Source organism: Mastigoproctus giganteus, chromosome 13 (assembly GCF_048544385.1).
Source record: "Mastigoproctus giganteus isolate SK-2022 chromosome 13, ASM4854438v1, whole genome shotgun sequence".
NCBI lineage: Eukaryota > Metazoa > Arthropoda > Arachnida > Uropygi > Thelyphonidae > Mastigoproctus > Mastigoproctus giganteus.
In genome coordinates this window covers 35189501-35261589 of record NC_143587.1, presented here as the reverse complement: position 1 = coordinate 35261589, position 72089 = coordinate 35189501, and the positions used below count along the sequence as shown (strand labels likewise).

General features: G+C 36.9%; 1 protein-coding gene across 1 annotated transcript; it reads left to right on the top strand.

Annotated features, from left to right (window-relative positions):
• The first annotated feature begins 27685 nt into the window (after nt 1–27685).
• On the top strand, nt 27686–50987 carry LOC150075959 (uncharacterized). Its single transcript, XM_090387782.1, has 3 exons — nt 27686–27881; nt 38302–38455; nt 50479–50987. Exons 1-3 carry the CDS (start codon nt 27687–27689, stop codon nt 50547–50549), a joined length of 420 nt encoding a protein of 139 aa, XP_090243908.1. The 5' UTR covers nt 27686; the 3' UTR covers nt 50550–50987.
• Nucleotides 50988–72089: the final 21102 nt, after the last annotated feature.

Below are 72089 nucleotides of genomic sequence, written 5' to 3'. Positions count from 1 at the left end.
TTCATCATTACTTTTGTTTTAGCCATATTCATCTTTAGTCCAAAATCCTTACTAACTGTGCATAACTGATTAAGATTTTCCTCTAATTCTTTGGGATCGTGGCTTATGACCACAATGTCATCTGCAAATCGTAAATGGTTTAGGTACTCTCCGTTCACATTGACTCCTTTCTGCGACCAGTCTAATCTTCTGAAAGCTTCCTAAAGGGCAGCAGTAAACAGCTTCGGAGATATTGTGTCTCCTTGTCGAACTCCTTTCTCGATTTTAAATTTGCTACTGTCTTTGTCTAGTCTAATAAAGGATGTAGCACTCTCATATATTTTCTTCAAAATCATAATATATGGAGTATCTATGCCTTGTCTTTCCAGTGCCCGAAACATTGCCTTATGCTGTATGGAGTCAAATGCCTTTTCATAATCCACAAATGCTAGGCATAATGGTGTTTTATATTCATTTGCTTTCTCCATTAGCTGTGATATTACGTGAAGGTGATCCATAGTTGAGAATCCTGTCCTAAAGCCAGCTTGCTCTTTCGGTTGATTCTCATCAAGTATTCTTTCTAATCTGTTAGTAATGACCCTTGTGAACAACTTGTAGATATGGGATAACAAGCTAATTGGTCTATAATTTCCAATTTCTGATTTATCTCCTTTCTTATGAAGCAAAACTATGATTGCATTATTCCACTGCTTAGGCATCACACCTTTTCTAATGCACTTTGTGAAGAGCCTTGCCAGTTTTTGTGTTATGTCTCTTCCTCCCAATTTTAACAACTCTACAGTAACTTCATCTTCCCCCGGGGCTTTCCGATTCTTCATTTTCTTCAATGCATGTTCTACCTCATCAGGAAGAATATCGGGTATGTCGTGTGTGTTGCTACTTTGCAATCCATCTTCCTCACTGCTGGTATCATTCCCTCGCTCCTTGTATAATTCTCTATAGTAGTCTTCTGCTATTTGAATTATGCCTTCTCTGCTGTTTATAAATACACCATCGCTATTCTTCAGTTTCAGTATCATTTGTCTTTCTGTATTACTGCTCATGGCTGCTGATTTAAATCCTTTGTTTTCCCTTAATGCTTGTTCTACTTTTCTTGTGTTAAATCTTCTTATGTCCTCTCTGAGTCTCTTTCTAATGGCTTTGCATAACTCAGTATACTCAATTTTCTCCCTGGCAGTGTTTTTCTTGCTCTTCATTTGTCGTCTTTGGTTCATCATGACAAGTGTTTCTTGACTAATTTTTTCTTCTTTGGATTTCTGTTTCCCTATAGGTTTCTTGGGCTTTATCACTTCCAGAAAGTTGTAATATTCCTCGTCGATATCTTGGTCCTGAGCAGTCTGCAGAAGCTCAAACTTGTTCTTAAGTTCCAGTACATACTGCTTTTTCTCCTCCTCTGTTATTTCAAAGACCTTTGTATTATTTACTCGAGTCAGTTTTTTCCTTTCCTTTCCTACATCTATATCAAGTGTACATCTTACCATTCTGTGATCACTGCCAACATTTACCTTATTCAGGACGGTAACATCATTCACAATATATCTTCTGTTAGTGAGGATGAAGTCGATTTCATTAGTTGTTAATCCATTTGGACTCTTCCATGTCCACTTTCTGTTCACCCTTTTCTTGAAAAAAGTGTTCATTACTGACATTCCTTGAGATTCTGCAAATTCCACAAGTCTTTCACCTCTTTTATTTCTTTCACCAATTCCAAAATTTCCTATAGTTCCTCTTTCTGCGCTGTTTTGCCTTTTTCCAACCTTAGCATTGAAGTCGCCCATAATAATAGTGTAGTGGGTTTTCTGCTCATCTAGAAGGCTCTCAATTTCAGTGTACATTTCTTCAACCTCTTCATCATCATGGCTCGATGTTGGTGCATAAATCATTATAATCTTTAGCTTGTACCTCTTAGAAATCTTGAGTATTAGTCTTGACACCCTTGGTGATGTACTTTTGAATTCCAAAATGTTGTTTTTAAAATCTTTATGGACCAGAAACCCAACTCCACCTTCACTCCTTTCACTGTTTCCATTGGTGTACAGCAGATTTCCACTTGATAAACTTATAAGTGATTCATTTCTTCTTCTTGTTTCAGCCAAACCGATGATATTCCAATTCACATTTTCTAATTCCTTTTCCAGCTCTAATATCCTGTCTTCACCGATGAGTGATCGTACGTTATAACAGGCCAAGTTCAATTTCCGTGAATGGCAGCCTGGTCGTACCCAGAGATTCTTAGCACCCTCTGCTTCCACTCTGATCCTCTCGCTGCCGTAAGAGGGAGAGTGAAAGCTGCTGGGGACTGAGGGCCATTTGTATTGTTGTGCTCTCATTGCTGGAGGGTTTGGTCTTTTCCTCTTCACGCTGACCAGGCATCTTGAAGAGAACCACTCTACACGTTCGTTGCCACCTAAGTGACGTAACAGGGCTTACCATCGAGAAGGTGTGCATGAGTGGATTTTAGGGAGGCAGGCCAACCGGACTTCTCCTAAATCTTCTGTAATAGAGAGATATTGGATCCATCAGTGTTTTAGGCTGAGTGTCTGATAACACACAGGATACCTGTTCCCCTCTAAGCCCCTGGACAAATAAGTAGCTGGACAAATACAAATTTGAAAACTTACACGAACCTCCATAGATGTCATAATATCGCAAATTTTTCCAGAATTTTCATGTGAAATACCGTATTAAATATATTTCTCAGCAATTTAACTAGTATGCTGCTTGAAAAACTTCTTAGTTTGCAACCCCTGTTTCAGACCACTGGATTTATAAGCTCAATTAAATTTGAACCTTTTCACTGTAGGCCAAATACGGATATACAAGAAATAACAGTAAATGGCTTGTTACAGAAACTACTAATCGCTGTTGCATATTTCTGAACTGAGTTCCACAAGTCATCCATTCTGTTCTTGAAATAAATGCGAATGTCCATAATTTGTGGCGCCGTGGGTAGCATAGTAGAATCGCCGTCCTCCCAATGCTGGGTAATAAAAAAAAAAAAAACCTGAATTCGAATCACGTCGAGAACGTGAGGAATTTTTTACGCGCCTTTTTCACAATGTGACTGAGTTAGTTGGTCTCGGGCGAGAGTAGCAGTTGAGTTTTTTTTTTTTTCCCGGAACCCCAAGTTTCCAATCCAACAAACGGGCAAGTCAATCATAGAGCATGCGCAATTTACAGACCAAATTTTGGAATCGCAGCATATGGCAACAGTTTTGTTAATTTTTTTGTAATTCGCTATGACGATGTAAGGTTTAATAAAAACATGTTACAAAGTATTTTAAGATTTTTTATTAAGCATTGAAATATTTATAGCAAAAAAATATTGAAAAGATTAATATTAATCTTTTCAATATTTTTTGGTTTTTGAGGTTTATGAAAATATCGTCAATGAGATTTTATCACTGCCTTACATAGACTTGCCATTCTGGGATTCATTTTATAATAGTATCTTGAGCAGTGGTGTATTCGGTACTTTTTTCTAAATGTACCTTTCCCATTGTTTCATAATATTAGGTGTAAATTCATACACCTAATACAGTATTATGAAACAATGGGAAAGGTGAAATATCTATTTTACCCATTGCTACTAAAAATACAGTGTATATATATATATATATATATATATGAAAAAAAAAATTGTAATGAGGTTTATGACATAAATTGCAGTTATAATTAAAATGAAAGCAACTTATATATAATTTATACAAATACTTCATCTGATATCCATTTTAGACCAAAATAGATGTCACAAACTGATAAATGTAGTGATAGAGAAGAAAAATATATGGGATGATTATAAATTGTCACAGGATACAGAAGCCTACAATATGTACAACTGGTGTACAATCAAGTAGTTAAGGAGTCTAAGGCAGATTATGAGAAGTCTTTAGCTTAGAGTTCAAAGAAAAGTAACAAGGAATTGTTTGAGTGTGTTAATACTAGGAGTGTTAATACTAGAAGCTCAGAACTGCTTCAGGTAATTGTCTTGTTGTCATATAAAATTTCTTCTCAAAGTCGAAATCCAGATGTTCAATAATGTCTTTTACAGACTTGTTTCCTTAAAATTCCTGCAATTCTGGTGATTTCACCCATTTCAGAAAACAGAAGGACGTGAGGAATTTTATGCGCCTTTTTCACAACGTGACTGAGTTAGTTGATCTCGGGCGAGAGTAGCAGTTGTGTTTTTGTTTTTTCTCCCGGAAACTCAAGTTAACCCGAGATCGTGATGGAACTATCACCATGCTTCACTGTAGGCGCTAAACGATATGGCACCATTTTTTAGTTCAGTTGATCGTCTCACATTAACTCCATGCTGAGATCAAAAAATGTCAAATTTCGTTTTATCTGGCCACATAACGTTTTTCCACTGTTCAAGGGTCCAACATTAATGGCTTTTAGCGCAACTGTTTCTTTTGATTTTCCCGTTTTAATAAGTTTTCGAACCACGACATGACTAAAAAGCTTAGCTTGTTTAAGACGAAGTTTTGCAGTGGATATAGATAGGGGAGTTTCTCTGTTCCTATTGAACTCAGCTCGGATTTCAGGTGCAGCAATTGCGTTTAAAAATCAGTGTTATGGCTCATTTAGACAGTGTAACATGAGGCATACAATTAGAGGTACAGTGATACATGCAATCCCGCATGTGTTAAACCTACGCTCATGGCTAGGTGCACGTGTCTTATAGTGTGGACAGGAATCTGCAGCATATTTTGCGACGCTAGTCGTCAGGTCAAAAAGTGAATGATTTTGAGGACCAGTTGTTTTGTTCAATACAAGAATTCTGATATCATGAAGTGAAATTCAGAACAAAATGTAAATTTGGTGGAAGACTAGATAAAATTCCCTACGCTTTGGTGTTCTAATAAAAATTGTAAAAATAGGGAAAGGAGATGAGACGCTCTCCAGAAGTTAGGGCCTAAGTACTCTATGGATTTCAAATTGGTTGTAAATAAAATTAAAAGCCTAAGGTTCTATTTTCACCGAAAATATACAAAAGTAATATTTAAAAAAAAAAAAGGCATCTTCTGTAAGACGATACTTACAAATCCAGCTGGTTCACTTATAAACGTCTTCTGTGTGTGTGTGTACTGGAGGGAGTTGAGCTAAGGACCAAGAAAAGAAACAATACATGATCACAGTGTAGTAAGCGAACAAATTTTTACTTCTCAATTAACTATACAATATAATATACCTATTTAGTAAACAATTCTTACAAAAATGTTCAGTTTTCTTCTACCGATATTTATCTTGTCAGCAAACACGCATTTGACCTAAAATGATTGAAAAAATTATTTCGAATCGGTTTAGCATCATTACTAGATTTTCTCGGAGGATCATATCTGGTGAGTATGGGCTTCGCACATCCACTCTGAGCTTGGCACACTCCTTTCTAATTCTCTCTTTCTCAGGATAATTCCGAAATTTTTTTTGGCTGGTGCAGGTTTCCTTGCACTGTGTGGCTAATAATAATAATAACTAGCAAGATATCCGACCACTTGGAGAGCCAGATCATAATGGCCGAACAGCAGAAAGGATGCAAGGAGCAATTAACCATAGATGCCGCGGTTATGGAGCAAGCCTACAGGAAGCGCCGGAACATGTACACAGCCTACATTGATTGGACTAACACCGAGCTGGAGGATATCATGAGAAAGACAAGGATAACGATGACCAAGAACCTCCAACACCACCCGAAATCTGCCATGGAGAGACTGACAATTGCCCGGGAAGAAGGAGAAAGTGGCCTGATAGACCTCACTGAGCAACAGAAGACAGCGATAGTTAACCTGAAGTATTACTTCCAGAACCACAGCAGCGCTCCTCCAGGCCATATAGAAGACAGACAAGTGGTATACCCCCACTCAATCTAAGTGAGGAGTTCCCCCCCACCAACCAGGAGGTACAAACGAAGCTAGAAAGATGGGCAGAGAAGACACGCCATGGCAGACACTACAATGATCTCCATCAAGATCACATAGATAAAATTGCTTCTAATGCATGGCTCACGAGCGGGATGCTCTTCCCCGAGACTGGAGGATTCATGCTTACCATCCAAGACCAGGTAATAAACACCAGAAACTATAGAAAATACATCGCCAAGGAGCCTGGAGTGTCCGGTTACACATGCCAACGATGTCACCTTGCCTCAGAAACAATCCAACACATCACCGCGGGGTGCAAGATGATCACCCAGACTGAGTACACTCATAGACACGACCAGGTAGCCAGGAAAATACACCAGAAGCTAGCAAGGAAATACCAGTTGATCGAAGAAAGTGTAGCGTACTACAAGTACAAACCCCAGGCAGTACTAGAGACCCCAACCCACAAGCTGTACTGGGACCGTGCCATAATAACGGATAGGACAATCCCGTACAACAAACCGGACATAACCCTTGTGGACAAGAAGGAAAAGGCTACCTATCTGATTGGCATAGCGGTACCCAACACTGGCAACCTGCAGAAAACCCACGGGGAAAAAAATCAGGAAGTACACGAACCTAAGACAGGAGATCAAAGAGATGTGGCATATGGAACAAGTAACGACCATCCCGATCATCGTGTCAACCACAGGTATGGTGCCAAAGACCCTACATAACAGCAATAGGTCTCCCAGCGAACACCTACAAGGAACTCCAGAAAGTCGCAATACTGAACACCTGTAGGATAGTCACAGAGTTCCTCGGCCAACAGTAACACCAGACATAACAACAACAACCACCCTGTGTACTTGGTAGCAATACCCATCACGAGGTGGAACCCCTAATCAGGGAGAAATAATATAAGAGCAATAATAATAATAATGATGAAGATACAAGAAACCCGGCGAAATATAGGCCAATTACCTGCCTCCCAACAATGTACAAGATCCTGACCAGCTGCATAACCAGACAGATATCAGACCACTTGGAGAGCCAGAACATAATGGCCGAAAAGCACAAAGGATGCAAGGAGCAATTAACCATAGATGCCGTGGTTATGGTGCAAGCCTACAAGAAGCGCCGCAACATTTGCACAGTCTACATCGATTACCGCAAGGCCTTCGACTCCGTGCCTCACAGCTTGCTAATAGAGGTGCTGAACATCTACAAAGTCAATCCGATAGTGACAAACTTCCTGTGAAAAACAATGGCGGAATGGAATGGCAAACCATTCAAGGCTTTAAACACTTCAATCATATTACCTGGCAGGTGCCTAGTCTCCAGACACTGTAATTTGCAAAACTTAAGCCTTTCTTCGTAAGAGCAACAAGCCTTTGTTCCAATCACTAATCTTGTTGCCCTTCTTTGCACTCGCTCCGGCAGCTCTACATCCGTGCAAGACTCCTCACAGGCGCCTCCACACCATCATCGTCTCAACACTGGCTCTCGGATTACCTCCTTGCCGGGACAACTCCAGCTTTGAAAATTGTTAAAAAATACTTCTCGTCGCAAAATTTATAAATGACCTTTATAGAATTATTAATTATTTAGCAACCTTTTTGTCACCAAAAGAAGAGTTACTTAGTACAAGTACAAAGAAGCGTGCTATCAAAGTGCAATAAAAAATTTGTTTTTTAATTTTAACACAAAAAGTAAATGATAGATTTCAATCGGAATAGTTTTCCCTTGATGAGCATCGAATAACGCATAGCTAATGTATGTATATATGGTTTTTGGTAGCCCCCTAGACATTTGTCTAAATCCACCTAATTTTACTGTCTGTAATAACGAAACCGGAATTATCGCATGCCTGGCAAAAAAAAATATTTAAAAAAAAAAGTGTAAAATTTTATGTTATGTATAATGTGTGTGTTTATGTTGTATCCAGGCCATCTAGCCTCCAGACAGCAACCAACACCTAGGCAACTGCCGCTTAGTGCCCATCCCAAAGCACATGGAGTTCATGGGTCTACTACACGGTGTGTGTGTGTGCTAACAACACCAAAAATCCGCACCCAATGGTAGAAGTGCTAGACCAAAGGGTGCCCACTCCCGGAAGCCTGCAAAAAAAAAAAAATTAAATTAAAATAAAAAAAATGTTTATAAATAACGAAAAAATAAAATAATATAAAAATAAACAAATATATACAAAAATAATAATAAATAACGAGGGAAAAAAAGAGAAATCCAAACCGGCATGAACAAAATCCTGCACCCGCCTTCCCTGGTGCCAGCAAAAAAAACCGTAAAGCGATTTTGTTTGTTACGGTTAGAGTACAGAAACTGTAGAACAAGTTCACAGTATGTGCACAATACCAAAAAAAAAAAAAAAGCGTGCTGGCAGAACGCACCACCCAGCACACAATAAAAAAATAAATGTATAGTTAATTAGCTAACATCAGTTATTATAGGAATTTGCCTTCTTTTTGCAAAAGCCTTTCTACAAAATTCTTTTAAGGCCAAAAAGTAATCTGGGGTGAACATTAAAAGAATCAGCAAATAGTAGCAACATAAGGTTCCTGTAAACACAAAATATCATAATTTCTTTCAATCATACAAATTCTTGCTTCAAATGCATAGCTAATGTGATTTTTAAATTTTTAGCTCCATGGGCTCACGTCTGGTGAGTATGGGCACACCCAGGGTCCTGAGCTGAATATGTGATTTCCTTCTATTTCTGAGCTCCTCCTCTCTCTCTCTTTCTCAGTGTAACTCAGAAATTTTTTTTTAGCTGGTGCAGCATAAGCCTCAGGCTTCTTGCACTATATGGATAGTAGTAGTAATAATAATAATAATAATAAAAAAAAATAGAGGGGGAACGTACATGAAAATTACTCACATTTTCCTGTCTGGCACCACCATTTTTAATTTTAAAATTATATTTTAAATCTACTCGTTGAGTTTTTTCCAATGTGGTATAATAAGCTATAAGTTGTTGACAACATTTTTGCCCCACCCACATTTCTCAGACAAATTTTTGTCAACAATGATCAATGTGGCATTAACAGGAGAGACTGCTTCTACAGGGATGGGATACACTTAAATAGAAAGGGTGCAAGAATATTTGCTGATACTATCGAGGTAGAGTTAGGTGGGTTGCAAAACTGCTAGCTTGGGGGGATACACGGACTAATAGATTAACAGTAGCCGCTGGCAGGGGTAAAAGTGATTCTTGCACTACTTCTATTGAAATGCAATTGAGCAGCAGCCTGGAAAGCAAGGCAATGGGAATTTCCAAGACTGCTGGGAGTCATAATGGAACAAGTAAATACATGGGCTGTGTTTGGGGTAACTAGGAGTAGAAACAGGTGCATATATACTTGCATGTACACCAATGCTAGGAGTATAGTTAATAAATTCGATGAGCTTGAAGTGCTAGTCAAGATATCAAAGGCAGATATTGTTGGGATATCAGAGACGTGTTGTCACACAGACATAAGCAGTGCAGAACTGGAATTTGGGGAGTACAATGTGTACAGAAAGGATAGACAAGACAGGAAGGGAGGAGGGTTATGCTGTTAGTTAAGAAACACATAAAATCTAAGGAAGTGCATCCAATTGATGTGGGTGGACAATGCAATGTTGAGTCTGTTTAGTGTGACATAAGCACTGGGAATGAAAAATGAGAGTAGGTGTGTGTTATAGGCCTAATGAATCTGATGAGTATAATGAGCAATTATGCAGAAAAATAGAGTGGGCCAGTAAATTAGAGAGTCTTATAATGGGGGATTTTAATTTCCTGCATATTGACTGTAATTTGTGGGTTGGTCACTCACACACTAGCAAGGTTTTTGTGGATTTATTGGATGATTGTTTTCTGCAGCAGCATGTTCGGGAGGCAACTAGGAGAAGTAATACTCTTGATCTGATTATCAGTAGTGATTCTTCATACATCAAGAATCTGCAGATAAAGGAACCACTGGGTGGCAGTGATCACAGTGTGCTGAAGTGGGATTTACTTAAAGAGGTAACTACCATCAAGGGTAATGGAAGAGTTTTTGCTTTCATAAAGATGACTACAGTGGCCTGAGACAGTATTTAAATTCTATACGGTGGAACCAACTGATGATGTTACCAACAGCAAATTCAAAATGGGATTCAAAGAATTAATCTTGGAAGCCACTAGGCTTTTCATATCAACAAAGAAATATTGTTCAAGATTTAGGCGTAAATGTATGTCAGATGAACTAATTAGACATGTGACAGAGAAGAAAAATGCATGGAATATATATAAATTAACATGTGACACAGAAGCCTACGATAGATATAAGCTGGGCTGTAACCAAGTTACAAAGGAGGTTAGGCAGATTACGAGAAATCTTTGGCAAAGGATGCAAAGAAAAACAGCAAAGAGTTCTTTACTTATGTAAACTCTAGAAGGAAGGGCATGAATCAGATTTGTCCACTTGATATCGATGGTTCAACTGTTGATGATCCTGCTCAGGTAGCTAAAAAACTAAATGAATATTTTGCATCGATATTCACATATGAGGAGTTATTCAGGGAGGGGAATACCAGAGATGTATTCAACTCTGGCAGTAAGCTAGATAATCTTGTAATAACTGAGAGTAAAGTGGAGGAGAAATTGTTGACGATAAACACAAGAAAGGCACCTGGGTTGGATGGAATCTATCCAGTTATATTAAAGGAGGCAGCAAAGGAAGTAAGCAGACCCTTAGCCATAAATATGAGAGCTTCCCTGGACTCAGGGGAGGTACCCATGGACTGGAGATGTGCAAATGTGACCCCAATCCACAAAGGAGGATCAAAGGGAGACAGGTAATTACAGACCTGTTAGTTAAACTTCTGTTCCAGGGAAATTAATGGAGGCACTGGTTAAAGAAGCATTGCAGGATCATCTAGACAAGACTTCAGTTATAGCTCGGACACAGCATGGGTTTGTTAAGGGGAAGTCTGGTCTGACTAATTTGATTGGATACTATGATGTAGTCACAAAGGAACTGGATGCAAAGAATAACTTTGATATCATATATTTGGATCTTAGAAAAGCCTTTGTACTGTTTCACATGGAAAACTACTGCACAAATTGGAGCAGTGTGGCATTGGAGGCAAATTGCTGCTATGGATAAAGGGATGGTTGAGTGGGAGAAGACAGAGTGGTAATCAATGGACACTGCTCTTCTTGGAATAATGTTATTAGTGGAGTCCCTCAGGGTTCAGTGTTGGGTCCATTGTTGTTTTCTGTATTTATAAATGATATTGATGGTGGTATATCAGGCTTAATGTCCAAGTTTGCAGATGATACGAAGGTTGGCAGGGTTGTTTATGACACTAATGACAGTACACTGCTGCAACAGGATTTAGAAAAGTTGAGCAGATGGGCTGAGAGGTGGAAAATGAAGTTTAACATTGACAAATGTAAAGTACTACATATGGGAAGCTGTAATCCCAGAGTTGTTGTTGTTATTTGGTTTTTTAGGAGCATTAGCAACTAAGGCTATATTGTTACGGGGATATGCGGTGGTCATTCCCTGACCTTTCCGCATCCTCCGTGTTTGGTGGTCACGGGCTCAAACCTCAGTCTAATCAAGAAGCGTGTGCTATGCACTGCTGCTCCTGCCCACCTCTCTACGGAGGTGCCGGTAATCCCAGAGTAACGTATCAACTCTGTGGTACCACCTGACAGTCGTAGAGAATGAAAAGGACTTGAGGGTAATTGTGCAGGCAGATATGAGGTTTTCTGAGCAGTGCAGACGGTCTGCAAGACTAGCTCATGGTGTCTTGTCAATGATATACAGGAAGTTTTCTAGCAGCGATAAGAAGGTGATTATTGTTATTATTATTATTATTATTAGCTATATGGTGCAAGGAAGCCTGAGGCTTATGCTGCACTAGCCAAAAAAAAAAAAAAATTCCCGAGTTACCATACCCTAAGAGAGAGAGAGAGAGAGAGAGAGAGAGAGAGAAAAGTAGAAGGGAATCACCAAGAAAGAGAAGAATGATGATATCCAGCTCAGGACCCTAGGTGTGCCAAGCCCATACTCACCAGATGTGAGTCCCCGGGGTTCCCCTTAGAAGGCAACGGTCTGGCCGTACCTTGAATACTGTATACAGGTCTGGAGTCCTCATTAATTGAAGAAGGATGTAGAGCTGTTGGAACGAGTATAGAGAAGAGCAACAAGATTAGTGAATGGAACAAAGGGGTGCTCTTACAAAGAAAGGCTTAAGTTTTGCAAATTATAGTGTTTGGAGACTAGCCACCTGCGAGGTGATCTGATTGAGGTGTATAAAGCCTTGAATGGTTTGAGCATGCTCAATGCGAGTGGAATTCTTCCTCTTGCTCAGAATAATCGCCTGAGAGGGCATAAATTTAAATTGAGGAAAGACGGTTGGAGGATAGATGTGCAGAAGTTTGCCTTTAGCCAGCGAATGGTTGATTGCTGGAACAAACTTCCATCTGTCGTTGTAAAAGTTGATAGCTTAAATAATTCAAGGCAGAACTTGACAAACATTTGGAGCGAGTGGATGGGTGAAATAAGGGTTTTTTTTTTTTTTTTGGCTGATGCTATATAAGCTTGCTTTCTTGCATCATGTGCCTTTGCTAATGCTGGCCCACATGATATACAAACCCATGCAAAATTTCAAGTCAAATGGTTGAGTGGTTCCAGAGATACAATGCTGTGACAGACGGATGGACAGACAGAGAAATGAGTGATATTATAAAGGTCCTTCATTAGACTACGGACCCTAAAAATGGTTGGATGGTTTCCGGAAAGTTATAAGAGAATTTATCTTCAGCAGAAAGAAATTGATTGCTGGAATAATTTTCTACTTACCGTTGTTAAAGTGGGTAATTTGAATAAATTTAAATGGTTTTATTTTTTTTTTACAAATTATTTAGAAGGAATGGGCAAATTAAGTATTTATTTTTTTGGCTGTTTCTGTATAAGCCTTGCACCATTTTGCAGAATACTAAATAAAGTTGCTTTTAGTTTAAACATTGCATGCATTAATTTCTGGAAACAGTTTGGTTCCTCCATTGTGAAAGAGACTGACTTTTGGCCTTAAGCGGCTTGGGTTTGTGCTCACACTAAAGATAGCACCTTATCTACCAGTCAATCTAAATTGTTGATATTTTAATATAAACAGATCACAAAAAAAAAAGGTGTTTTCTGCTATTTATTTAACACTCAAAAAATCTCCTGATAGCGTTTTTGGGACTTGGTCTCTCATCAGATGACCAGTGGCCTCCATTGCCACTCTTATGCTGAATAGTGAATAAGGCATCAAGGCTATGCAAGCAGGCACGTTGTACGAAATAATTTTTTTTTGTGCCACTATTTATATTAAAATGATATTAGCAGGTTTGGTTGATTTGTAAATAGTGGTCTCAGATACAGTGTGAGCATAAGTCCAAGTTCTGAAGACTGAAATTCTCTTTCTTTCACTAGAGGAACCAAAGCGTCTCCAAGACAGAAATGTAATGCATACAGTTTTTATTATTTGTAGTTAGTCCTTGAATTTATTTGAAATACCCACCTCTACAATACCAGATGGAAGTTCATTCCAACATGCAGTTCGATCAAATTGTAGCATCTGTGAAGATCTGTCACAGATGCTACAATTTGCAAAACTGAAGCCTTTCCTGGTAAAAGCACCCTTTTGTTCTCCTCACCAATCTTGTGGCTGTCTTACGCTATGGAATAATCGCCTCTTTGTCCCTGCTGGAAAAATTCATGTACAGGCAACCCCCGTATAACACGGTTTTGCTCTAACACAATTGATAAATTGTGGCAATCCTTGCACAACATGGTACTTATATAACTGTTTCACTCTAACAGTTAGGGAATTTTGGTAAACCTTGCATAACAGAGTATTTTTGAGCTTTTGTGGGGGGGGGGGAATCCTGCTATTATGTTGGATTTAATTTTTCAACATTTATACTCTTTTTGAATCCTGCTGTTGATTCGCTAGTCAAAAAAAAAAAATTGAGAAATCCCCATGTTACATTCTGTGCTATTGAACTTGTGGAAAAATCTAGATTTCCAAGTTTAATTACTATTCAATAGCACACCAGACTCCAAAAGATTTAATTCATCCAAACGTTGAAGTTATGTTTCTACCACCACAGTTGTACTAGGTTAATACAACTTCTTTCATTCAGCCATTAGATCAAGGCATTATATCCACCTTTAAAACTCATTATATCAGAAAATCGTTACAATGGATTTTGGAAAAAATTGATTCCAAATCTACTGAAGTAATGGAGGCATAGAAATATTTCTCAGTTGTGGACTGTATCAGAATCATACAAGGAGGTTTTAGGAGGTTATCTAACCAATCAGATGGTAAGATCACCTCCTAAAACCATAGAATCATAGCTTTATCACTGAAAGAAGTAAAACTTCTTTCAGCAATAAAGCTATGATTCTGATATGGCCAGAATCAGTTCATTCAGGAAATATGATTGAATTGGCAGAAAACAGAATCAGTGTGATTAGTAGATGAATGTTTTGATGATATGACTACTGAAGCCCTCGTGGGTAGCACAGTTGATAGAATTGCGCTCCTCTCCACATCGGGTGGGGTGGAAAAGACCCAAATTCAAATCCCGTCGATGACGGGAGGAATTTTTATGGTTCTTTTTCACAACGTCGCTGAGTTAGTCAGGCTCAGGCAAGGATAGTATGGTTTTTTCTCCTGGAAACTCTGGTTTTTCATCCAGCAAAACAGAAAATCGACCTTAGGACACATAATTTATAGACAATATACGCAGAGTAACATGGCCTTGGTTGCCGATGCTCCTTAAAAAATAAAAAAAGATATAATTACTGAAGTTCAAGAATTACTGGTAGAAAAAGAGGCTGGCAAAGCAGATTTGTTGGAAATGGCATCAGAGGTCAAACGAAATCAATTCAGGGGATGATAGTGCAGACGAAAATTCTAAACTTCCAAATTTTACACTAAAAAGCATATGGGAAGGCATAAAGTTAGCCGGGCAATTAGAATGTTATTTTTTGAATGTAGATTCTTGAATGAAAGGAGCCCAAAGTTCAAAAGGGAGCTTCAAAAATTCACAAAGATTTATCAAGAAAAAGCAAACAAGCCCGGATTACTGATTTTTTAAAGAGAGTAGAAGATACAGGGGCTCACATCTGGTGAGTATGGGCTTGGCACACCCAGGGTCCTGAGCTGGATATCATCATTCTTCTCTTTCTTGGTGATTCCTTTCTACTTCTTTCTCTCTCAAGGTAACTCAGGAATTTTTTTTTTTTTTTTTTTGGCTGGTGCAGCATAAGCCTCAGGCTTCCTTGTACCATATAGCTATAATAATAATACACAAAATCTAGAATGTTGTATTTTTGTTAACATTTTGTTAATGAAAAAGTGTATTTTTGTTAGCTTTTGGAATGTAATCCCCCTTTTTGTACTTTTTCTTAGCCCTGTATAACAGGGTTTTGCATAACATGACATTTTATAGGAACCTAACTGCCGTGTTAAAAGAGGGTTACCTGTATATGATTAACAAACCCAATGAGCTCTCTGCACTGCTCAGAGAACTTCATATAACTGCACAATTACTCCCAAGTAATTTTCATTCTCGACTATCCTGAATGCAGATACCACACAGCTGGTACATTAATCTGGGATTATTGTTCGCCATACAAAGTACCTTGCATTTTTCAATATTAAACTTCAATTTCCATTTCTCAGCCTGCCTAATCTGTCTAGATCTTGTTGCAGTAGCTAACTCGGATTACTGAAATCAACTACCCTGCCAATCTTTATCATCTGCAAACTTAGACATTAAGCCTGATATACCTTCATAAATATTATTAATAAATAAAAAAAACAATGATGGGCACAAAAATGAACCCTGGAAGACTCTGCAAATAACATTAGTCCAAGAAGGGTAGTGCCATTGATAACCACTCCCTGTCTTCTCCCTCTCACCCATCCCTTTATCCACAGCAGCAACTTGCTCTAATTGCCACACTGCTCCAGTTGTATAGTAGTATTTTACGTGGAACAGTGCCAGAAGCTTTTCCAAAATATAAGTATATGATGTCAAAATTATTTTTTGTATCCAGTTCCTTTGTCACTGTGACATAGTATCCAATCAGATGGTAAGATCACCTCCTAAACAAATTCATGCTGTAACTGCATTCCTGTCTAGATGGTTGTGTATTACTTCTGTGACTTCATTATTTCTTGGAACAGAAGTCAAGATAACAGGTCTTTTAAATAATTCAATATCTATATTATTATATTTTAATAAAGCCTTATTTCACTACATGAAATATGTAAACTTGAATGTGGGACACAAAAGAGGAACTAATTCTCTTATTACTAGTTATGTTAGCAGTTTCCCATGCAGGAAGTATATTCAGAATGATGTTGAAGCCAAATGCAAAGTATTGCATCATACCAACTGTGTGGTAGTGGTATTGCACTCAGGGTTGTTGAGGATGAAAAAGACCTGGGTTAATTTTTTTTTGTTTTTTTTTTTTTTTTGCTGATGCTGTATAAGCTTGTTTTCTTGCATCATGTGCTTTTACTAGCTAATATTTATGAACCCATCTGGAATGGGACATAACACAGCCAAGGAGAATGTCTTTGTGTGTGTGTTTGGTGCAAAGAGTGAGAGGAAATTGGGCATGAACTTTAAATTCTGATGGGCACTTATGAGAGCTTCAAAAAGTGGGTGGATGCACTCAAAGAAATTAAATATGGGGCCCATCAAGCTCTTGGCTGTACACCTAAACAGTAAACTTGCACTTCTGCATCAGGTAAACACAGCTACTTCAGCAATAACCCCCAGAATGCACTGGGCCCCACAGGAGATACTTATTTTTTGTGTTGGTGGTGCCATGTAGTTTTTTTTTTAAAGACTTATCCAAATCATATGGTTATTTAATTTAAAGTAAAGTTTTCCAAATTATAAAATTTAAGAACTTAGAAGTATTTCTTACTATATTATTCCACATTCTAATTTAAAGAAGTACAGTGCAGTAGGTTTATGGTTAATCTTTTCCTAAGCAGTTATAAAAACAAAATATACACTTCATTAAGAAAACATAGTTTTACAAAAATTTTAATGACTTGTTAAATTTTGTTGTAATTGTATTTTTCCATTTATCTCAATATATGCATAAAAATACAGCTATTTCTTACTTTGAACCAATCAGTCAATCAACCAATGAAAAGAGTGTTATTTACCATTCTAATAAATTAAAATGTTTATTACATGGATTACTGTTATGTGATTTCTTTGTTGAATAAAGTTTTTCATTTTCCTTTGAAAAGCTTAAATGTCAATGCAAAAATATGTAACCATAACACTTTTAGTTGTTGTAGTAGGGTTTTAAGAGCACCAGCACTAAGGCCATATTGCTCTGTGTATAGTCTGTAAATTGTGTATGTTCTGTAGTTGATTTTCTGTTTGCTGGACCAAATACCCAAGTTTCCTCACCTGAGACCAACCAACTCCAACTCCAGGGGCTCACATCTGGTGAGTATGGGCTTGGCACACCCAGGGTCCTGAGCTGGATATCATCATTCTTCTCTTTCTTGGTGATTCCCTTCTACTTCTGACTCTTGTTCTCTCTCTCTCTCTCAGGGTAATTCAAATTTTTTTTTTTTTTGGCTGGTGCAGCATAAGCCTCAGGCTTCCTTGCACCATATAGCTAATAATAATAATAATAATAACTCAGCCACGTTATGAAAAATTCCCATAAAAATTCCTCTTTTCATCGACGGGACTCAAACTCAGGTCTTTTCCACCCAGTGTAGAGAAGACAGTGATTCTACCAACTGTGCTATCCATGAGGGCGGTAAACATGACAGATCATGTAGTTATTTTTAAGAGCCTCTTCAATTGAGTCTGTAGTTACCCAGCCTCAGGTATAGGGCCTCCCCACCATGGTTATTCCAGTTTTTTCAACAACTTGCACAACATGCACGTTGGTCAATTAATGCACGCTAATGCAGATACACACAACTAACCTATGAACTGGACTACTGCCATGCTATGGCTTGATCAGCCTATGCCCAGACACAATTGACAGTCCTACACCAACATAGGGCAGTTTCATAAATTATATTGTTCTTTGCCAATTTAGGAAATTTTTACACCTTAAAAGTGCAATAGTATGAAATGAACCAAATATTTTCAATGGATTTTAGCATTACAACTTAGATTTACAAATAATCCTTTATGAATCAGAGAGATGGTAATATAAAGGTCACACAAATGAAACCTGAAAATGTTAAATAAAAATTGTATTTCACAAACAACAAGGAAACTATGCATGCCAGTCTTTAGCATAATTCCTATTATGTTCAACACTTCCTCCAATACTGCACTAAAGTCTGGATTCCTTGAGAGAAGAAGTTTTGTGATTGATATTGATGCTGTTTGTCATGTACCATCTTGATATCCTCATCTGATGAGAAGTGATATCTCCTTAGTGTGTCTTTTAGTGATCAGAAACGTAGTAATCATATAAACCTAAGTCTGGTGAATATGGAGGAGAGAGTAGTGCTTCAAACTTCATCTCATTTTTTTTTAATTCACCAAAGAATGGGCTGTGTGCCTACAGATGTGTACAGAGGCTGTGTGTGCCTGCAGCATTATCATACTGCAGGCACACATCTGAGGACAGCAAACCACAATGTTTCTTTCAAATTATTGTCTTTAAATGGTTCAAAAGCCCATCACAATATTTTCCACATCTCTGTGTCTCCTTTCTGTCTAATGTTCCAGAATCACTTCTTTATGATCCCAGAATACAAAAACACTTTCTTGGCTGATGCATGGTACAGACTTTCTTCAGCCTTCACCATGTATGGCACACCACTCTGAACTTGTGTGTTTGTTTTCTGGTTTATAATAGTGCACACAGGATTGATCTCTGGACACTGTGTTCTAAGGTATATCCTTCATGCGTGGCCCATCTAAGAAGCATGGAACACAGTCATTATTCCTTCAGTTCTGGAATAAATGCCATAGAATCCATCAAACTCACACTTTCTGAAAATGCAGTCTTCGCTAATGATAGTATACACTGAGGCAAACCTAAACTTGCATGCTGTGGCAATTTCTTCAATAATAAGGTAACAGGTCATATGTATTTCCTCATATGAGTTCTTCCACTGCTGTTATCACAACATGATATGGCTGATGTATGGTAGTATTGAGGAGAATCCTCAATATTTTCGATCCATTTTTAAAATAATTCACTCACCCCTAGACTTTCCATTGATTCATGCATGCATCATCATAATAAGCTAACATTCTGCAATAATTTTATTCCTTCTGCATTCAAAATTGGGATTATGGATGCATATATACCCTTGGTGCATGATTGTAAGGGCACTGCCATTTTAAAAACTGACAAAGTTTGTTTCCAAATAATACCAGAATGGCTCTATGTGGGCACTCATTGACATTGATCAATAAATTGACACAAGATCTTCACCAGTTTTTGCATAATATGCATTTCATGTTGGTTTTACTGTTTTCATTTAATGACCTTTGTAATCTCGTATTGGTATTAACGAAGATACACTGATGCAAGAAAGCTAGGCTTATCATCCTCCTTAAAAAAATCTGTCCAACTCTTTCTTAATTAAATATACTCTCTGATTTACAAAATAGCTGGTAATTTGGCCCAATGTTCAATGACTCTGGTTCAAAGAAAAAATATATATCCGGTCTGCAACAATCCTGCCTTAATTTAAATACATTGCCTGCTAGTTTATGCACCTGCAAAATAAAAAAAGGAGATTATCTTATTATTTAATTTATTCAAGCTTTTCAAAGCCTTAAATACCTTGAACAAGTCCTCGTGCAGCCATTTGGCCTTGACACTTCGCAATTGACAAAATTGACTTTTCTACAGGAGTACTTTTTTTATTCCAATAACTAACTAGCTAATGACTGCACCTTTTTCAGTACATGTTCTTGTTTATACTCTGACATGACCACCAGGTCATTGGAGTTTCCAATAAATTATCAATACAAACATTAATCGTGTTTAGCAGGTCATGGGCTTGAACCTTGGTCCACTCAGAGAGTGCATGCTACTGCACTCTTTCTCATGACCACTCAGCTATGTCAGGCCTACATCCACATCTTTCTTTAGCATTAGCATTAGTAGAGGCATATGATGCAAGAAAGCAAGCTTATGCAGCATCAGCCAAAAAAAAAAAAAAAACACTCCCATTTCACTCCTCCGTTCGTTCGAAATACCTGTCCAGCTGAGCCTTAAATTTATTTAAGCTATCAACTTCTACAACAAGGGATGGAAGTCTGTTCCACCAACCAACTACCCGCTGGCTAAAGGCAAATTTCCGCATATCTATCCTACATCTGTCTTTCCTCAATTTGAATTTATGCCCTCTCAGGTGATTATTCTGAGCAAGAGGAAGAATCCCATCGGCATTGAGCATGCTGAAGCCATTCGAGGCTTTATACACCTCTATCAGGTCACCTCGCCAGTGCCTAGTCGCCAGACACTGTAATTTGCAAAACCTTCGTATGAACAACCCTTTGTTCCATTCACTAATCTTGTTGCCCTTCTCTGTACTCGTTCCAGCAGCTCTACATCCTTTTGAAATGAGGCCTCCAGACCTGTATACAGTACTCAAGGTGTGGCCTGACCATTGCCTTATACAAGGGAATAATCACCTCCTTATCCCTGCTAGAAAAATTCCTGTATGTCATTGACAAGACACCATGAGCTACTCTTGCAGCCTGTCTGCACTGCTCAGAGAACTTCATATCTGCCTGCACAATTACCCCCAGGTCCTTTTCATTCTCTACCACTGTCAGTGTAGTACCATAGAGTTGATACGTTGCTCTGGGGTCACTGTTTCACATATGTAGTACTTTAAATTTGTCAATGTTAAACTTCATTGGTATCTCCAAACCCAGGTCTGTTTTGTTGCATCTGTTTGGACTGGTTTGGAAGAAAGATTGAATTACAGAAGAGCAATGCTTATAGAAATGAAAATATCTATAGATAAAGCATGCAGCGGAAACTGAATATTGTTTTATAGAGGAGGACTCCATGATAGAGAATATTCATTAACCCAACTGCTCTTTTTGGATAGTCCAAGGGTTTTAGAGGCTCTACACCCCAGATGTGCAAACAGTATTCTATAGTAGAATGAATTTATAATGGGTTACAGCTGCTTAGAAGAAAATAATAATTAGAGAACATTTTTTAAACATAGAGGAAGCAATACTTTTAATGTGCTTTTGCCAAGAAAGGTTAATATAATTATCATATTAATTACCAGCATTAAGGAATGTTTCAAATATGCACTTAATGCATTAAGTGCATATTTGAAAATTTATAGCAGTTTGTGCAAAGGATTGTCAGACTATCGAAATAGCATTACTCTGTTATGATAACAAAGCTCTTTACCATCAGATGCAGTGGGTAGTGAGAAAAAGAGAAACTGGCTACCCAAATGCAAAAATCGAGAGACAAACCATAAGATGAAGGCTTGCTCAGATGGTCCTTGTGCCATAGACAGTTGTAGAAATGTTGGGGTAAAGTGCTTGAGTTTATTTACTTTTCTGTGGAATATTTTCACTAATGAGTAATATAGTCCAAGATATTAGCACTGATGGAATCGATACACATCTATTAATACAGTTTCATATTTATGGAAGCATATTTTCAGTTAAGTTCCACAAATAACTTGCATATGGATAGTCAAGTCATTTTATCCCTTATTTTTGTCACTGTTCTAATTTTGTTGTTGATAAATTGATTTTTCAAACCATTTTTAAATAATAGCATCATCCCAAATAATGGGGCATTTTATAAACATTAATGGGGAAATCAGGTGCTTTTTAAAACATTGATAACATCCTGCAAAATGTACTTTCAGGATACAAGCTTCATTTCATTGTGACTTGATTAATGGTATTAAATATATTTTTTTCATCAACCAATGCAAACTATGTGAAAATACTATGTTATTTTTTGCCTAAATGTCTGTATACTTTCAATATACTGTACATTTATTATTATTATTAATATTAGCTATATGGTGTAAGGAAGCCTGAGGCTTATGCTGCACCAGCTAAAAAAAAAAATTCTGAATTACCCTGAGAGAGAGAATAAGAGTCAGAAGTACAAGGGAATCACCAAGAAAGAGAAGAATGATGATATCCAGCTCAGGACCCTAGGTGTGCCAAGCCCATACTCACCAGATGTGAGCCCCTGGGGTTAAATTTCCACCTGTTCAAAGCTGGGACAGGCAATACTTGTCTCCACTTGTGTGTGTGTGTGTACTTCCTTCTGTTTCAGCCAAAAAATATTCTCCCCCTAATACTTGATAAAATTGTTATTAGTATATTGAAATCTCACTCTTAGAAGTCAAGCACATTTTCACTGTAACAAGTTAAGTGTGAATGATGACCAAAATGCTAAATGCAGATGAGTAACATATTTTGTAACGGGGCTCAGCCTAGAGTTCAGGGTACAAGAATTAATGTTGGGGGAAATAGCAGCAAAGAGAAGTTCTTTCTTGGATTGAGAAGGCCACTTTTGTTGCGACTTGGGAACCCAGGTGCACTCCACCCACCAAAGGACTGGTCCTGTTTGTATGCAGCATCATTTGAATATTAGGAAAGAGAAGGGCAAAAACTACAAAAAAAAAAAAGGGTTGTTAATAAATACCCTGTCAGAAGGAGTTCCAGTGTTTTAAATTAAAATTTGTTTTATCTGTTCCACTCCTTGAAATTCTTACTCAACCTTTATTCATCATTCTGAAATGTTACAGTCACCTGCATTGCCACCTACAATAAAATTGACTCAATCAAAATCAACTAGATGCTGAAATGTAGTATGAAATTCAACATCTTAAGGATGTTGAATTTCATACTACATTTCATAATTATCACAGTAAGGATGTTATTATTATTAATAGCCATATGGAAGCCTGTGGCTTATGCTGCACCAGGAAAAAAAAAATTTCGAGTTACCCTGAGAGAGAGAGAGTCAAAAGTAGAAGAGAATCACCAAGAAGAGAAAAATGATGATATCCAGCTCAGGACCCTGGGTGTGCCAAGCCCATACTCACCAGATGTGAGCATAATCATTTCATAATCATCACAGTAAGGATGTTATTATTATTATTATTAATAGCCATATGGAAGCCTGTGGCTTATGCTGCACCAGGAAAAAAAAAATTTCGAGTTACCCTGAGAGAGAGAGAGTCAAAAGTAGAAGAGAAAAATGATGACATCCAACTCAGGACCCTGGGTGTGCCAAGCCCATACTCACCAGATGTGAGCCCCCGAGGTTATGTTGTGATGATTAGTCTTCAGAACTGCTATACAGAATATAAAATTTATTTATTTATTCTATGTTGCACATAAGGATCAAAAAAAAAACTTTGAAAAAGTTTATTTTGTTAGAGTAGTCATTGCTGAATGCACACTTTCATTCTGGCATAATTATTAAAGGAAGAACAGTGTTTCTAATAAATACAAAAGTATATTAAAAGTTAATATACCGTTCTCTCGTATGGGCTTGGCACACCCAGGGTCCTGAGCTGGATATCATCATTCTTCTCTTTCTTTGTGATTCACTTCTACTTTTGACTCTCTTTCTCTCAGGTTAACTTGGAAATTTTTTTTGGATGGTGCAGCATAAGCTTCAGGCTTCCTTGCACTATATGGCTAGTAGTAATAATAATAATAATAACTGTGTTGTCACTCATATCACTAAGGTATTTATAGTAGCCCACCAAGCAGAGGCCAACAAGCATTGAAATGGTACCATATTATTATTATTAGCCATATGGTGCAAGGAAGCTTGAGGTTTATGTTGCACCAGCCAAAACAAATTCCCCAGTTACCCTGAGAGAGTGCAAGTCAGAAGTAGAAAGGAATCACCAAGAAAGATGATATCCAGCTGAGGACATGGGTGGTAGTATCCCCTGAGAATAAGTAACACAACCCCAGGTGCTCACATCTGGTGAGTATGGGCTTGGTACACCCAGGGTCCTGACATGGATGTCATCATTCTTCTCTTTCTTGGTGATTCTTCTACTTCTGACACACACACATGCTCTCTCTCTTTTCTTTTTTTTTGGCTGGTGCAGCAAAAGCCTTAGTCTTCCTTGCACCACATGGCTAATAATAATAACATTAATCTTCTCTACTGGGGAAGTGTTGCTTATTTGAGGTGGTTCAATAACGGGCAACTTGTTGTGAAGGCATTCACAATATGCAATGTAACAAAAACGATGCCATTTCCAACTTAGGTGATTTACTACAAACTAAAATAATGCTTTGCACTAACTTGTTTGTATACTTTTCTGTATAAATGACTGAAAGACAACTCTTGGTAAACCTTGGTTTACCAAGAGCAGTGGTTCCCAACCTTTTTTGACTCGCGAACCCCTTTCAACATAATATTTTTATTGCGAACCACTAAGCCTATATTTTCTGAAATCGTATAATAATCCTATTACTACATTTTTATAAGTGGTATTGCGTAATAATAAAAATTATTATTAATTAAAGTACCTATACATAACAATAGCCTTTGAGAATTGAAAAAAAAAATTTAGTATGAAAAACATATTCATTTAACACAATACACTGTAAGTCAGTAAACTAATAATAAAGAATTGTGGGAGCTTTGGTTTCTTTTGTTAACAATTCTTTACTTTATATATAATTTTATTTTACTTTACTGTTTATTATTAGTTATATTTTGTAATTTAAAAAAAAACCCCAGAGACTCATATCTGGTGAGTATGGGCTTGCTTGGCACACCCAGGGTCCTGAACTGGATATCATCATTCTTCTCTTTCTTGGTGATTCCCTTCTACTTCTGACTCTCTCTTGGGGTAATTCAGAATTTTTTTTTGGCTAGTGCAGCATAAGCCTCAGGCTTACTTGCACCATATAGCTAATAATAATAATAATAATATATCCATGTACAGTAAATCTAATCAGACACCATTACAGAATTTTTAGTTAACTCTATAATATCAGTGTAGATACACCATAGTTTACCCATAAATTTGAACTACGTAGTAGTAGTAGTGGTGGTGGCATGTGATGAAAGAAAGCAGTGTATGAGCTTATGCAGCATCAGCCAAAAAAAAAAAAAAATTACACAACCATTCCCTCTAAATGTTTGTCCAGTTCCTCCTTAAATTTATTTAACCTATCAACTTTCACGATAGATGGAAGTTTGTTCCAGCAATTAACCACCTGCTGGCTAAAGGCAAATTTCCGCACATCTATTCTACATATGTAGTATAATGGCATCGTTTTAATTGTATCTCATATTGTGGGTGCCTTCACAACGAGATAGCTGAAATTGCACTACTTCAAATAAATAACGCTTCTCTAATAGAGAAGACTACTGTTATTTATTTTCAGTGGATACCACCACCCAGACGATCGTTTCGAAGCTGGTTGGCTTCATCATCGGTGGGTGGGCAGATACCCTATTAATGCAACCTACCATCACAGTTGCGAAGTTATTTCCACAATATGAGAGATGCCAAATGGTGAATAAGTAATAATATATTAGAAGACTAAATGCAGAAGGCATAATTTCTTATGGATTTAGTAATTAGCATTGGCATATGATGCAAGGAAGCAAGCTTATGCAGCATCAGCCAAAAAAAAAAAAAAAAAAACACGCTCCCATTTCACCCCTCCGTTCGTTCCAAGTACCTGTCCAGCTGAGCCTTAAACTTATTTAGGCTATCAACCTCCACCACAAGGGATGGAAGTCTGTTCCACCAACCAACCACCCGCTGGCTAAAGGCAAACATCTATCCTACATCTGTCTTTCCTCAATTTGAATTTATGCCCTCTCAAATGATTATTCTGAGCAAGAGGAAGAATTCTATCAGCATTGAGCATGCTCAAACCATTAAAGACTTTATACACCTCAATCAGATCACCTTGCAGGTGCCTAGTCTCCAGACACTGTCTGTATTTTGCAAAATTGAAGCCTTTCTTTGTAAGAGCAACCCTTTGTTCCACTCACTAATCTTGTTGCCCTTCTCTGTACTCGTTCCAACAGTTCTACATCCTTCTTAACATTAACTATATAATATCAGTGTAGATACACCATAGTTTACGAATAAATTAGAACTACGCATGGTATCGTTTTAATTGTATCTCATTTAGTGCAAACCTCCTGGAACACTACACACCCCAAAGCCTTCTACTTCTTTCTCTCCGGGATAATTCAGAATTTTTTATTTATTTATTTTTTGGCTGGTGCAGCATAAGCCTCAGGCTTCTTTGCACCATATGGCTAATAATAATAATAACCGCTGCCTTAAGAGTAAAAAATTTCCAGCATTCTTTGTGCATCAGCTCTGACCTGTTACTGAACCTGTGATTACTCCGGCGACTTGCTGTGACGAAAACCTGTTATTCAGATCTTGTGTGTTGCTTGCTTACTCTATTTGCCTATCTCGTGGCGACGTCAATATATAGTTCTTTTATGTGAAAACATCTTTGGTGGCACCTACTAAATTTTTCGGACTGAAGTAAAACCGATTGGTAACGAAAATGCGAGACGGAAACGCTTACGTCACTCCCAACTAGTCTGACTTTGAACTGGCTTATCTGCTTCCGTTCCGCCTCTCCTACCTCAGTCACTAACGTTGATTCGGTTACATCGTTTATAACTTTGGATCTAGGCTGTTCGAATTTTAAAAATTTAAACAGTTTTGATTTTCTTTCGAAGATGGCTAAAACTCCAGCTGAGCGAAGTCGAGCATATCGTGCAAGAATAAAAGCTTCAAAGCCACCAAAGAAGCCTCCTATGTCGACAAAAGAACGAGTTCGAAAACATAGAGAACGAAAAAAAATCTTAAGTGATGTTTCCTATTTTAGCTATCACAAACCCATTGTAAGTAATTTACCAATTGAAGATTTATTGAACCTCAAATTAATGAAATTGTCGAAAAAAAAAAATGCTTTCAAATGTTAAATGTGTTCATATTATTTTCATTCATAAAACCTTGAATATAAAAGAAAATAATCATTTTCATCCAAGGATATTTTCACATAAAACATCTTTCGTGCGTAGAGGGAACACGTAGTTCTTCTATATTACAGTTAGTTTTATTTTTGAGTTGAGCTTAAAGAAGCGATATTTCACGGCTACATATATGTGTGTATTTAATGATATGAAACCTTAAAATTTTATTTCTTTATTTAGAATAGTGGCGGAAAAGTCGCTACACTTAGCACAGTAAATTAAAAGCTAAAGTATAAAAACTACTTTGTGAAGTACTGAAAATGCAGTAAAATCCCTTGCACTGTGACACACTATTCCAAATAACAGCTTTTCGTAATAGTGATTCAGCCAGAGCTGATGCGCAAGGAATGCTGGGAATAATGACGCTAAAGTAAAGGAACACCTACTGGGCATTTTTATTGTAAATAAGTTTTACTCTGAGCGTTTTTCTTTTTTAAATTTTACTATTTTGAGTAAGCAGTTTGACATTTTAAATGTAATGTACCTATAATTTAAAAACTAACGCTGTATATAAAAATATTAAACAGTAAGTGCGTATACTTAAATTTCGGAAAATGTCAATTTTTAGTCATCCCACTGTCCAGTAAGGCATGTTAAAAGAAAACCAATAAGTAATCAAAGTCTCGCATATAAAAAAGCATTCTGAGGATTATCCCATGTATGCAAGAAGTGCTTTTGCCAAAGTGAAAGCACGTTTTTGAAAGAGACATCACTACAGTGGCCATACTTTGCTTCAAATTACCAGTTCGAGATGTCGGTGGATCCACTTATTTGTGCGGGAGTGTTTGCCGCTTATGTATTTATTAAAGGGAGACAGAAGAAAAAGAAGCAAAATAGATTATGGATGAAGGAATATTCCGAACGAAACAAAAATAAAAGATTGCTTCAACTAGAAGATGATGACGATTCCTCGTTTAGGAGTTGCACTAGAATGTCATATCATAAGGTACGTAACATGGTCGACGAAATGGTATTCAATGGCTTCGTAAGAATGAGTGTACATTAAGCTTCAAGTGTTGGCACTTCTCGTCTTCAAGTGTTGGCAAAAGTAATAAACTTACACTAGGCATCACTTTAGTGCTAGCCATGGCTAGAAGGAAGGAAGGTAATGTTTGCAGCTGCTTTTGTTGCTGCCATCTTAATAACGCGATGGAAAAGCAAAAAATGCTGGGTCAGGGAATGGATTCTGCGATGTGTAAAATTTGACGTTCACAGGAAATTACTATCTAAACTCAGACAGCATAGAGAACTCGCAACGAGTACGGTAATTTTATTATACCACTTTATGTACAAGAAACGACGTGAAAACCTCTAACCATGTGGTCGTACCTGAGTATAATCAGAAAATTTATTTTTATTTTATCTTCTATCTATATTTTTTTATATAAAGAATATTTTTGGAAAATAGTGTTTTTTCACGTGCACACTTTTTGCTTTCCTCAGGGCGGGGCTAACTGCTATTGCGTCATACTACAACGAAGTGATTGGTAGGTCTGTCTCAAAGACTTTCCGCAAGCAGGAGATAATTAAAGTGAATATTTTTGATAAAATTTTACGAACTCTTAAATTTTTCTATATATAAAAGAATATTTTGTAAAATAATGCTTTTAATTTTTAGTGTTTTTAATTTTAGAATTCTACATGTCTCAAGGCAACGATTCAATTAGCAATGTTGTTAATAATGGCAGTAATAGAAAAGAGAAAGATCGTATCAGAAAGGCTGAGAAGAAAAAAAAAGATCTTGAAGAGTATGAAGCAGCACTTAAAAATCCTGATATCAACGAAAACAAAGCGATTATTGAAAAATATGAAAATAATAAGTTAAAGGCTTCACAACTAAGAAAGGAAAGATACAAAAAGAGCAAAAAAAATGAATCACAAATTGTTGATAGCTCTACTAAAACTCCAATCATTGATAAAAAAGAAAAAAATCGTTTAAGAATGAAGGAATCCAGAAAAAAAGAACGTGAAGCTTTAGATGCAGCACTTAACAATCCTGATAATGATGAAAACAAAGCAATTATTGATAAATTTGAAAATAAGATTTCCAAGAAATCACAATCTGATCATGAAAGATACCAAGAAAGAAAAAAAAGACAATCACAACTGATTATAAGTCCTAGCAATGAGCCTTCTGTGCCTAAATTGGTTAAGGTAAATGATGTTGTCCCATCTATTTTTACACCTACTAATAATGTATTACAACCTATTGAAAATGTAGAACCATGCCAAAATATTTTGCATGAAAATACTCCTAAAAGAAGAGAAAGTGCTCGATTGAGAGCAAGAATAACAGAAGCATGACAAAATACTTTAATGCCATTTAACGAGCAAGTCAGAGAGGAATGGAGCGACCTGACTTTTTAAGTTAAAATCTAAAATAAAAAATATGAAAAATGTAAACTGTTAATTATATTAGCATAATTTGTTTCCTGTAGTAATACTGTATTGGTACAACGTGCTTGATGTAATAGTCATCTTAAAACCTGACAACTGCCATTCATATTTCAAATGTGAAATACAAATGGCAGTTGTCATTACAATACATCATAACCAGAACACACATTTTGTTTACATCAGGTATCTGACAGACAGATGTCTGTATTTTCTGATTAATGGCTAAGGGACCAAAACTGTATTGCTGTTGACTTTCAATCACTTGTGCCTCCAAAAACGGGTGTCTCACACCATTTTCATTATAAAATATTAATTTTTAACACTTTCAGTGAATTGAAAACAGTGCTATTAATTGTAATTTGCTAAACTTAATTAAAAAATATCAAACAAAAATAAATGAGAGAAACCAATAATCAAGTTTATCACATTTTTTAGAATTTTCAAGGTCACCTCCTGGATTGAGACACAAATGTTCCATTGGTGTCTTGAAGATGCAATATGAACATTTGTATTTTTGTCAACTGTTTACATTTAGCTGGTGAAGCCAAGCTCTATGGCATGACTAAAATGCATAAGTTTAAAATGCATTTTGAAATATATTATAAGGTTTTAAAATGTATTATTAGTGGTAAACAATGCAAGAAGAGAAGCTTACAGCATCAACGAAAAATAACCTGTCCATATATTCCAATAGTGTGTCTGGTTCTTCCTTGAATTTATTTAAACTACCAACTTCCATGATAACAGATGGAATTAATTTGAATTTATACTCCTCATTCTTGTAGTCTGAGCAAGATGAAGAATGTTGTGAGCATTGAGCTTTCTCGATCAGTTCAAAGCCTTGCATGTGCTTAATTAAATAAAACTTTTCTAAAAGTAAAACAATTTATTTTTGAATAATAATTCAATAAAAAATATAAATTTAATGTCCAAAACTTTTGGCCTACAATTCAGTTTTTTATTTTGTTAAAGTTAATATTTTTGAAAGTAATCATTAATATATATATATATATATTTTTTTTTTTTTTCACTTAAATATTTTAAAAAAATTAAAGCATGGTAAGAATTAATTTTTTTTTTACTCCCTCACTCCAATCTTTAATTTTTTAAATAAGTGTTCTAGGATAAATTTACTTTAAAATCAGTATTATTATGAGTGTACTGTACTTCAACATTTGTAACACTTTTGTATGTAATATTAGCAGACTGTATAATCAGTGCAGTGTCATCAAACACAAGCAGGCATGTAACACTTGTGAAGGTCTTGTTCTGTAGCAGTTGACAAAAATATATAGCTGATCCTCCTTTCAGAAGTGTACTGTATTAGTATTTCATTTTTATATTTTTTTATTTAAATCTAATTGAGGCAAGGTAGTGGAGAAATTAAATGTGCAATAATTTGTTTCTGACAAGTTGTCCCTATTGTTTATAAAATTTATTCTAAACCGAATTATATAATATCGGTGTAAATACACCATAGTTAACCCATATATTTGAGCTACGATTGTAGCGTAGAAGGCATCGTTTTAAATGTATCTCATAATGTGGTTGCCTTCACAACAAGATAGCTACTATTGAATTACTTCAAATAAATAACGCTTCTCTAGTAGAGAAGACTACTGTTATTTATTTTCAGCGTGCCACCTCCATACAATATGCCATCTCAGTTGCGAAGTTATAACTTCGCAACTGAGATGGCATATTGTATTACCTACCCGCCCACTGATGACAGAGCCAAAAAGCTTCGAAACGATCGTCTGGGTGGTGGTATGCTGAAAATAAATAACAGTAGTCTTCTCTACTAGAGAAGCGTTATTTATTTGAAGTAATTCAATAGTAGCTATCTTGTTGTGAAGGCAACCACATTATGAGATACATTTAAAACGATGCCTTCTACGCTACAATCGTAGCTCAAATATATGGGTTAACTATGGTGTATTTACACCGATATTATATAGTTAATTATCAAAACCCATAAGGATTATGCCTAGTGCATTTAATTTTCCAAATCTAAACCGAATATACTGAAAAAAGAGAGTGCAGTGGCTCAGGGGTTTCCCGACTATGTAATTGTCTTCTTTAACTTAGTATCATTTTCATTGTATCTCCCTATTTCACTTTGAATGAATTTATGAACATGAACTTTTGTTTGTGCCTCGCACTTTGTCAACCACTGCAGTAGCTGACTTCTTTCTGAGAGGTAAGGATAGTTGGGGCCCCTAGGCAAATTATATTTGGGGGTCTCCCCAAAAAAATAATAATAAAAAAAATAATAATAAAAAATAAAAGTTAGGTGGCAAATAAATGAAATTTTGTACTTTTGAATTTTTTGCTTAAATTTTCGCTTAAATTAATCAAGATTTTTATGTTTACTGACAACATTAATCTATTTTAGAACACTATAGGAAAATGTTTTGGCTTGGGGCCCCTAGGCACGTGCCTTAATGGGTAATCCGCCACTGGGTATAGATGTTTGCTTTTGCCACTTTCTATTGTGAAGTTAGAGTGTTGCCATAAACTGCACTTCTTATTTGTCTGGAAGGGTGTGGTCACACCTGTGTTATATCCAAGAAGTGTGGTATGACTGTACCGGATCTGCATAAATCTAGTTGGAAGTTTATCCTGTATAAATCTAGTATCAAACAAAAATAAATGAGAGAAACCAATAAATTTTTTAGAATTTTCAAGGTCATCTGGATTGAAACACAGAAATGTTCGATTGATGTCTTGAAGATGCAATGTTAAAATTTGTATTTTTATCAGTTGTTTACATTTAGTTGGCGAAACCAAGCTCTATGGCATGACTAAAATGTGTAAATTTAAAATGTATTTTGAAATATATTATAACTATTTCACCTATAACTGATGAACTATATTAGATTTTAAGAGAGTGTCTGGAGATATGTACACACAAAAAAAAATTGTTGCTACATTATTAGTACAGCATATTTCCCTCCCCAGCATTATTGCCATTGTTATAACACACCGTCTGATGTACATTGATCCATGTGTAGACAATACTGAACAATTCTGCTTCTCAGAAATCTGAAACCCTGATCAAGTTACATTACTTTTTTAAAAGAAAAAAAATTGGCTGTCAGGATGGAATATATTCTGCCAAGAGAATATACACTGAGTGATCACTGAATTATGACTACTTATGTAATACTCTGTAGGTCCTCAGTACAGCAGCTGTCCGACATGGCATTGATTCGGAAAGATGTTGAAAGCGTTCGGGAGGGATGGCCAACCAAGCCGTATGTAATGCGACTAGGTATGGAGGTGATTGGTGTATTCAGACACCTGATATGCCTTTCCATAGTGTCCCACAAGGGCTTTATGAGATTGATATTGGGGGAGTTCGGAGGCCAATCGATATGCTGTTCCTCAAACCATTCCTGCACATCAAGTGCCTGATGGCTCGGCACATTGTCATCTTGGAAGACGCCATCGCCATTCAGGAAAAAGTGTAACATAATGGGGTGTACACAGTCAGCAAGCAGAGACCAGTGATATGTTGTTCCACATGCACCAAGGGTCCGAGTTCCTGCCAGTGAAACATGCCCCACACCATACAACTGCCTCCACCGGCCTGCACTTTTAATACCATGCATGATGGATGAAGATCATCATGTTGTTGACACCAAATCCATACACGACCATCCACTGTGTGGAGAAAATAACATAACTCGTCCGACCAGCACACCTTCCAGTTTTCTAACGTCCAACTTGCATACTCTTTGTACCGAGCGAGTCTTTTACGCCAATGAACCTTGGTTAGGAGAGGATGCCGTAGGGGTCGTCTGCCGGTATAGTCCATATGTGCGAGTGTGCGATGCATGGTCATGCCAAATATTGTTCCAGGTTGGCCCATGTTGTATTGGGTAGTCAACTCTTCAACAGTGCTGCGCCTGTATGAGTCATCAGATGTGGCACCTCTAACATCAACCTTTCGCTGACCTTTGCAGTTTTGTCGTCGAGTCGTTTGACCATTTTGATGCTAGTCCTGGTACACTATAACTATGGCAGCTCTCGAACACCCCACCAGTTCAGCTGTTTAGGAAATTGAGGCACCAGCTCATCAAGCTCCCACAATCTGTCCTTTATCAAAATCCGATAAATCCTTCCTTTTACCCATCACGCTCGGAATTTTACTACCTACTGAACCGCTGACACCTTATCTATGCTACGTAGGTTGACTAACTGCGCACTCTCGTAGGTCACGTGGTCAATGGGTCACATACAGTTTTCATAGGTGTGGTCATAATTCAGTGATCACTCAGTGTATACATTTAATAATGATGACCTTTTTTTTCCCTCCTCATTAGCACTTTCCTTCATTAGGATTCATTGCAAATGGCTTCATTTCAGGATATAGATTTATATATAAATATTTGCAATTGATAATCAAGTCACAAGGGAGGTTAGGCAAGCTAAGGCAGATTATGAGAGGTCTCTGGCAAAGAATGCAAAGAAAAACAGCAAAGACTTCTATGCTTATATTAGAAGTAGGGGTTGAATCACATAGGGCCACTTGATGTGTATGTGTTAACTGTTGAATACCCTGCTCAGGTTGCTGACAAATTGAATAGGTATTTTGCATCTACATTCACACATGAGGAATTATTTAGAGAAGGGTATGTCAGAACTTTATCAAACTCTAACGAGGAGTTATCCTTTGTGATAACTGAAAGGAAAGTGGAGGAGAACTTGTTGAGGATGGATAAAAAAGGCACCTGGAATGGATGGAATAGGTAGACAGTAAAAGGGGGACAGTAAAGAAGGTAAGTGAACCCTTAGTGATAATTATGAGAGCATCCTTGGATTCAGTTGAGGTTCCTACGGACTGAAGATGTGCAAATGTATCGTCAATTCATAAAGGGAGATTAAAATGTGACGTGAGTAACTACAGACCTGTTAGCTTAATGTCTGTTTCACAGAAAATAATGGAATCACTGGTTAAAGAAGTAATGCAGGACCATCTGTACAGGCATGCAATCATAGCAGGGATTTATTAAGGGACAGTCTTGTCTAACCAATCTGATAGGTTACTATGATACAGTGAACAAGGAACTGGATGCAAAAAATAATTTTGACATCATATACTTGGATTTCAGGAATGTTTTTGATACAGTTGCAGATAAAAGACTGCTGCACAAACTGGAGCAATATGGCATTAAGGCAAGTTACTGCTATGGATAAAGGAATTGTTAAATGGAAGAAGACTGAGAGTAGTTATCAATGGGCTCTGCTCTTCATGGACTAATGTTATTAGTGTAGTTCCTCAGAGTTCAGTGCTGAGCCCATCGTTGTTTTCAATATTTATCAGTGATATCGATGAAGGTATATATCAAGCTTAATGGCTAAGACAGCAGAGGATACATAGGTTGGCAGGGTGGTATTGGGTTGATGGGCTGAGAAATAGTAGTTGAAGTTTAACATCGACAAATGCAAGGTACTGCATATGGGTAGCAGTAACCCTAGAATAACTTATCAACTGTGTGGTACTACACTCAGAGTAGTGAAGAATGAAAATGACCTGAGGGTAATTGTGAAGTCAGACATGAAATTCTCTGAGCAGAGCAGACATGCTGCCAGGACAACTTTTGAGGCTTTGTCATTGATATACAGAAATTTTGTTAGCAGGGATAAGGAGGTGGTTAGCGCTTTGTATAAGGCAATGGTTAGGCTACACCTTGAGTACTGTATACAGGTCTGGAGACCCCACTTTAGGAAGGATGTAGAACTGCTGGAAGCAGTGCAGAGATGGGCAACCAGACTGGTGAAGGGAACAAAAGGGTGCCCTTATCTAGAAATTCTCGAGACTAGGCACCCGTGGGGAGATCTAATTGAAGTGTTTAAAGCCTTGAATGGATTGAGTAAGATGAATGTGTTAATGGCATTCTTCCACTTGCTGTGGCTGCACACGTGAGGGTTGCAGGATAGATGTACATAAGTTTGCAGGTGGTTGAATGTTGGAACAAGCTTCTATCTGTTGTGGAAGTGGATTGGTTGAATAAATTCAAGGAAGAACTAGACAAAATTCTTGGGTGGGTACAGATGGGTGAACCGTGTAGATTTTATTATTTTTTTTTTTTGGCTGATATTATATAAGCTTGCTTTCTTGCATCATTTGCCATTACCACTACTACTATGTGCATTTGGGGGAAACAAAATTAATTATATAACATATAATGATTTATTGCAGTACTCCAAATTGAAAAAACAAATTTTGGTGAATGGTTATAGATCATTTAGTTTTCCATGAGAATCGGAGGCAAAAAGTCAGTAACTCATAAATTGTAATAGTAGTGAGAATTGAAACCACCCAATGGCCAGCTTCCAACTGTGTAAAGTGAAAGCGTGTTCTTATTTTAAAACTTCTGATATATCTATTTTATGCACCAGATCTTTGAAGAGAATCAGATGTTATAACATAATCTTATTTCTCAATCATGGAGTACATTGTTTAATAACTGGTCTTTTAGAAAATAGCTTAGGATTTAATATTCAAGTAATCACTAGAATGAGTCATTTACTCCGCAGGTTAACTGTAAATTGAGGTCAACTATAAATTATTCCATTGCAGTAATCCAGCTGTTCTCAAACTGTGCATCGCGACACCCTGGGAAGGTGCCATAATTTACCAGAGGCGTTGTGGATGATGTAATACTTTATGTAAGGTTTCCATGGCAAATATTAATAAATCGGTCAGCCACTGAGTGCCGGGCACTCAGGATGAAGGGTCCGTAGTCATGAATGGTGTAGTATCTCAAATAGAGAGCTTTATGGTAATTGAAAAAAGTTTCTAGTACCCTGGCTTGGGTTAAAACTGAGAAACTAACAAAAACGTTGTCTATTTGAGTCTTTCCGGTTGTTGTGAATGATAAGGGTGGGAGAAGCGACTCCAACTTCTTCCTGGAGAAGCGATTAAAGTCTTGGGGAAGAAGTGACTGGCAGGCAAGGGCCACGCAAGACTCTGCAAAGGCGCCTCTCCACCACTGCCGCCTCAGCACTGACTCTCAGAGTACTTCCTTGTTGGGACCAACTCCAGCTTTGAAAATTGTTAAAATATACTACTCGTCACAAAATTTTTAAATGACCTTTATAGAATTATTAACTAACTATTTAGCAACCTTTTTGTCATCAAAGGGAGAGTTACTTAGTACAAAGAAGCGCACTATTGAAGTGCAATAAAAAATTTTTTTTAATTTTAACACAAAATGTAAATGATAGATTTCAATTGGAATAGTTTTCCCTTGATAGACATTGAATAAAGCATAGCTAATGTGATTTTTAAATTTCTAGCTCCATTAGCTACGGAAATAGAGGGTGGGGACACGAAAATTACTCACATTTTCCTGTCTGGTGCCACCATATTTTAAGATTATATTTTAAACCTACTCATTGAGCTCTTTCCAACGGTGTATAACAAGCTATAGATTGTCAACATTTACCCCCCATTTATCAGACAAATTTTTGTCAACAACGATCAATATGGTGTTGTTGGCCCACATGATGTACAAACCCATGCAAAATTTCAAGTCAATAGGTTGAGTGGTTCCAGAGATATAATGCTGTGATGGATGGACAGACAGACAACGGAGTGACATTATAAGGGACCTTCATTAGACTGTGGACCCTAAAAATGTATTAAGAATGATTTTTTTTTTACTATTAGATATCTACTACTATTTGATCTGTATTATTAATGTAAATAATTATAGAAAATGTTTGGAATATTTTAGACGAAGAGAACACATCAATACATATTAATAATTATTGTATGTATTGATGTGTTCTCTTGTAACGTACATAATTATTCTTAAAATTTCATTAAAAATAAGCATTGCAATTAGTCTCATGGGTGTGGCTGTAAGGATATTAATTCTTATGAACATAACTTGCAATTCATTGGACTAGTAATCTGAGTGAAAACCTTATCTTTAATAGTACATTCAACCTTCCGGTGTTGCTGAGCCAAAGAAAAAATTTTTGGGATGGGCGGGGGTGAAAGTTTAAGGGCATACTTGTTGTAATGGAAGTGTCAATGTACCTTATCTCTTTGCAAAGCTAACTTTGTGGGAATTCTTGAAAACTGACAATTGATTGCTTGCACTTGATTGTTGCATCTAAGCGGACACATTCCAGTTTACTTCACAACTGAAAAGAAAAGAAACTGTTTCTTCCTAAACCAAAACATCTTGCCCATGATTTGTATTCATCATCTAAATCAGCAGTGTATTCTGTAGCATATCATATCAATAGACACTAGTCACTACTTGCCTAGTTTTATGTGGCTTTATGGTATCAACCCGATCTTCTCTGCTAATGCACCAAGCATTAGCAGAGATCTAAATTGTCTCACTCTCTGGATCTAATACACAAATAAGTCATCAGTCATATGATTTCTTGTAAGGATGACCTTTGAATACAAAGTACAAGCAATAAGGTCCTTACTCATGAGCAAATCAATTGCATCATTTTTAGTTTGTCATGCCAACTTATGCCATGGTATCATTGGTAACCCTGGTATTAATATAGGTATGAAATGCTTGAGAGTAATTTTGACTGTATTGTAGATTACAACCCTTGCTAAGGTGTTATCATTAGTTTAGACATTATTTAAACTAAAGAAATGCTCAGACATGAGGTAATTAGTATGGGTTTTGATCTTAAGTAAAAATCCCGACTTTGCAACAATTTACTGCAGTATGAAATCAAGTAGCCACTGAACTTAACTAAAGCTTACCTTCTATTCCACAGTATAAATAATCTCAATAATATATTTAACTTTATAAATACATTTTCAAATCTTTCAAAACAGAACTGCTCTTAAATTAAATTAATTTTTTTAAATGAAAAGTAAAAATTTATGTGAATTAAGCAATTTCTTTAGAGTGAATTAAGTAAATGATTTTAATTATGGATTCTAAGGCTACAGGGTTACTGATTTTGAAATGTTGCAGGTTTACTTTGAAGAAAATCAGCATGAATGTGAGCGGCAAAATGGTAGGAAGCTGTTGAAGCATTCTGGAGTGCCCACAAGTTTTTGTGCCAGTGGCTCAATGGAAGAGGAATCTATTGGCCCATCCTCACCTGAAAGACTACTCCAAGATGAAGGTAAGTTAAAGTGAAGATTTTCTGATGTAAAGTGTGTGACTGGAGAAAATAACACAGGGATTTGAATTTTAAAATATCTACTTCTTGGTTAAGCACTGAATATTTTAACCTGATTGTAAAACCAACCATTCTCTGTTTGCCCCCAATTTGGATTATAGTTCCCAATGCAATTTTAATTTAAAATTAAAACCTCTCCTCCTTTGAATATTTCAGTTCCTCAAGCCATCCGTGAATTCATCTCAAAAACAGCTATGGATGAATGCTTAAACTATCCTGCATTTGAAATTGATATTCCACAGATAAATTTATTCCTCCTCAGTAAAATCTATAATTCAAAAGTTGATGGTCTTGTTTTTTGAAGATTAACTGGGTGGAAAATTCCCTGCAGATCACGTAAGTTCAAATGCAAACTAATTTCTCTACCCAACAGATTTCATTGAATTGATATGCACTGTACTCTACCTGATTCCAAGGACCAATTCTTTAAACTTTGCTCCTGTCCTTCTTGCATCTGATCACAATTATCTTAACCTGATTTATAAAGGAATTGCCAAAATGTATTCTTATATAATCTAGTCTTAAAATATATTAATTTACACTGTTCCTCAAAAGCACTCTAGTTTTCTTATGTCAAACCATTAGATAGGTCTCAGTCAGTTCTATTTCTATCTAAGTTTGACACTTCACTTATAAATTATTTTTTGTGACAGTGCTCATCTTTTGTTTGTCTTAGATCTGATTTTGTGATAATGTTATTAGTTAAAAACTGCTTACATAATGTTTTATCATTGTTAATGTGTATTTTATTTTTTAATTTTTTTTGCTTGTTTTCTTATTAATTTTAAAGATGCAAGCCCTCCTTCCTCCTCAGCTGTTTTGGGGATGTTACTTGCTATGGTGCCCATATACTTGACTATTGTTCTGGGAACATCTGTTATGAGATCCAACTCCACCTGCTCTAACACTGTTGATTGTGTCACTGTACTTTTACTTGAGTCTTGGCAATAAATTGATATCAAGTGAATTAAATTTGTACATATTTCACATTGCATTGCATTGCATTAGGATAAGTATCATTCTGTTTTAAGGTTATACAGGATAGGTTAATAGTTTACTAGGCTTCTTCAAAATAGCATTCTAGCTTCTAACTGTTTTTATTATTAGTTTGGTATGTTTTTTTTTTTTTGCTAAGTGAATCCTTGAGCTCAGTCGCAATTCAGAATGTTCTTTGGTGGGGGATTTACTGTGGTAGAGAATGTCAGATGATATGCGTAATGAAGAATGGCTTCCCTGTAATTCCATACTGGTGGAAAGTTGTACCTTGTCTTTGAAAAAGTTGGTTAAATGAGCCTACTGTATTGCTTGGAAACATCTAATGGAGGTAAGCCAAGTGATTCAGATTAGAATGCATTTGGCCTTAAGGCAGTGCCAAAACATTTCCATTGACTTTAATGAAGGAAATTAGTAGCTTGTTGAATCTATATGGGATGCAAGGCATTGGTTGTTATTTCTTTTGAGGGCTAGCTGCCATGGTACCCAACCCTAGTGTAGCGGTGTGTGGAACACGCCTTGATATTGTGGAAGATGTGCCTACGAATTTAAGCCAAGACAATGATGCTGAGATCAAATAACTGACATATAAAGGGGATTGGATAAATAATCTTTGTATGTATTTCATGCCAGTTAAGGGTGGTTAATGCCTGTGAGGTTTTATACCAGGGTTCTTTTTCAGCCATTTAGGGTGAGCAGCTAATATTCTCTTGAATGTTAGCTGCTCATCTTGGACATGCTAAAATTCTTTCTAATGGTCATCAAAAAGATTTTTTGATGGAATTGTATAGGATATATGAGAAGTCTGGATGGATTAATGAGAAATGTGTGTAGCATTTCTCTTAGTTACTGAAATACCTCTAACCCCTAATATCTGTTTTGGGAAACCTAAAAGTTAATGGTTTATAGCCTCAAAACCAAAGTTTATTGTAGCACTGAAGAAAAATGATTTGAATGCATGCTATCAGGTTAATGTAGTAGTAGTGGCATGTGATGCAAGAAAGCAAGTGGGATAAGCAAGGAGTGGGATGTTGCATAAGCAAGCTTATGCAGCATCAGCCAAAAAAAAAAATTTACAAAACAATTCTCTCTAAATGTTTGTCCAGTTCCTCCTTAAATTTATTTAACCTAGCAACTTCCACAACGACAGATGGAAGTTTGTTCCAGCAATTAACCACCCGCTGGCTAAAGGCAAATTTCCACACATCTATTCTACATCTGTCTTTCCTTAATTTGAATTTATGCCCCCTTAGGTTCGTAATCTGAGTAAGCGGAATAATCCCATCAGAATTCAGCGTGCTCAACCCATTCAAGGCCTTATACACCTCAATCAGATCACCTCGCAGGTGCCTAGTCTCCAGCCACTGCAATTTGCAGAACTTAAGCCTCTCTTGGTAAGAGGTTCCCTTCATTCCCCTCACCAATCTTGTTGCCCTTCTCTGTACACACTCAAGCAAATCTACACTCTTCCTAAAATGAGGCCTTCAGACCTGTACGCAGTACTCAAGGCATGGCCTGACCATTGCCTTATACAGAGGGACAATCACCTCCTTTTCCCTGCTAGCAAAATTCCTATATATCAATGACAAAACCCCATGACCTGCTCTTGCAGCCTGTCTGCATTGTTCAGAAAACTTCATATCTGACTGCACAATTACTCCCAGGTCTTTTTCATTTTCTACTACCTTAAGTGTAGTACCACACAGTTGGTACGTTTCTCTGGGGTTACTTCTACCCATATGCAGTACTTCGCATTTGTCAAGGTTAAACTTCAGTTGCCACTTCTCTGCCCATCTGCAAATTTTCTAGATTCTGTTGCAGTAGCACACTGCTATTACTGTCATTAACAACCCTGCCAACCTTTGTATCATCTGCAAACTTTGACACTGAGCCTGATATACCTTCATCAATATCATTGATAAATATACAAAACAACACTGGACCCAACACCGAACCCTGTGGGACTCCACTAATAGCATTAGTCCATGAAGAGCATCACCCATTGATTACCACCTTCTGTCTTCTCCCAATCAACCATCCTTTTATCCAATGTAGCAATTTACCCTTAATACCATTCTGCTCCAATTTGTACAGTAGCCTTCCATGAGCAACAGTGTCAAAAGCTTTCCTGAAATCCAAGTATATGATATCAAAATTATTTTTTGCATCCAGTTCCTTTGTAACCACATTATAATAACCAATCAAATTTGTCAGACAAGACTTTCCATTAACAAACCCATGCTGTGTCTGAATTATTGCTGCAGTCTTGTCTAGATGATCCTGCAATGCATCTTTAACCAGTGACTCCATTATTTTACCCTGTTTCTGTCTTAACATGTTCACTGCTTCTAATCATATAAGTGTCAAAAGTACCAGAGTGGTATGCCGTTATGCATCAGAAAGGTGCCCAAGTGATATGGGCAGTCATTCTTAAGTGATCAACAAACACACACTATAAAAGTAGACACATGAAATTAACAGCTGCTCGATATTGGGACACTGATTGAACACTTGATTTTTGTTTATAGACTTGGTCACAGTTTTATTTATTTTTTGCTTGTGTTGAGGTTAGCTTATGTTCATTGAATAAACTTTTGATAACATTTTGAGGTTTGTTTTAATTTACAGCTCAGCCCAAAGGTATGTTTGCTTTTAATTATGAATTCCAGATATTTACTTTTCAACTGCTATTTATGAATTTTTGGAATGTTGCTGAGCAACACTAAAGAAGTTGCTCCTCGACAGTCCAAAAACTACAGCATGTTTATATACTCTCTAAAGAAGAGGTGGTAACAAATGTGTTAAGAAACATTTGCACAAGAATTCTTATGTGTACTGACGTTAATGTTAATAAATTTGAACATAAATGAATTAAGTGTATTTTGTTCATTTTCCATATGGATCCAGACTTCTGATATATGCTGTAATTGTTTCCTCCCCTTGGGAAGAGTCATTTGTGTTGATTTAGAGTGATTCAGTTTCAGTCAATGGCTCTTCTAGGTAGGAGACCAGGTCATTGATATGCAAGCTATATGAAGTATGTTTGCTGGCATCACTGTCCAGCAAGGTGATGAACATTTAACATCAGTGTAAGAAGGAATTCATCTGCCAGAAACTTCCATCTCATTAGAAGCCACAAGCCCTTGAAGAATGAAAACACCAAAGAACATGGCATTTCGTAACTTCTAAAGCCTGCCATCAGGTTGAGCTTGATTGGCTCTGGTCCTATCAGTGATAATCTTGAACATGATATGCTTACCAAATCAAGAACCAAGCTTTTGTGACCTTGGCTTCTGCCCAGAAGTATCAGGCCGTATTTACAAATAACTTATGGGTCGTGGTCACAGTTTTGTAGATACGATGGCTTACAGACTAAAATTCATTTCACCTTGTGACAATCTGTTCAAATACCAGTCTTACAGACACACCTCGATAACTTGTAGGCATCCCAAGCCAATCTGCAGTCACTGTGCTGGGAGTCGTCACACATATTGCAGTTGTCAACATACACATAAGCCTGTAGTATGTGCAAATTGCAAGAGAAGGGAAATGTCAAAGTATGAGCATGTGTGGGAAATGAAACAGACTAATTACTCAACCTGCAATTAGTATTAGTAATGGCCATATGGTGCAAGGAAGCCTATAATATTTACTAACCTTGTTCATACTATTTGGCGCCAAGCTAACTGTATCTCTGATACTTATCGTTCTTGACAACAACGGAAATTTGTTATGACAGAGAAGTGGGCTTCATTCCTCAAGAACGAACACCCGTTCAACTAATGCGGCTTCCTTCATTCTAAATCTGAGCAGTCAACGTTTTGACCACTGGAATGAAGTTCGCTGTCGTGCCGTCAAAGCCACAGATCACACAGCTTGCTATGGGAGTAGAAACAAGCATTACCAACCTCTCTGAAGAAGCTGCTAATGAAATCTGTTTCAAAACAGCCTCCATCCTCCGAAGCACACGGCCCACCAGCTCAAACCTTAATCACCGTCAGCACACTGCTCTTTCCTCTATAAGAAAGGACAACACTATTGTCGTGCTTTCTGCTGACGAGGGACGTCACACTGTCGTATTGGACCGGCTGGCCTACCCAGAGAAAGCCCTGGTCCTCCTACAAGACCCCAGTGTATATGAACCCGTGACGGATCCACCCATCAGAGTCTTAGGACGTCTGGAATAATGCATTAATAAATTTGTCTATGCATTGTTTAAAGCAAAGAAAATTTCTGCTCCGACTCGGCGGCGGCTTCATGCCACAGGCTGCCAACTACCACAGTTTTATGGTTTACCAAAAATCCATAAGCCAGGTGTTCCTCTCCGGCCCATAGTGTCCTGCTGCAATGCACCTACGTATGAACTATTCAAATATATTTCACGACTCCTCACACCTCTTGTAGGAAATACCACCCACACTGTCACTAACAGCAGCGACTTCATTCACCTTATTAAAGAGCTCTCAATTTCTGACAGCGTCATTTGATGTAGTGTCGCTATTTACATCAGTCACTGACGACATCTGTACAGCCCTCAACCTGTGCTTGTCAGGCAGCGTCTTTACCTTTGAGGATTCCGTATACCAGCAAGCACTGCCATGTGTGCGCCTATTAGTTCCATTGTGGCCAACATCGCCATGGAAGAACAGATATTCCTGAATCCACCAGTACCTATTACAACATGGTGCAGATACGTCGATGACATCTTCACCGTCATCCCACGTGGCTCTGAAACAACATTGCTAGAATATCTCAATTCCCTGTCTGTGTTCATCCAGTTCACTCGAGAGTTAGAAGTAGACGGATCTCTCCCATTCCTGGATGTCCTAGTAAAACACATGGGCCCACATCTAGAAACCTCAGTATACCGTAAGCCAATGTGGTGCGGTCAGTTCACAAACTACAGATCTGGCCATACTCCTAGTCATCTCAACAGCATTGCCCGCACTCTATTCTCCAGGACTTGGAGCCATTCCAGCACAGATGAAGCTAGGTGCAACGAGATTTCTAGAGGGAGGACAGACTTGATCAATTGTGGCTACCCAACCCACATATTAGACAAGTGCTAATTACAAGCACAGGAGCTCATAGTCCACCCAAGACCGCCATCAACTCAGGACAATGTACCTACCGCCTACATCCCCTACTATTCAGACATGTTGGGCCAGATCTCAAAAATCCTCCGAGAATACCGCATAAAATGCGTGCAGCTGCCTGGTAGAAACTTACGCTCTCTAGTTTCCAATGTAAAGACCCCGGTCACCCCTCCCTTACACAGCAGTGTAATATACCGCATAGCCTGCAAAGACTGTGACAGCTGCTACATAGAAGAGACCTCGAGACGTCTTCAAGACTGCCTTGCAGAACACGACAGAGTGATTCGCCTTGCTGAGACCGACCAGTCCACAATCGGTGAACACTTCTGGTCCACCCACCACGACCTCAATCCCAAGCGTGACTACGAAGTAATTGACCACTCCTGACACTTTCGCCACCACCTCTGGTTAGAGTCACTCGATATATTGTGTAATTCGAGAGCCATGAACCACTGCAAAGGCATGAGACTACACTCCACCTTAGAGGCAACCATTTTAAGTCTAGATGAGCGCTGGAGAAAAAACTATGCACGTCCATGCAGCAACAATGAACACCAATTTAATGATTGATTGGCCTACCTCGGGCCCTCGCACAACTGTGTCCATTGGAATAATTTTATCTCTAAAGTTTCCATTTCTGTTGACAAAGAGGCACGTTCAGCCTCGAAAGCTACAAGTATCTATTTGTGATTAAAGATATTTTATTTTACTGGTTATACGCTTAATTATTTGTTATCCTATGGATTCCAGTACAACAGGCCCATTTATCAATCAAGGCCCATTTATCACCTCAATCAAGTCTCCTCTAAGGTGCCTAGTTTCCAAGCTGTGCAACCCACATATTCAAAGTGTTTTCTCATATGGATGCTCTTTTGCCGATCTCACCAGGGAAGTTGCCCGTCTTTCAAGAAGTTTTTATATTTAATGGCACAGTACAGTGTAGCCGACCGGGCTAGCCGAGTGGGTAAAGTACCTGCCCGGCAACCCAAAGGTCGCGGGTTCGATTCCCGCCTCGGGCTTGGATCAAAGTACTGCAAAAACCTTGGGAGGTGCAATATGGCCACAGAAGCCGATGCGCCAACAACTACCAAATCCAAATAAAAAAAAAAAAAAAAAAAAGTACAGTGTAATATGCATCAAATCCAATAGAACTGTGAATGTAATGAAAGGATAGGTTGTAATCTACATTCTTTAAATCACCACGCTGTACTTTTCTCTGTCTTGGGCGAGATGAAAAAATATCCTCAGCTGATCTGCCAGTCCAGTTGCAGATGTTTTTCAGCCAAGAAAGTTTCCTCCTCTCCACTCCTCTCTTTCCCTCTATTATTACTTGAAGCAATTTATATTTCACATTCTTGAAAATTATTATTTTTTTCATTCTTTTTTAGCTGTTCTGATTTTACACTACAACCTATTATTATGATATGTGTGTGAGTATCAAATAATATCATTTATATTTAAGGGGAACTGGTCTGTCTGGATGTAAGGTGATGAATGAAACAAGATAAATGTGTGAGAAGTTATTAACATCAAATTGTTGTTTCCCCGAAATATACAAAAAAAATTCTGTTTATGTGTTTGCATTCTGGGTACATGGCACTTGCATATATGTTGAATGTGTATGTTTCTTCTGACAGACTTTCCCCAAATTGACTATGGCAGAGGAGCAACCAACTTAGGAACCTACCTGTTGCTGACACGATGTTTTTTCCCTATCGTGGCTTGCAGCATGGCTTGTGAGTATTTTCTGACACTGGCTGCAGCTGGTCTGGCCAGTGTGAGATTTAAATAATTACTAATAACCAAAGCAGCCATATCTCCCCCCCCCTCCACACAGGGCCTCCTGGCTCTGTGACTTTGTTTCTGCTATATATGACCTTGGCCAAACTCCCACCTCTCAACCCAAACCTTTTGCCCTACAACCACAGAGCTTTCTCTGCTCTTAACAGCCCCCCCCCCAGAGGATGGACCTCCTCAGGGGTGCCTCTGTTCCTTTAACTTCCTATTTCCTGGTGAATATCTTTCTATCATCCACCATTTTTATCTTCACCTTTTTTCCAAACTCAAACCATCACCCCTGTGCTCCTCTTCCAATAAAAACTTTCAGAGGTGTTTTTTTTTTTAACTAAGGGCCCTGATAAGCTCAGGCGACATTCAGGGTTCACTCCTGCTAGAAAGCTATCACTCCCTACTGTCCAGCCCACTTTACATGTGGTGCTGGATGAAAACTAGGGGACTGTGGTGTTCCACGGGCCCTAGGCCAAGTAGCTGGAGGAACAGCAGGCCAACATAGCCCAACACTACATGGCACAGACTATACAATAAACACACATTCTCTGGCCTTTACAGAGATATAATCTTGTCTAGTATTGCATCACAATGTTTACAGATGTAGAGCTGGGGGAAGACCCCCAGAGCTGCTTCACAAGAAACACTATACACCAACAGGGTGGCACTGTCCGTGATACTTGCACTGGCATGTCTCTTGCCAACTATTATACTGCACTGCACTCAGAGTCACATGGGTCATGGTGCTAGCCCATTCTTTTACAGAAGTTCATACATATATAGCCTTATCAGGTGGATGATGTTCTCGTTGGGCGTTTATGATAGGGGTATACATAATAAACTGGGCATTCATTGCAAGTTACAGTAAACTATTGGTATTGGATCACCATAAAACCAAAAAAAAAGTTCAGTAATAGGTTAGATATAATAAAGGATTAAGTTTAATTCTTTCACTTTATTAAAGTTTTTAATTTTTTTAAAAAAATAATTTAGAATTGTAGATATCTATGCTATGTGATACCCATCAGTTTGTTATTTTATTAGGTGAAAAGAGATTCCAGGAACTAAAATAGTGGCTAACAGAATTCCTGTTCAGAACAATTTTCTCTTCAAAAATCTAGTCACCATGTCATGTTTTTGTAATATTATAATTGGAAATGTCATGTGAATTTTTTGGTTTCAGGTTTTAATTCCTTGAGATCAGATTGGGTCTTCTGTTTTTAATAATCTTGTACTTATTGGGGAAAGTTACAGCTACTAAATTACACTTTTTCTACCAGAGTTCATTGCATCTGCACAAATGAATTGCCAGTGCCATTCTGATCACAAGATTACTGTCCTATGTCACACAGTTTTGTGATTTCCTGCAAACAGAATATCTATACAAAGCAGACATGTTTCCTTTTGCTTGTATTCAGTACTATAATAATAAGCTTTTATTTTTCAGATACTATACAAGCACAATTTCGGTTGACTGTCATTTTGTAAAAGTTGTATAAAACAGCAACAGTTAAAAGGAGTGAAAGAAGAATCTACCCAAGTTCCTCCCTCCTTCTTAGATAGGAATTCTTAATTGCAATTTAGACTCCTTTAAAAATTTCTCCAACAGGATTGGAACCCAGACTTCACCAAAAGCCGACCGGGCTAGCCGGGTGGGTAAAGTGCCTGCCTGGCAAACCCAAAGGTCGCGGGTTCGATTCCCACCTCGGGCTTGGATCAAAGTACTGCAAAAACCTTGGGAGGTGCATTATGGCCACAGAAGCCTATGCGCCAACAACTACCAAAAAAAAAAAGAACTTCACCAAAAAGAGGCAAATCCACTGAGCTCTCACAGAAGACAAAATTTGAACTGTATTACAAAAGAAAGATGCTAAATTTAAATGTACCAAAGGAAGCAGTGCTTCTGTAGCTGTACTGAAGAAATTGTCACTGGTTTGTCATTTGCCTAATTGAGGAAAATCAGTTCCCAACATCCAGATATTTTATCCCAGTTATTGAAATCATTCTGTGTTGCCCCATTAACATATTCTTCAAAAAAATATATGGACCAATCGAAAACTGTGACATAAAGTGACAATTTGATGTTGACAATACTCTGAAGGTGGAAATGAACATTGTTTGTCCATAACATGCTAGCTAAGCCGGTCTGTGTTTTCATCTAATTTTGATAAACAAATGTTAACAAAATCCATCCTATTCCCATAATCATTTGGAGATAGTGACTGAACAGATATAATCATGTGTGGATATAGCTTTAATGTTTGCTTTGACTTTTAAAACTGTCCTGTGGAATATCGAACATTTAGTGCCGCAGACGTCTGAACTTGAAGTTAAAGCAATTATCCAACAGTTTGGATAATTGCTATATAAGTCAACAACCCTGCTGTCTCGTTGAGTTATTTACCTACTGTTTTACATTATTTCAAAAGTTTCTCACAAGAGCAGTTAGGTTCTGTGTGCAGAACAATGGTTTAACATTATTAGCACTGCAGATCACTCATGGACACGTCTGGGTTTGATTTCATTCCTATGGCTAGAGGAATTTCTGAAGTCTTCAGTTGGGGCTGTATTTACTGATCTCAGGTGTAGGGAGTAGTCACTTCCCCAGAACTTATTCCAGGTGTTTTTCAGCCCACAACATGCAAATCATTCTGTGATGAACACATTCACATGGGTATAAATGACAACTTCCAGAGCTGTTAAAATAATAATTTTAACTTATACATTTAGTTTGCTGAAGATTGATCAAACCACTTTCTGGGGTTTCTGCAGCAGGGACAAAAATAGGAGCAGACTCCACCAACAAACCTGAACTTTTGTGTAAAATGTCTGTGGAAAGTCGTATTTCAGAACATTGTTTAACCACGAATCATTGTATTTTGGACCATTTTACTAGATTTTAAATAAAATTTAAAAAAAAATAAAAAAATAAAATTTTTTTTTTCTTAACCCTGTAGTGGCAGATTCCCATGAAATAACAAAGACAGTAGTGTCAAATTTTCTTTTTAATTTCTGAAAAATATTTTTGGGTTTTTGAATTCTGTTAGGAGTATATTAATATATAATTTTTTCTTAATGGATTGCAATACTTATTACATATTTATTATGTTATTTTTTAGATTTTAATAAAAAATTTAATATTTAAAAAATGGCTGTTGTTTACACTTTATTTAAAAAAAAAACAAAAAAAAATTAATTTTGCTGCAAATGAAAAAAGAATGCCTATATAAGCATAAATCTTTATATAAAGATGAACCTGTTCCAGTTTAAAATCCCATTAACCATGTAAAATTTCAAACATGTACATATATTTATGCTTATTATGTGTGTAAATAGTTTAAAAAATATATACAAAGTATATATATATATATTTTTATTACATTCTGTTATTCACTTCAACTTTCAAATTTTTCAAAAGTTATTTCAAATTTGGTGCATGGTGAAGCTCACAAAATTTGAATATTACTCATGCTGCTAACTCTCTATGGTTTGGGAGAGTTTTGTAAATAACTTGAACTAGAAACAAACACAATTTCATGCTTTGTAGCATCAGTGGGAGCCTGTCAGGTTCCCATGTTAGAAATATGATGGGTAAAAGTAGAAGAACAAATGTTGTGCAAAACCTGATTATTTTTTTCACACTATAACTCTGTGAAAACAATTTAAAAAATTTTATTATATTTAAAAGGTATAAAAAACTACAAATTTTTATCTTCAACAATTAGCATGGGTTATTTATTTTCTGGAAAAGAATTTGCGGAGGAATCTTGTAGGTCCAGTGCTACTGCTGTAGGGCGGGCTAATAATAATTTTGTATTAGATGCAAGTTGTGTACTATCTCTCACCATTTTAAATCACTTCTTCATAAATTTTCAGATCCTTAGTGCCAGTACAGTATTTATATGATATATGTTATTTACAAAAATCTGGATTCAGTATTTCTAGTAGAATACATTTTATTTTTAGTTCACTATTTATAAATAGAATTTGTACTGGTGACAATTATTTTGTTTCACTTGTTTAGGTAGTTTTAGAACAATAGTGACTTATGTGTTTTTGTTTATTTATTATTATTTTATTTTTTTGCAGAAACAGCAAGAGCCTTTGTGGGAGATTTTCAGAACATACAAACTGTGAGCCTTTATTTTTTGAACCTGTAGAAATGGCTACAAAATTAATAGAACAGCAGGAAAAGAATTTCCAACAGTTTATGGAATTTGAAAAAGAATGCTGGCAACAAGAAGTGCAATTTAAAGAGAAAAGACTTCGAATAGAAGCTGCACAAGAGCAAGAGAGAATGAAAAGGCATGCAGAAGTTCAAGAATGGATGAAGAGGGAGCAAGGTACTTTCTATGGGCAAATGGCTGAATTGATAAAAAGGACAGGTAATATACTTGGTAAATGATACAGGAATGGAAAGGATAAATTTGCATTTGCTTATGTTGACTATAACCAGGGTGACAACTGGACTTTTTCAGTTGTCATTCCACAACAGATTTTTCAGCCCTGCTTCAGCAACCCCAGATGAGACTAAAGTGACAATTTTAGATGTTGCCATGTCATAGTAATGCATGTAAATAATCGGTTTTATTATAATTTCATAGGATGTATATATGTATGTATATAAATTTGTATGGTTTGTTACCAAGTGTAGTCGGGAATTAAATTCCCTACAACAAGTATGACTATTTATTACCCTATATAACCTTACTATTGCGATAACATTTCTGAGCTTGCTCTGTGGTTCCATTTTCAAGTGAATTTTCATATCCATTTATTAAACAGTGAAAAAGAGCTTTACTTTGCTCAACAGCCAAGCTGCAAAATTAAAAGCTTTAAACCTTCTGAATTATAAAATGGCTAACCTTAGTTGGCATCTTAAAATTATGAAAAGTAGTAGGACTTTTTCATCTTTCTCTCGTGTGTTTTTGTGTCTGGATTTAAACTGCCTAGTAAATGCAATGGTCTTGATGCTCACAGGAGAACTGATTTCACTTTATCATGTACAGGTTTAGTATTGTAATGCTTTTCAACAGATGGCATCATAAAACATTAATCTACCATTTATTGAAAAGGTAAGACACTGCTATGATGGCCTGGGTTTAAATTCTGTTGGAGACCAGAAGAATTTTTATAGGTATCTTCAGTTGGGGCTAAAGTTAGCTGATCTTAATCATGGGAACCTTACTTCCCGTAATTTGCTGTGAGTTACTCTAGGTTTTTTATTTATATAACATGCAAATGTGTGTATTACAACTACTTATATAGACATAATACACAAAATATGAATTGGAGTATGATATGAACAATCGTGCTAATTTGAGAATTTGTTGGTATAACAAATTCTCAAAACCAAAAGAAGTTCAAGACTTGCTATAGTCCCCAGTCAGATAGGAGGTGGTCTCTAATGACAGAAACAGCGATTATGAGGTTGTTCAATGAGTTGCTGTGCAGAATGTGAAACTGAAATAACTAAATAGGTTATTTTAGGAAAGTGATTCAAAGAATGAAAATAACATATCACAAAAAAAGCTGTAAATTCTATCAAAAACTTTTGTGGATGTAACAATTTAAAGACAAAATATTAATGAGTAGAAGCAATAGAAAAGATACATACACACAGCAACTCATAAGTTTCTCAAGGACTGTCATCGTCCAAATTTGTTATACAAATTTGAGATTTGGATGTGTGTCACTGTGGTAATACAACTCAGTCATTGTGTAAACTATTGACCTTATGTTCACTTTTCTTAATTGTCTGGTTTCTTGTTAAATCTTTAGTAACAGCTTCTTCTCATAATACTTGTTTGATACCATCAATTATGGTCATCATATCTCCAATGTGTTTAATTGTCAAAGATGTTCTTTTTATTGTTACAGTATTATTTGTTAAGCTGAAAGCTTGCTCATCTTCAGCACTGCTAATCGCAATGGTTTCAAGGATATTTCTGGCTTTAATTGAAAAGGGAATTTCACTCGATTTTGAAGATAAACTGTCTTCGACAAAATCTCTAAAATCATTAATTTTTATTTCATATTTTATTAGAAAACTTAAATTTTTCTTATTAATTTTTCACCTTCTTGCCATGGAGACGAAAGTTCTTCTATATTCCACATTTCTGGGTAGCCTTTGTTTAAAATTTCTTTCAATTCCTCATTGTCAATGATATCATTATTTTCTTTAAAATTACTCTGTTGCATTAATAGCCTATCCTTTAAGAATAAAACAGTGCAGTTTAATAACTTGTCATGAGGTAAATTTTTAAATGTGTTCTTCCTTTTAATTTTGTTTCCTTCAAATTCTTTCTACTTCAGTTTGCTCTCAATTTTGGCTTCATAAGTTCCTTCGGAATTTTTCAAATTATCAGTAGCATTGATAATTCAAATAATTAATTTATCTGTTTTTACTATGGTGATGCTGCGACTTTGTAAATCACCTGAAAGGTAAGAGAGCTCCTGCAGGATGTCTATCATTGGTGCTAAATTATTAAGAAATTCCATATTTAAAAGTCAGTTTAATAATCCCGAATATTTAACTTCTGATTCAAAATGTTTGCACAAAGCAGGATAATTCCTTCATCCGCAAGCTACAAGCTACCTATCGTGTCCCGAATGCATGACCGATCTCTATAATTTCTACATAAAGTTCTTTAGCCATCATCCTTAAATCGCACTGGTTTTTTGGAGATTGGTGTATTAATGCATACAGTTTATCTAGAAATATTTCAAAATGATTCACTTCTTTTATAGCATCTAATGCTAATTTCAAACGGTGAGCCAGGCAGTGCCATATAATAATGTTTGGAAATTGTTGTAAAAGTCTGGTCGGAACACCGGACTTTTTCCCCAGCGTTGCTGAGCCATCTATGATTTTTCAATCATAGATGGCTCAGCAACTTCAACACGTAGTTAAAGAATTCAGATACCTTGTTTGGATAATGTTGTCAACTCATAAATTATTGTGCAGATTTTGGCATTCTTTTCTATTATTTTTGTTAAAGATTTCCTTTTTTATTTCTTTTGAAATATGTTTAGCGATTGTAATGCCCAAAATCTTGAATGCAATGAAGCTCTTATATCAACACCATTTTTACTCTGTAATTCCAGTTCAGCTGGCAATGTCAGACACTGGCCGATTTCTTTTCATGAGACTATACACTGAATTAAAAATTTTGGCAGTTCAAATTTCTTTTGTCATTCAGTTTGTCAATGACATTTGGAAGCACATGCCTTTGTGATTCTTCATTTGTTTTTAAGAGTTTATGTGCCACTGACTCATCATGAATGGATAGATTTTTGCATGAAGATGCCTATTTTTATTCTTTCCATTCATTCTTTTGAACCATGACAATGTTTTTCTTGTCCAATGCCCAAGTTTTATATTTAGCACAAACAGAACAACCTAATTTTCCATTTTGGATGTATAGCCATTTGTACTGAGTTTGAAAAACACATTGCTTGTTTCTCATTCCAACAACCGGAAAGTTGCTGTTCTGTTTCATAACTAACACGTTAATATCCTCATTATCAACATTTTTGTTCGTAAAATTTGACAAAATAACTTCAATACGAACATTCGTTTTCTCCATTGCACTGGCAGAATCCATAGAAGGTTTTTTTTTTTTTTTTTTGTCTTTTCCAAAAAAAAAAAAATAATAAATTGGACTGTCTTTTCATGGCTAATAAATTTTAAAAAGTGCTTTAAAAAATATATGCATAGTATTTTGATAAATACTTGATAATACACAATACACTTCTTCCCAGTGCAGAAACTCAACTGATTACTTTCTCTGTTGCACCTACCCTCATACACAAATCGGCCTATCTCACTTGAACAGTTATCCCTACCACATGCCTTACAACAACCATTCGGATAGGTTACATGAAATGCAGCATGCTTAGTGACATTTTGTAGTACTGTCTGTTCATGAATGGAAGATACTTGAGGTAATGGCTATGTTGAGAGAGAGAGAGAGAGAGAGAGAGAGAGAAAGAGAGAGAATCTTTATTGCCCTTCACAGCCATAAGACCAGGGATTAAAAGCCTTTCGATACTTCTGGGATACAATTATCTATAATGAAAACATTACAATACAAAGGACAGGACTCTCCACAAGAGTTAGGTGTGATTGAGCTGGCTTAACATCAAGATAGGAGCACAGTTTGTTCAGGTCGGTGTCAAGATTCTGACTCTGCTAAGGGAAGGACCTGTCTGAGACATGGAGTTGTGCTGACTGTGGGTAGAGCTTGGAATTTGCTCTTAAGGCTGCAGAGGGAATCCCCCAGCCACAGGTATCCCAGAATAAAGGTGTTGCAATTATGCCTGTTATTATCTTGATTGTTGCTAGGAGGCATTAGTTATCGATTAAAGTGGGAGGTCATAGAATCCCAAGAGAGTCGACAAGCTGCATGGTGCAAAGCATATCTGGAAGGTTGTGCTTCCTGTTGGCCACTTTAGGAGCCAGAATTCTGCTGCAAAGAGTGGTTTCTTTATTGATGGTGCCACCAAAGCCCAAATTTCAGCAGCATAGAGTAAAGATGGAAAGATAACTGTTCCGATGTAACTCACGGTTGTCTTCTTATCAGAGATATGTTGGAGATGTCGCTTTGCTATCCAACGGAGTCTTAAAGCACGTGTGAGGAGCATGTCTAAGTGGGCATTAAATCGAAGTTTGGAGTCGAAAACAACCCCTATCTCTCGATGGCTGGACACAGTTGGGATGAGAGTGCTGCCTACCGAAGGCTGGAGAGATGAAGGATTTTGCTTCAGTGAATACACTATGAATTCGAATTTAACAGGATTGATTTGAACCCGAACTGGCAGAGATAAGATACGACTGTGGTGAGAGTGTTGTTACTTTCCACTTTTACCAGATCCAGGTCTTCATTGGGGATGATGGGAGTGAGTATTTTGATATCGTCCGCATGGCTCAGTAGACTCTGCGTACGTGCAAGCAGTGGGGAAATGACAGATGAAAACAAAGGCCCGAGAGGACCCCTCTTGTGGCACTCCTGCAGTGACAGACCTTGTAAGGGTGCAATCTCCTGTGTGAAGCTTTACAACCCTGTCATGCAGAAGAGAAGAGAGGAAGCATAGTATGTTCCCTGTGATCTGTAAATGGCATTCCAGGAGTGAGAAGCTGTTTTGCTTGGATAACATCAAATACAGCCTCAATGCCTAAGTAAATAATTGCTAGTTCTTGTCTTTTCTCAAGTGCTGACAAGATAGTACTAGTGGTCATGAACAAATTGGTGATCATTGATCTGTTTGGAAGGGAGTAGTGAAGTTGGGATGGATTGCTGGGTGAGGATGGGGAGTAAGGCCTCCAAAGCTTCAGCAGGCTGGAGGAGTTGGAAATGAGTCGGTAGTGTTTGGGTTGTGATGGTGACTGTATTTTAGCTAAAGGTCTGATGAGATAGTTTTTCCACTGCTGTGGGAAGATCAGGTTTAAGAGGAGCTGGTTGAAGATAATTAAAAGTGGCTGAATAATGTATGGACTTAGGCATTTAAGCATGAATTGGGGAACTCCATCAATGGCAGTTGACGAGGCTGGTAGAGAACTGATGGCTATGATCAGCTGTTGTTTTGTGAGCTGAATGGTATTCAACACTCTGTGCTAGGTGGGCTCTATTGATAGAGCCAGATCTGAGTTTGGTGGAGGATTATTGTTAAATCTTGTGATGAAATCGAGCCACAATTCTGGATCAAGTTGCTGAGGAAAGTTCAGATTTGCTTTCTTAAACAGAATTTTCCCTTTAGCCAACTGACTGAGATTTCAGGTAGTTGAACTGAGCCCATGCCCTTGTATAGACAATGCGGTCACTGACATTTGGCAACCGTGTTGATCCAGTTTGTGAGAATGTTCACAGCTAGTTCTGGGTCACAAGTCTAAGGCCTCCCAGGCCTCCTCTGATGCATTTGTCTACGTCAAGTAAGTTGAGGATAATGATGTCAACATTTTTAGATGTCTCTTGACATTTGGCAACTGTGTTGATCCAGTTTGTGAGAATGTTCACAGCTAGTTCTGGGTCACAAGTCTAAGGCCTCCCAGGCCTCCTCTGATGCACTTGTCTACGTCAAGTAAGTTGAGGATAATGATGTCAACATTTTTAGATGTCTCTCTGGCTTCTAACTTTGGGGTTGGTAGATATGCAGTGACATGTATGTATTGGCACATGATCTGAATCAAATGACGTTTCTGCAATGTAATCAAGGGTGCAAAGGATAGAGGCTCGAGCGAGATCTAAGAGGTTATCCCCCCCCCCCCCCCCCGGTTGGTGCTTCATTAACAAGTTGTAGGTCAGCATATCTCAAATGTGCAAAGTCCTTTTTCGGGTTAGCTGAGGAGGCAAATTGAAGTCACCACAAATTAAGTGGGAAGCTGTTGGATGCAGCTGATTTATTAACCAGTTGGATACTTCAAGGATGATTGGGAAGGCATTGGGGGTATGTACGCCAAACATCACACTTCGGGAAGTTGGGTCCTAGCATAACAAGGATTGCTTCGTAATTGGGTGAGTTTCTGTATTTAGTATTGAATCGCTTGAAAGCAGATTTCTTGTAAAATATTGTGACGGCTCCCCCCTTGCGTGCAATCCAAGATGTGAATACAACCACATAACCGGCTGGGGCAGCTGTCACTAGGAATTCCTGATCATCATTGAGCCAAGTTTCAGTGATAGCGAGTAGGTCAAAGTATCTTGGGAGCAAGAATTGTTCCATGGTGTCAAGCTTGTTCCTAAGACTACACACAAAAGATGGTGCAGGCAGGCACCTAGGTACTTTGGTGCAGACGGGTGGTCTCTGACATGCCACTACTCAGTTCTGCAGGGTGTGTCTAGAAGACAAGCACAGGAATTGGTGTTCTGTGTCTGTGCTTCTGGTTGCGGTAACAAGATCTGTGATTGCTATGATTCGGGGTGCCATTGGTGAAAGTCCTTTTCGCTGGTTTTGTATATCACTCCCCTCTATGCCCAAGATATGGCATAACAAGAACTCCAGCCGGCCAGATTTTGTGGTTGAAGAGTGCTTCAGGGTCTGCATTGATCTAAAAGGAGGCATAGGTGAAATATTTTGTAGATAGACTGGTGACTCTACCATTAATTTTAATTGCAGCAAGGTTTTTCACCTCATCAGCTGTGGTAGCAGGGGACAGCCTACTAATGAAGACATTACAAGTCCTCATGTCCTTGGTTCTGGAATTTACATCTTGCTGAAGTGCAGATTGGTTCTGATAACTCTAAAATTAGGGTTCATTTTCTTGAGAGTTGGATTTTGAGGTTGGTGTTCTCTGTTCTTGTATTCCTTTGGGAATACAAGAACAGAGAATACATTGTAGTGTCACTCTGCAGCTTTAAAGTTGATACAGACATGAACCCAGTAGAACCTCTCATGTTTGAGGTGGGGCTGCAGTTGCGATATACTTTAGCAGCTGAAGCATTATCCTGTTCCAAAAGCGAGGAACCTATTTCTGAGTTTTGTAATTGCGAGTGGGTGGGTCTCTTCAGGTTCTGCTCCTGATGACTTCTTTATATCTTTTAGGAGGCAGTTTTTCCTATCTGTTGATGTCTGCTATAATTGCTGCATATACAGCTCTACTGCTACTTTCAGGGCACACGTATTCAGTCTCACATATTGTAAGAGTAGAGGATGGAGAGAGGTCATGTGGTAATGAAGATGGATAGGTATGGATAGGAGATCTTGGTTTCTCACGAATGTGTCCATCAGGGGGATGCTGCTCATGATGGTTAGTTGGGACAGCAAGATTACAAGCAGATGCTCATGATGGTTAGTTGGGACAGCAAGATTACAAGCAGATTGCTTCAAGTCATCAAAGTTTCTTTCCAGCACCTCCAATATTTTGGGTATACGCTCATTGTGCTCTCGTAGCTGCTTATTTTCAAGCAGTAGATCTGCGAGGATATTATGAATTGGGGATAGGTTCACACTGAGTTGTCTCAATATTTGTGAGGAGTGAGACGAAGAGTAGACTGTGTTCAAGTGACGCTTAGCTATTTTAGAGATTTCTGTTGATAGGAAGTTATCCTTTTGGGTGCTACTAGTTTTTGGCATGTGTTCTGAAAGGCAGTTTTGTTCTGCCAGTAATGAGTCAGGAGTTAATTCCTCATTTGAATCCAGCGATCTCAGTTTTTCTATGCCTAATTCAGGTTCAGTCCTGTGCTCAGATGTTTCTGAAATTAGTGTAGCGTCGTTAAGTTTCACCAGTTGTTCCTAGTGAATGCATAACATTTTCACCTCTACAGGAGGGGGACAGTGCCATGCTTTGTGATAATTTCCTGCTCTAGAACACCTTCAGCTTCAAATGCGTAAAAATCATGGATGACCGAGGGCCACAAATTCCTCCAGGCTGTATTGAGGTACCAAGCTGAAACTTCATCCAAGAATTGACAATGATTTTTACAGTCTAAGATGTTAAAACCTGGTCTTCCAGAAATCCTTTAAGGTGATGGCTCTCTCCTGAAGTCTCTTCTAAGCACTTGGAAAGTGTCTTCTTTGTGTAAAATTTTTAAAAGTTGGCAATCACTTGCTAATTCATCAGCTGAAGCTGGTGTTGGGTGGAAGAAATTTGACAGTAACAAAGTCAAATTGCTCCTCCAGAGATCAGGCAAGTTTGGGATCATGGCCTGGAGCATTATCCAAAATTAACAGTGCCTTTAAAGGAAGTTTGTTCTTTTCTAAGTAACTTTTGACTAAAGCACTTCAAACACCCATTCATTGAAGAGGTGTCTTGTCACTCAGTCCTTCTTGTTACACCACCAGAAGACACCCAACCTGCCTTTAATGACCTTTTGCTGTTTAAACACTCTTGGAGTTTGAGTGGTAAACCAACATTAGCTTAAGTTTAAAATCACCAGAGGCATTGGACCCCAATAGCACAGTAAGCCTATCCTTCATAGGCTTATGCCCAAGCAAAGAGGCCTCTTCTTTTGTGATGTATGTTCGCTTGGGCATTCTTTTCCAAAAGAGGTCTGTTTTGTCTGTATTAAAGACTTGTTGAGGAAGATAGTCCTTCTCAATGAGCTCTTGAAACTCCACCTTAAAAGTTTTCACCTGATCAGCACTGCAAGCCTCTCCATGCCTTGACACTTTTAATATCGGACCTTTTTCTAAAATGGTCCAACCAACTTTTGTTAGCTTTAAAGTCCCCATATCACGTATCACTAGTTGAAGGTGTTTTAGCCTTAAAGTCCTCAAAAATCTGTTTTGCACGTTTGCAAATGTATTGTCCAGGAACTGTCACCCTTCATTTATCTTTTATCCACAACAACAAAAGCCTTTCCATTTCTATAATCAGTTCTTTGCCTTTTTGGACCATTAGATTCATTAGTTTAATTTTTTTTTAAAGGTTTTTCTTTTTAGTTTCAATATGATAGAAATGGTTGACTGGGAAAAACCATATTCATGCACCAATGAACTGATTTTAGCACTATCATGTTTTTTCACTATTTCTTGTTTAATTTTAATTGAAATTTTCTTCTTACTTTGCTCTTTGCTCATTATTTACACAATGTTGTACGTTCAAGAATTCAATACAGTAAATTTATGGAAAATAGCACAAAACAAATCACTTCAACTAAAGGATGCAAAAACAAAATGCATAGCCAACATGTTTACAAATGCTGCTATTGTCTGAGAGAAAGGACCACGTGGTCTGGTCAGAGACAATCATTTATAGAATTAAATTTCAAAAAACCAATTCAAATCATTAAAATGTGCTACACTTTCACCATTTACAGTTGCTATGTTTGGTTATCAGAATAAATTTTGAATGCCTTTGTGATATTTTTCTAAAGCACATTTCTGGAGGTCATTACCATAAAACAAAAACAATTTGCAGTTTCCAGTTTATTGGGCTTTTCTGTTAGTGAAATCTATTATAAATGAGGAGTAACCTTGATCTTATCGCATTTGCGATAGTACCTACCGATAGCTGGAATTCAGTGGGTTTTTACATTATTATGGTGAAATGTGTTTCCTCTTCCATGAAATATTCAATCATATGAAAACATAACTTTTCAGAATCTTTTCTTTCCTATTTTTTTGAGCTTTGTAAACTTGTTACTCCATATCTCACCTGTGCGTATATTGTTAGTTGCAATTTGTGCATGCTATGTTCTTTGTTATTGATTTCTTATCTTTTTTACTGTTTTAAATTTTACAACAAAAAAAAAAAATTCCAGTGAACAGAAATCTCAATTAGTACTAACTAATTGTATTTCTGTAGTATGTATATATTACAGTATTAATTAAGCTATGTACATAAGCATAAATTTATTTTTATTATGCTAACCTGTGGAAATATTCTTCCGATTTTCACATATCATTTGATTTTAGTAATTGGTAATATTATAAAGTGTAAATTTATGCTTTATATTTTTACTTTTATATCCTGTGGATAATATTCCTCCTTTTTTTTTTTTTTGGTTATTAGAATAGCCACAAAACTCTCACAATTTATAGACATTTTATACTGCACAATGTGGCCAATATGTAAGTGCGTGATCACAATGTCCCACACTTACTACATATCGTATAGTGAATGGTATTTTGTTATGGAGTCCATCGTAAAGTGAATTGATCATACAGTGAACCAATCATAAAGTGGAGGTCCACTGTATTAGTATTCAAAAATGTGGCAAAGGTAAAAAGTACCAGTGTAATGAGATTCATGAAGTTCCACTTCATATATATAATATGGTAAATATTTAAAATAATTAAATGCACATGGCATAATACTTTGAGTTTAGTATCTATATAATATCGGTGTTTTGATACACCATAGACACTCTTAAAAAAACTACAAAGTAGTTGTTGTGGGCATCATTTGCTCTTTCTCATATTGTGCTCTGCCTTCACGACGAGTTGCCATGATTCTGCACTACCTCAAATAAGTAACGCTTCACTAATAGAGAAGGCTATTGTTACTTATTCTCAGTGAGTACCAATTTAGTGAGTACCTTATTCTCACTGAGAATAAGTAACAATAGCCTTCTCTATTAGTGAAGTGTTACTTATTTGAGGTAGTGCAGAATCATGGCAACTCGTCGTGAAGGCAGAGCACAATATGAGAAAGAGCAAATGATGCCCACAACAACTACTTTGTAGTTTTTTTAAGAGTGTCTATGGTGTATCAAAACACCGATATTATATATAATATGGTGTAAGCAAAGAAGCAGAGCCATTAGAGGTTTTAAAATTTATTAACATATTTTCATGGTAATAAATTTTAAGTCTCTTTTTTTTAGAAATTTACTAAAAATTAAAAAAAGTACATAAGGATGTAGAATTTAGGGCTAAAAAGCTTCAGACTGTGTGAAAAAAAGAGTTTACTGGTATATAAGTTAGTGTATTAGCATCATTTATATACCCAGTTGTGAATTAATTTCACAGTGTGAGATATGCCATGTGGGATGTAGTTTAATACATGTAAGGATTTAGGGTTATACCATTGGGATACCTACTCACTCGCTGATGAGATGCCAAATAGCCCTGAAATGGCTGTCCGGGTGGCGGTGCCCACTGAGAATAAGTAACAATAGCCTTCTCTACTGGGGAAGCATTACTCATTCGAGGTATAACGAGATAGGCAACTCTTCTAGGAATTCACAATATGAGATATTACGTAATGATGCTACTATACAATTTCAGTTTTTATTGTGTATAGAAATTATGCTAATGCACTAACTAATATGACAAAAAATAAGTTAATAATACAATATTCTTGCCTCGATTTTATTTGTTGGCCTTTCTAATTAAGTTTAGATTGCTTGTATACAGAGTATGATTGCTCAGATATCTAGTTTTTATGTGAAATCTGTATCTTGTGAATTTTTCATGTTGATTAAAAATAATCAAAACAAAAAAAAAAAAAAAAAAAAGTGTGTTTTTTTACCTCAATCACTAGTAACTGAACCAATATAAAATTTACAAGGTAACCTGCATCCTAGCATCAAGATAGAGCTAAAAAAAAAGAATAGATATCAAGTACAGAAGACTTAAGTTGCAGATAGCAGCACACACATCTTAGGGATTTAGAAAGTGGAGTCATTCTTATGGAGTTTTTAACATTGATGAATGAGAGGGCATGTTAATTTTGATGTTATAATTTTATATAAATATTCAACTGATTTTTTTTTTTTTTTTTGATTTTTTTTATGTGTAAACATCTTTGGCAGCACCTGCTAAATTTCAGATGGTAGTAAAATCAATTTTCACAATTTTGCATGGAAATGGTGTCATTTGACATTTCTGTTTCATAACAAAGAAAAATGAAGTCGGAAGAAGAGGTTGCGCAAAGGATCATGGGAAGTGATCTTAGATGAGCTCAGAGCCGGCATAAACAAACTGGTTGCAGAAAAATGTTTGATTCGGGGCATACCACTTAGGTGGTTTTGAGCTAACCATTGCCACCCAAGGCAGAAACCTTTTGGTAACCAGAGAAATGGATATCTTACAAAATTTAAAGTAAAGTAAAGCATTTAAAGCACAGGATCATGGCATACTATTCATCTTGGATGTGCTCAGAGCTGGCATAAACCAGCTCTGAGCACATCCAAGTTCATTACATTACATGCACTTGAGCCTTACTAGTTAAAGTTCATGTAATGTAGGTGCTACAGTACCTGTCTGTATTACTGAAGTGGTTGTATATTTCCATCAAAAGGTGAATCTTAAATGTTTTTCTGCAACCAGCTGGGCCGATCAAGAAGATCTGAACTGGTTCGTGATTGGGAGATAACAGATTCCAAATTACATGCAAGAGTAGAATCTTTTGCTTGTCATTGGGCATTCTCATTAAGTTGCAGAAGTCCTCGTTGGCCATCAAGTTTTCATGTTTCTCTGCAATTGCGCTGAGTCGGTTGAGCGTGGCAAGCTTTAGATTGGCAAGATCATCGTTCATCTCGCTGTTTGGATGATTGTAAAAGTTTTGAAAGGGGTCTTCTCACAATCGTGTTACAAGGCTATGCAGGTCATTACTGTATTCTTTGTCAGGGTCGTCATTGTCTGGATACATTGTCTTACATATTTCAATTGTTTTGTGAATGTCCAATTCATACAATTTACGATCTGGTATGAGCTCTTCATTGTTGTTGTAGATCTTGACATATTTCTGACTATTTTTGTTTCCTCATTGCAAAATGGAATGTCCAGCATTACCATCTCTGCTTGTACTCATTGAGATCCTGAGCCAAGTCAGTTTTGATAACATATTATGCGTGGATACTGTCGTTTCTTGCAGATCTCGTTAGCACTGCATTTATAATTTGTGACAAAGCATGACAGGGTAACGTGATCCAACATGATAGTATGATTGTAACAGTACAAATACTTGTATTGTTGCAATCATACTATTCAACAAATGGCTACAATCAAATGGGTAATTAGGCTATTGGCCTAACTTCTTCCAAATGTTGATTCAGTAGAGTAAGCAGCGGCATATGTATCCTATTTATCATTAACATTGATTCGGTAGAGTAAGCAGCGGGCGTGAGCATAAATTACATCATTCATGATTTCGTTCCAGCTGTCCAAAATTCAGTAGGTGTCACGAAAGATGTTTACACACAAAAAATTTTTCGTGTGTACAGGGTACACGTGATTTTTTTTTTCATAATGTAAATCTATTTAAGAAATAAAAATATGAAGTATAATGGAACCTCAAAAATCCAGCACTTTTGAATATTTCCCCAAGGGTAGTATCTTTTAAATTCTGGCTAGCCTATCTCCCCTCTGCCATACAAGAGCAGAGGGGTGATAGGCTAGCCAGAATTTAAAAAATAACACTGCAGGTGCTGAAATTGTGCATTATGTTCCATTAATAATTTCCAAATGCTAATTTCTTGCTATTTCACATGTTTCCTAAACTACATGTCACTGTTGCTAAGTATTTGCAATTATAAAATCATTCATTTTGCAACACCTTCAGTACTAGTTTATATTACAGTAACATGTATTTAGTTTAAAGGTAATTCAATTGTAGAAATCATATCACCATTTATACCTCAATTAAAAAATATTTGATGATCAGAATACCCATACTGGAAACAGCATATGAACCAGCAACCTTTGTCTTAGGCAAAAAAAAAAATTACTTTCTAGGCTAATATGGCAGTTTAGGTTAACATTTTGGTTTAATGCTCATCATTAACATTCTGTGGAGGTTATATGGATCAGAGCTACTATATTATCTAATAAAAATAACAAATGAACCCTTAAATGCTAAGGTGTAACTGTTAAAAACCCAGAATTTTTAGCAACCTGGCAAACTTGGTCTCAGATGCCAGATTTGTGAGGTTCTACTACTGTAAAAGGTTTTTGAATTCAGAAAGAACAAAATTCTAAAATAATGGAATATAGATTAATTCACTTTAAATCTATCCTGTTTATGTTGACATCATCTACAGATGACATCATAAACAGCCTGTAATGATTTCACTGAACTGAATAACCCCACTCACCAGTTAATCTTGAATTATCCTTTAACAAATAAGACAACTAAGTTTCCTAGAGGTTATCACACATAGTAAAGGAAGGAATCCCAACCCTAAAAGATATGTAATATCATATTTGTTGAACTTATTTTCTGCCATCTTATTTATAGTTCATTAATACTAAAGGAGTCGTATCATTACTTTTTGAAATAAGCTTTTGAAGCATCACTCGCACTTTCACAGTTCTCAGAAATATTTGTGTTGCTCTTCCACTTGACTATTTCCTTTTATCATATCCTCACCATACATTTACCACAATGTTAAACATTCCATGTGTAGATTTTTTTAAATATCACACAAAACCTTACATTGGGCTGCTGCTCAATCACATTTTACTGTTGCCATGTGCAACAACTAGAAAAAGGTATCTCTTTATGCACTTGCAGTCCATACTCAACTACCAGCCACCCACAAACTCTGTTCGTGCAAATTTTGATTTTCAAAATTTGCACGAACAGAGATATTTTTTAGTATTATTTTGGAGAAATTGTTTCAAATTAATTTTTGAAACAGTTCATCACTTCCACCTTATTTATAAAAGAAGTGTTTCCCCTTATTTTGATTTTCAGTTTTTAGGTGCATTCACATATATGCATATGTGCCTATTTAATAACTCGACCCCTAGTGGATGGACTTCTTTTCTTTCATGATATGAGAATGTCATGAAAGAAATATAGAAAAATTTGTCGAGCCATCCCAAATTTTATTAAAATTGGACAAATAGAAATCTGGCAATTATTTTTTCCATGAAATTTTTATGTAAAAAAGAAATTCATAGATTGAATGTAGTTGTAATGCAGTATTATTAGCTTTAGATAGTCTGTGCACGCTTCATGTGTATTGTTATGTAAGATTCGTGAATGTAGTGTCACTTCTGAAAAGATACATACACCTAATGATCACTGAACTGTGACCACCCCATGTGTAATGGATTATGCCACATAGCTCAGTATAAAAAGCCAAACAGCTTTGTATGCTAGAGCAGTGGTAATTTGCATATGATCATGCAAGTCAGTGATAAAGTAGCAGTTATGGAATGTAGTAAAAAATATCACAGAGCTCCAGAGGGCACGATTGTGGAAGCTTGTGCATTGAGTGCTTCCATGTTGGAAATGGCATGTCATCGGTTGCTCACGGCCCACTGTGGTTAAGGTGTAATGATGGTTTTTTGACCCATTTTAAAATAGGTCAAACAATCTCCCACTGACAGAACTGTAAAGGATTACACAAGCTGGATGTTCGTGGTGAGCAAAGGGTGTAGTGCACTGTATTGGCTCAACAGCTGGTCACTGTACGATATTTGACATAGCAATACAATATGGGGAATGCAAACAATATCCCAAATGATGATACACTGCACACTCAGATGTATGGGGTTCCACAGCAGAGACAACCCCTCCTCACCGCTGATCATTGTTGATAGCGAATGCGGTGGTCTTGACAACATGCTGGTTGAACACTGAACTGGAAATGAGTGTGCCGGTCAGATGAGTCCAAATACCTGATGCATCATGCCAACAGATGCCTTTGTATGTGGTGCAAGTTACACGAGTCCATGGACCCATCGTGCATGGTGCTCACTATCCAGACAGGTGACAGCCTGCTTAATGTGGGGCATGCCTTGTTGGCAAGAACTAGCACCCCCTGATGCATATGGTCCAACTTTTTGCTGGTGAGGCCTATTGGCAGTTCTTAGACCATGTGCACCCTACCATGTTGCATTTTTTCTTGGACAGAAATGGGATCTTCCATTATGCACCATATCACCCATCTTGATTGGTCTCTGAATTCACCCAACCTCAATCCAACCGAACACCTGATTTAAATTTTCTGTTTATACTTCGGTACGACAACCAAGTCAGTAGAGTTTACAATAAATCATCAATACAAATATTTATTGTATTTAGTAGTCACGGGCTTGAACCTCGGTCTACTCAAGGAACGCGTGCTATGCACTCTCGCTCCTGACCACTGGGCTTCGTCAGGTCTAAAATATTTTGTCAGAAGTGGGATTCGAACTCACGCCCATATGCGTGGACCAGAATTCACATCACCTTTCACAAGTGAAGGTATAACAGCCTTGAGTCTGGCGCCTTAGACTGCTCGGCCATTCTGACAATTCTGACATTTTTTAATGTTTTGGAACAGGAAGTGAGGCATGTGGACATGCAAACATCTATTCTGACACTGTGGAAAGTCTTACAAGCAGCATGGCTACAGATCCCTATGAGGAACTAACGAAAACATTGTCTATTTGAGTTGTTGTGAATGACAAGGGTGGGAGAAGTGACTCCGACTTCTTAATGGAGAAGCGACTGGATACAAAGTTCTACAATAAGTACAGTATAGTGTATAATCAAGTTACTCAGGAGGTTAGGCAGATTAAAGCAGATTATCAGAAGTCTTTGACTAAGGGTGTAAAGAAAAGCTGCAGCAGGAAATTCTTTGCATATGTGTATGTTATGTTAGAAGGAAGATGGACATTGGTCCAATAGATATGAATGACATAACTATTGATGAACCTGTACAGATTGTTGATAAACAATAAATAATTTGCATCTACATATACATGAAGTTTTTAGAGATTGGGTTAGCAGTAGACTATCTAATGCTGATATTGGAGTTAACATGATTTTATGACAAAGTAAGGAGGCAGAGAAATTGCTGCAGCTAAAAGTTAAAAAATCACTGAACTGATGGAATTTTTCCAATTATGTTAAAAGAATGCAAAAGAGGTAGAAGAACCTTTAACCATAACAGTGTCCTTATGTTGAAGATGATGGGATGAATCATATTGGCTCTGGATATGAATAGCAAAAAAATGAGCAGTTCCTGCAGATTGGAGATGTGCAAATGTATCTCCTATTCACAAGGGGGAAGTGGGTAACTGCAAACCTGTAAGTTTAACCTTGACTAGGGAAAGGTAATGGAATCAACAGTTAGTAATGTAAGATCATCTCAGTAGGAGCAGAGCTATAATGCAATCACAGAATGGATATGCTAAAGGGTGATCATGCTTTACTAGTCTGATTAGCTATTAGGAGGTTGTCAAAAAGGAACTGGATACAAAGAAAAATGTTGACATTGTATACTTAGATTTATCCAATGGGTAATTTTTTTTGGGTGTAATGAGAAAACTTGCCAAAGAAAAAAACAGATACGGTTGAACTTGGTTATAATGAGCACGGAAATAACGAGATCACAGCTGTAATGAGCAAAAAGCCATAATGATTTTAATTTATGCGTATTCCCATACAATTGCTCAATGTCTTTTTTCAGATGAGGTCTCCATACTTGAACACAGTACTCCAAATGTGGTCTTACAATTGGCATCCTTATACAATGGGATATGACCTCTCCACAGGATAATGTTCAATATCTCTACAGGAATGTTTGATAAATCATTGATAGGACACCATGGCCTTTCCTGGCTGCCTGTTTACACTGTTCAGAAAACTTCATATCTGCCCATATTGTAATTCCCAGATCCCTTTCCTCCTCCACTGTTTTTAATTCAACCCCACCAAGTGTATAATTTATTTGTGGGTTGCTATTCCCCAAGTTTAAGACCTTGCATTTAGCAGCATTAAAACATAGCTGCCACTCTCTGACTATCTTTGAAGTCTGTTCAAGTGATCCCTGAAGGAGTGCTGCTTGGCACTGATCATTAACAACTCTGCCAATCTTTGTCATCTGCAAATTTTGACATCATGCCTTCTATCCCTTTGTCATAATTCCCCAGGACATCCTTTAAAACCTGGAACCAAGTGCACAGAGCCTTCAAGACCCTACATGATTTAAATTATTTCATGCTTTTTCTACTCAGCACTCACAGCTGAAAACAACCAGTACTTTTCAACAAAAGTGTTTTCTTTGATTTCTCCACTGAAAATTCCAAAACCCTAAGTTATCATGCAAACAGGAAAAATGCAGGATCAAGTTAAGCCTATTCTCAATAATTATACACACTTGCTAAAAAAACAAGTGGCATCTCTCATGTACACTCTACATTTTATGGCAGTGCCTCCAATTGTTGAAGCATGTGGCTTTTTCAATTGACATTTCAGTCATCATCAGCCATGATAATAAGAAAGATATATTCAAAAAACCCAAATAACGGAGGTGAAAATCATGTCTAAAAGCACTGCTGGATAAAGGGGGGGATTTAAAAAAAAAAAAAATTAAATATAGACCTTTTCATAGTCGTGTTCATAACTGAAAGTAAAGATGGTATCGAAAACTGAACAATTTTGGATTTTCTTTTTAATTTTTAAGGTTTTAAATTGGGGACCTGCTTCCACGTGCATGTTGTGAGATCTTCAAAAAATACTGGAATGACTGACCAACTAAAAGTTAATCCCCCTCCTAATGTGACTGTCCTCAACCAGCCAGTGGATCAAGAGATTTTGGAAATTTTTTTTAAAAATAAAATACAGAATACTGGTTCACTCATGTTTTACTAGCCAGTGAACTATGGGACCAAATCATGGAACCATAATTCAATAGCTAATAAAGAATCGTGTTGCCAAATACAATCCATTACATTTACAAATCTTGGCAGAAAATATGACTGCCTTTGACACAATTGTTAAATCCATTGAACCCTCAGTCCACAGCTGATTACAACATTAGAGAAGGCAATTTTTTAAATATATTTCAGCAAATGGAAGGTTTGAAAGTGTAGATGAATCTGATATGAAAGATTGGCCCACAAGAGACAAAAATCAAGATGAAATAATGATGATCAACTGTAAATAATACTGAAGAAATAATTTCTAATTGGGTGAAAATGAAAAAGAACCCTGTAATCTTGTTGCTCTTCAATGTGATCTGCATAGAAGGTTTAGAAGCAGTTGTTTACTTAATAAAATATTTAGGACAAGAAGAAGATACAATACCTGTCAAACTTTTACATCTTTTACAAATCAAAACAAGAATTTTGATGAAAAGGTACTAATTTTATTAAAATGAAAATCTCATCTTTTTTTCAAGAAATTGTCATTTTATTTTTTACTTTTCAATTTTACTGTTTGTTCATCTTTAAAATGCATATTTGCTCCATAAATAACACATAAGTATGAAAGGTGTTTCAATTAAATCACACCAGAGTCTATCTTGCTTATTTTTAAATTAGACTATTTGTTGTGTGGGCCTTTTTGTCATATCTGGACTGAAATTTTACGTTAAAATTGGACTATTACCATTTAGAGTTTACTATTTCTAAGCCTATGTAGCTGAGTGGTCAGGAGCAGGAGTGTAATAGCACACACTCTTTGAGTAGACCGGGGTTCAAGCCCCTGACTGCTAAATAAGGTCGATCTGCCAACCCACACTGACCAGCGTGGCAGATTATGGTCCATTTCCCTCAACATGAATTGTTTAGGAGGCTTCCATCCTGCAGTGGGTTGATAATGGCTGCAGTTTATTTCTAAATTTAAATTTTGCCTAATCAACTGCCTTTTTTTTTTCTCAATGGGAAAGTTGTTCCCCATTGACCCGCACTGACCAGCGTGGCAGATTATGGTCAATTTTCCTCAGCATGAATTGTTTAGGAGGCTTCCATCCTGCAGTGGATTGATAATGGCTGCAGTTTATTTCTAAATTTAAATTTTGCCTAATCAACTGCCTTTTTTTTTTCTCAATGGGAAAGTTGTTCCCCATTGCCAGTTTAGTCTAAAAACATTGTCAGTATTACTTCTGAAATTAAGGTAAACTAATTTTATTTAACGATAAAAAACAAACAATGGTAGTTGTTTAAGCGACCATATTATTTATTAAAATAAATAATATGGTCACTTTTCAATAATCATGTTTAGTGCTGTGTTGAACAAATAGTTGTACAAGGGCAGTTATGTGTCGCATCTGCCCTTGTGGCAATCAGAGGGTCAGTTCATATCCATATTTGCATAAAATTCTGTACTTCATGGTATTTGTCATTCCTAGCCCGGCAAAAATGTAACAATTCTGAGACATTGAAATCGTCACAGTCCACACATTTAAATCAAATGTTGCCTCTTTATTTTGTATTGTGATTTACACTTGCTTTCGAAACTACATTGTCTGTATAATTTAAATTATTACTTGATGTGCTCTTCTTTCCTATAAGCAACGTAGAATGTTGTAAATTTCTGGTGTGTACTGCTGTTTGCTGTTTTGAACTAAACTGTTTTATCAGCAGATTACTGCCATCATTATTATTAGTTATATTGTTACCTTTCATTTTTGGAAATAGCAGCAGCAGCCATACAGTGTTGTTGAAAGGCCAAAATTGCAAAGTTAAGCACCAAATATCCATTCCCATTTCATTTATTTTTTTTTATATTTCCTGATAATGAATTTATTATTGTGCATTTGTTTTTACTTTAAACTTATATTTCATGAAATTGTTGCTTTCCATCCCATTAGTTTTTATTTCAAAATATTATTTGCAAGAGGAGATGCAACACATAACTGCCCTTATAGCTGTTCAACACAACTAAGCTGTCTAATTGAAAGCAACCATCACATACAACCATTTTTTTTTTTTTTTTTTTCTTCAAATAAAATCAGTTTGCATTCATTTCAGAAATACACTGATGATGTTTTCAAACTAAACTGATCAGCTGGAACAACTTTCCCACTGAAAAAAAAAAAAAAAAAAAAAAAAGTAGTCGATTAGGCAAAATTTAAATTTAGAAATTATAAAATCTAAATGGTGATACTTAGTCCAATTTTAACAAATTCAAATATTTCAGCCAAATATGACAAAAAAAGGTCCAGATGCTATTTTCCACGTGGATCTTTTTGCAAAAATTTGCTTTCAGCCAGAATATAACAGATTGTTGGAACAAAGTTCCATTTGAAGTTGTAGAAGTTGTGGTTTGAATAAAAGGAAGAATTAGACATATATTATTAGAGGGGATGGACTGACGATTTTGGGGTAATGGCTTGTTTTTGATATTGTATAAGCATGCTTCCTTGCATCATTTGCCAATACTAATGATAAAAATCTGGTAATCATAAACAAATCTAAAAATAATTTAAGATCAATATTATTTACAAATAGTTCTTACATCAGTGAACATAAGTGCCATCCTTTGCAAACAAAACGACAGGAATGACATCTTGTATATAAAATATTTTCATTACTGGTGTATTAACATGATACAATTCATCATTAGCTATTAATTTCTCCTTGAAATATAATTA

Coding starts and splice junctions, on each gene's coding strand:
- LOC150075959 (XM_090387782.1), top strand. CDS start 27,687: ATGTCGGTGGATCCACTTATTTGTGCGGGAGTGTTTGCCGCTTATGTA. Junction 27,882..38,301: donor CTAGAATGTCATATCATAAG/GTACGTAACATG, acceptor GAAATGTTGCAG/GTTTACTTTGAAGAAAATCA. Junction 38,456..50,478: donor AAGACTACTCCAAGATGAAG/GTAAGTTAAAGT, acceptor ATTTTTTTGCAG/AAACAGCAAGAGCCTTTGTG.